Below are 72,089 nucleotides of genomic sequence, written 5' to 3'. Positions count from 1 at the left end.
TCGCCCTGACTGAGAAGATTTCTTACCGGACCCGGAGTCCGAGGCTGTGGGGACTAACTCCTACCCAGCAGCAGAATCCGTCAGGCAGGGGATTTCAGGTCCTCTGGCCAAGAAACCCGAAGGCACGGTCACACGCATGGGACCAGCACCGCCGTCGTGGAGCGGAAGCTACTAGAAGGCCCCGAGTCACCGGCCATACGGGTGAGCACCACACGTTACACTCAGGGACGTGGGCTACTTATACCCGCCTCTAGCAAGGTAGCCAAAAGAGTACAGTTAGTTTGGGAGGCCTACAACTCCGCCTGGCCAGGGGAGATCCCATCTGCTCAAGGACTGACCAGGCCCCAATCGCTAGCCAGTACTCCGGGGGGGTCTATCTTTATCACCAGTAAAGACCCTGAATTACACCGCATCGTCTCTGAGTGATTCCTGCTACCCCATCATCCACGTCGGCTGCCCTGAGGCCATACCCCTCCCGTTGGGGGTGATACTATCACGCTGCACAATCCTACCACCGGCCTCAGCGGATCCGGCTCCGGGTAAGCTCCCGTGCGCGCGATGCTGCGCGACACAGGCCCAGGGGTGCGTCAACTTTTGGCGTAGTCGGGGAAAGAACGAGTAATCGCTTACGCTAGCCGAAAACTGCGACCCACCGAAAGAAACCCTGAGAATTACAGCTCATTTAAGCTAGAGTTCCTGGCAGTGGTGTGGGCAGTCACCGAACGCTTTAAGCACTACCTCGCTTCTTCCCGGTTCACCGTGTACACGGATAACAACCCGTTGACACACCTGGACACGGCAAGACTCGGTGCCCTAGAGCAGAGATGGATGGCCCGTCTGTCCAACTACGAGTTCACAATCAAATACCGGGCAGGACGCTCCAATACCAACGCGGACGCCCTGTCCAGGATGCCAAACCTACCGGACGAAGGAGAAGATCCAGAGGGACTGGAAGAAGTCGAACTCCCCGCGTTCCACCGTCATGGGACTATCCAGTATTCCCATCGGGTAAGGAGTAAGCAAGCCGCTACGTTTAACCCCTTGCCTCACTACAACTGGGAGGAAACGCAAGACAGTGACCCTGCCGTCCGGCTGGTGAAGGAGATGCTGACTCGGCCAGAGGCTCGCCTTGACCCAGACGCTCCGGAGGAAGCCAAGCAACTGTGGGCTGAGAAGAGTCGACTGTTCCTTTACAAGGGGAAGTTGTGCCGCAGAATGGTTAACTCCCGGACGCATGAACTAATCTGGCAAGTAGTGGTGCCACGGAGAGACGCAGCCATGGTGATGGAAGCATACCACGACGGGGCTGGACACTTCGGATGGAAGAAGCTGGAGTTCCTGCTGCGTGGGCGGTTCCACTGGGTAGGCATGAGGGGAACCATCGAGAGGTGGTGCAGAGACTGTGGCCCGTGCAACCTAAGAAGGAAGGACCGTGCCAGCCAGAAGACTCCCCTGCAGTCCATCGTCACCCAGCAGCCATTGGAACTGGTAGCCTTGGATCATGTAAAACTGACCCCAAGCAGAAGTGGCTACGTCTACGCGTTAACCATTGTGGATCATTACTCCCGGTTCTTGGTTGTCGTCCCCGTTAAGGACTTAACGGCTCAAACAGCAGCTAGAGCCTTCCAGCAGCACTTCTGCCGTCCACATGGATACCCGGACCAAGTGCTGACGGACCAGGGACCTGCCTTTGAAGCGGAGATCTTCCAAGAATTCTGCAATCTGTATGGCTGCCGGAAGATAAGGACGACACCCTATCATCCGCAAACTAATGGACTTTGTGTGAAAATGAACCAGGTGGTAATGGATCTCCTGAAAACGTTGCCCCTGGAAGAACGCAGTCTGTGGCCTGAGAAGCTACCCGATCTGGTGGACCTATACAACCACATCCCGGTAGGTTCCACCAACTGTACCCCGGCTTACCTAATGAGGGCGAGACCTGGTAAGTTACCTGTTGACCTGGAAATGGGAGTCCTGACACCCGAGGACACTTCACCGGAAACAGACTGGGACACAGAGAGGCAGCAGCAGTACCGGAAAGTACAAGAGCGTGGAGCGAAGTCTCTGTCTCGCTAGGGAAAGACAAGAGAAAAATTACAACCAGTATGCTCCCGCTGTTCCCCTGGTACCCGGAGAGCAGGTCTTGAAGAGGAAGAGACGGCTCCACAAGTTGGACGACCAGTGGGAGAAGGACCCGTACACCGTACTGCCCTCAAGCCACAACAACCCAAAGGTTTGTACCATCAGTAAAGACGGAGGGGAAACCACAGCCATTGTATCCCGGGATCACCTGAAGAAGTGTCCCGAACAGCTACGGAACCCAGAAGGAGAGCAAGAAGACCCTCGACCCGTAGAGGAAAGGGAAGATATGGTTAGTACTGTGCTCGGAGACTTCCCTCGATCCTGGACTCAAGTCAATGGTGCAGTTGTGGTACCCGTCCTCACGTTCCTCCAACCAGCATCCCAAGTGCCTACGGAGCAACAGGTAGAGCTGGAAGAGCAGCCGGTCCAGGAGGCAGCAGACTCCACACAAGCAGAACAGGAGGATCAACCCTCTGCTCATAGTGAGCCTGCCATACCCCTAGTGAGCCAAAGAGCCCGTAGACAGCTGCCCAGTTTATCCTTGATAGCTCCTACACCCTGTAGTTCAGGGCCAGACAGTCAGCTCCGTAGGTCCACTAGGGCCACTAGAGGCCAGTTACCCGCACGTTGGAGGATTTGAAGTGTTTAAATTGTTTTATTAGTGGTCACCTGTCTGTTACTTGTAAATAATTATGTGTTTCTAGTTATTTTTAGGAGTCCTTGGTGGATTTACCGGGAATCCTTGTACAATTGGTTGGAGCGTAACCCAGGAATGGACTAAAAGACTGTTAAGGACTCGGGGCAGGACAGACCCCTACCTGGTTACGTCTCCCTGTTTTGGTGAAATGGACACCTTTGTTTTCTTCAAAGACTGCACCCGGTTGTGGACACGCCGTAACCATCTTTATGTGTTTTTCTTATTGTATTATTATTGTTTATACTTTGTTATGTTTTTCTAAAAATATGTTTAGTCCCGGAGTACTAAATTTCACTAGGGGGGAATGTGGCACCCCAGGGGTCTGGTTTCCACAGTAACAAGCAATGTTATGTCTGAGAGCAGGTGGGAGGTCTCTTGGTCAGGGATCCTGTGCATGCCACACCTCCTGCCCAGTCCTGGGAGGGGAAGAACTTCCCCTATATAAACCTAGGGCTGAGGCAGGGTTAGTGAGTAGAGAAGAAGTAGAGACAGAGAAGCAGATATAGGAAAAGAACATCAGGAGCTCTGTGGGAGCAGTACTACAAGGAGTCAGGGGCTGGCAGCTGCAGAGCTCGCCCTGACTGGAAAGTTATCACCGGACCCGGAGTCCGAGGCTGTGGGGACTAACTCCTATCCAGCAGCAGAAACCGACCGGCAGGGGATTGCAGGTCCTCTGGCCCAGAAACCCGAAGGCACGGTCACACGCGTGGGACCAGCACCGCCGTCGTGGAGCGGAAGCTACTAGAAGGCCCCGAGTCACCGGCCATACGGGTGAGCACCACACGGTACACTCAGGGACGTGGGCTACTTATACCCGCCTCTAGCAAGGTAGCCGGAAGAGTATCGTTAGTTTGGGAGGCCTACAACTCCGCCTGGCCAGGGGAGATCCCATCTGCTCAAGGACTGACCAGGCCCCAATCGCTAGCCAGTACTCCGGGAGGGTCTATCTTTGTCACCAGTAAAGACCCTGAACTACACCGTACCGTCTCCGAGTGGTTCCTGCTACCCCCATCATCCACGTCGGCTGCCCTGAGGCCATACCCCTCCCGTTGGGGGTTATACTATCACGCTGCACAATCCTACCACCGGCCTCAGCGGTCTGCCCTGCAGCGGCAGCTCCTTAGCTGTACTCAACGGGTGGCGTAGTCGTCCAACATCTACCGCTAATACAGCGCCACTTAGTCTGACTCCCTGGGCACGGACCGGATCACCGCCACGAGACTACAACCCTCAAGAGATCCGGCTCCGGGTAAGCTCCCGCGTGCGCAACGCAGCGCGACACAGGCCCAGGGGCGCGTCATTTAGACCACCCTCAGTGCAGCCTGATGGAGTGACTGTGGATTATTTTGCATACAGTTGTGCTAATAGACAGAGAAAACTGCATGAACCCTACCAGCAAATTTGACAAACACAGTTTTTTGCATAGATGGAATGAAAAGGCTGCAGCCGATCAGCGGCTTCAAATTATCTCTAGCCCCCAATTAACTGTAGCCATCATGTTGCGCCATTGCTGGAAGAGGAAGCTAGGAGCTCGGTGGGGGAGACTAGTAACAGAACAGAGAAGAGTCTCTGGTTTTGTTGGTATTGTTTTTCTTTAACCACACTGGGATCATTAAAAAATAGTTTGCAAGTATCGGAGAATCCCTGTAAGATCCTAGACCTCAGCAAAGAAAAAACAGCTGCATTTACTTATCTTCCTTGCTCACAGTATCCACATTAAGTCCTCATTCAGACAGCTATGATTTTTTATATACTGTACGTATAAAAACGATCTGAAGGCCATTAGTATTTTAAACTCAGTGTTTGATCTGTGTCTGTTTTCACCATCAGTGATTTTCATATATGAAAAAATAAATAAATTACAAATCTTCTATTTATTACAATGTTAATGAGCAGTCTTTGATTTTCAAGGATCTATAGTCATGCATCGAAAATTTTGATCTGTGACGGTTCGAAAAAAAAACAAAACACATGCACATAAATAGCATGTTAGACTACAATGGGTATCTAACTGTGAAAAAGTACATCTGAATGAGGCCTAACTCCAAGCGCTGCTGTACACGGGGAAGTCAATAGACATGTAGGTACTAAATCTGCTGTATATTAAAGTAGCAGTATTGTGGATGAGATTGTACAAAATCTCATAGACACAGAAAATCTGCTGAGTAAGTCCATGTTCACAATTTCTGCAGAAGACCCCCCCCCCCCAATAACGGTCATTGTGAATCTCCTGTGAACGCCGGCCCAAGGCCGGCATTCATAGAAGATTGTGATTTCTGCTATGCATAGCAGGCTGAAGCACTGCCATGTATAGCACAAGCGATCTGATGATCACAGCTTCAAGTCTCCTAAGAAGACAATTGAAGTTAGTGGAAAATGTGAAAAAAAAAGTTTTTAAAAATATAGAAAAAAAAACAAACACAAAGAAATTAAAATCACCCCCCTTTTAAAATAAAACTATAAAAAAAATACACATTTTAGGTATCGCTGCATTCAGAAATGTCTGATCTATGAAAATTTTAAAACAATTAATCCGATCGGTAAACGGGGTGATGAGAAAAAAAATCAAAAAGCCAGAATGACATTTTTTTAGCTGCCGCAACATGGCAATAAGATAAGAGGTGATCGAAATATTGTATCTACCGCAAAATACTATCAATAAAAACATCAGCTCAGGGTGCAAAAAATAAGCCCTCACCCAGCCCCAGATCACGAAAAATGAAAACATTGCAGGTCTTGGAAAATAGAGACGTAAGCAAAAAAAATTCTTACAAATTTCTGAATTTTTTTTCACCACTAAAATTTAAAAAAAAACTACACATGTTTAGACCATGACATCTATTGTATTGTATATATTAGGGATGATTTTGGACACATAATTGATCGCAGTATATAGATGAGTTAGGAAGTAGAGCACTCACACAAACAATTGCCATTATTTTGTATGAACATTCATATTTATTAATGATTATAGACCATTCCTCAGAATCCTACAGATCCTAATATTAATCTCTACATAAACAATTATTAGTAGATAAAATAACCATGAACAAACAGCTCTAATTACGGTGCCCGGATTGTATGGATGTGATAAACACTGGGCATATGTTCTTCTGTTTTTCAGGATGTTGCAGGCCGGCAGCAGCTGCAGGCGATCCCCTGTAGAGATTATTTTGCAAGCTGGTCATTCAGCAAGAAATTAAACGCCCTCTTGTCACACACAGCACAATCTGATAACAGCAGAGACGCCCTCATTACCAGACTATATCTGATGGGTCAGGGATTGTGACCTCCTCACCTTTCCTTTAGAAGTGCCAGGTTAGAACTGGCAGGGGGCACATGAATTCAGATATGACAATCCTCTTTCATAAGGTACAAGGTATACAGTATTTTGGCCAGTCGATTACCATGGATTATAGGATAGAAAACCCAGCACAATTTTCCTTCTGTTACTAAAATGCAATAATGATAAGATTTATACGTGAAATGTAACATTCGCTCCTGGCATTGTGTGTCAACGGCTGCATCTGTGAGCCTTGTGCGACACTATAGTTTGGAATATACCGTATATCTGTATATGAATACTATTGTAATAACATCCCACCATTTGTCCCAGAATAAGAGAAAACTAGTGTGGAGCAGCACCAGCTACTTCATGGTTGACTGCCAAAAAGAGGAAGATGGCTGCCAAGGCCCTGCGAAAGGATTACTGGGTAGTACATTTTGTGCCGCATTGTGTAGACGGGATTTTTATAAACCTGCCACTTGCAGTAAGGCTGCATCACACCTTGTTTAAGTCTCCTCACCTTGTCATGTCAGGCTTGCCATGTCACTCTCTGCAAGGAGAAACGTTACCCCTTGGATCCCGGTCAGACGCCTCTTACCCAGCCAAACCAGATCTCATACTTTGCACTGACGAGGGGCAATACCCCAAAACACAATGTCTGCAAATTGAGATTTTGGTTTTGGCTTTTTTATCCTAAGTCATATAACAAGGCTCGTTAGAGAGTTGATATTGACTTTAAGGATTGCTACTTCCTATGGGTGGATCTTAAAAGACTCCGATCCTGGCCATTAAAGTGGACCTGTAACCAGGTCATAGGCGGCCAGTTCTCGCTCCTATTTTATTCCCACTACTCCCTTCGGTATTTTTTTTTTTTTAAATCCACCATATCGTTCCAGAGACATGGGCCTTTTTACTTAACAGAGGATTGAAATCAAAATTAATTTTCATCCTTAAGCTAAACTATTTTCTAATATACTTGATTTAAAAATTCCCTATTCTTCCCCAACTACACTATCTAACTGCTTTTCTTTCTTTTTTCCTACTTCCTTTTTGATGATGCTTTGTTTGAGAATCCCAGTGCATGGTGGGATACTCAAAACGATGCATCATCTTTGGGCAGAGTTTGCGGTCACTGCCATAGCCTCTGTCCTCTCCCTGAAGGGAAACGTCATCAATGACGCTCATGTCTGGGGCTGGGTTAGTCCCTGCATGCTGTGCACTGTGCACAATGACAGCACACTCTCTGTTGTCGTTATTTGCATGTGGTCACCAGTCTCTGCACGCCTGCAGGTATTCTGACAACGTGCTGTCCCGCCGGTAGATTACTGCTGATCTGAGCCAGCAATAGAGAAAGCGCTGTCATTATGCACAGCATGCAGGGAGAGAGGGACTAGCCCAGCTCCTGAAACAAGCGTCACTGATGATGCTTCGTTTCAGAGACAGGCAGGGACTGCGGCAGTGAGTATGCCAGCATGCATCGGGGATTCTCAAAAGAAGTGTCATCAAAAAGGAAGTAGAGAAAAAAAAAAAGAGAGAGAAAAGCAGTCACATAGTGTAGTAAGGGAGGGATAAGGAATTATTAATTCAAGTCTATTAGAAAATAGTTTAGATTATGACATCAAATAGATAGGGATTAAGGATGAAAATTAATTTGGATTTTGGACCACCGCTTTAACTCTTATTTTTATGATCTTTACAAAGGGGGCGTGGCTCACAAGATTCTCTGGGGGCGTCTTTAGGTTGCCGTGCAAAATTACCCTGTGAGTGGGAATAAAACAGGAGCAAACACTGCCCACTTTTTACTTAATGACAGGTTCTCATTAAAGAGGTTCTCCAGTATTGGTCACTTACGGGTTGGAAGTGAGCACTGGTGAAGACATAATCCCCCCCATACACACACACAACTGCTGTCTATACAGGTGTGGCGAAACAGCTTCTTATCTTAATCAGCCAGACGTCTAGATTTGTTAAGCCAAGAGAAATACACTATTGTGTTTGTGTTGACTTTTGAATGTATGTGTTTCTTTGGTTGGTCAAGAAGGACAGTGATTCAGTGTTTGGGAACAATGATGTTTGTTACTATGCTAATTGCATATTGCTCTAAAGCCAGCCAGATGTTAATTTAAAGAGCCCCCTGCTATACCAAATATGTAAATTGATTAAATGCTTAAACAATGAGACCTGAGTCCTGTGGAATAATATCATCCCTAATGCTTGCCCTGTGGATGTGTACTTGAAAGAACAAATGTGAACTATTTAAGGAGCAAGGCCTCTATAGCACGTAGACTTTAGGAGAATCAGAGAGACATTTTTCAGGACAGCAGATGGATAGCATGGCTCGATCCAGAGAGACACAGATTTGCATTCTACATTGATTCCGGCCTAAGGGTATATGGCCCTGACTGGAAGGATACGGATCTGCTCCAGAGAACCCATGGATACATTTAAGGAGGGTAAGTTGGGACGATGAAGTCACCTGACCCCATGGATGTTGTTTGGGGATGCCAGGTGGGACCCTCCGGTCGCCTGGAACCCATGGAGACATTCGGAGAAGCAAGATTGGGACCAGCCGGTCATCTGGCCCCATGGAAACTCTCGGAGAAGTCAGGGTGGGACCCTCGGGTCTCCTGGCCTTGTACATTGATGGACTGTCAGTTTCCTAAGCTTGCCGCTACCTCCTCTCTGTGGGGGCCCGCCAAAAGCGGGGGGACACTGGTTCAAGCAGATGGCCCTGGAAGTCCCAAAGTCACATCAGTTCTATCCCAGGCAGGCCAGTGGAAGGGTGAGACTGTGTAATTTTGCACCATCTTGGGTATTCTGTTGGGACTGTTCTATGTGTTTATTGTCTGTTTGGTGGTTCAATAAAGTATTGCCACGCTGTTTTACACTCACCCTGTGTTGTCTGAGTAGTGTTCTGCCCACGGAAGACCCCAGATATTCACAGCAGGCATCTTGGCAATGTGTGGGGTTGTCAGATCTCATGCATTGCTCATTTACAATGCGTGACAGGGTTGCCAATGTCCAGAGAAATAAAATATAAGGCGTCCGTGACTTTTTTGAAGCTGAAGAAACTTCTACAGAATATTATGACTATAATTATCATCATTTTACAGTGATAGCAGCTGATGTCTCCATATCAGAAATATGGGCTGTAGACATGGATCACTTATAATTAGTGATGAACGAGCAATAAAATGCTCGGGTACTCATTGTTCGAGCCGAGCAAATTATAATGCTCGAGTGCTTGGACCGAGTAACGAACCCAATGTAAGTCTATGGGAAACTCGAGCATTTTTCTGGCTGTTCCCCCCGGCAGTCTGCAGAGGGCCTAAAAATTGCCCAAATCGATGGGAACAGTGCTCAAATGACATGGGAACAGCATGGGGAAGACCCCTGGAAGAATTTCTGACTCCCAGGTCACTGCTGTCCACAAAGTTGTCAGAGGTATTACGGCACTTTTACGGACTCACAATAATACATACAAAAACAAAACCAAAATGGATTTTCCTGGGAAATATGTTAAGGAAATTCCTTTCCAGGGTAATGACTTGTATATAAGGCAAAATAAATAACCAAAAACAAAAATGCTCTTCCACTCCTTGGGCTATGTTCACACGTAGCGATTTTGATACATTTTTGCACTTTTGCATTGCTTTCAACCAAGACAAATGCATTCACCGGGAAATGTCATTTTAACATTTTACAACCTTACCTGGCCATATGGTGTGTGACACATCATCAGACACATCCTGTTTCATTTATGATGGAGGGACTCTGAAAATTACAAAGTCTATTTTTATAGGGCTATCAGGCGGCCCTTACTATTCTTAAAGGACCAGCAGTCGGCTATGCTTTGTTGTTCCCATTATTAACGAGTGGGTCTCCTATACTGTTATTGCGTATGCAGTGACTGCAACGGCTGCCAAAAATTTGGAGGAATTCCAATGCCCCTTGCAAGATATGCAGAGGTCGGAGGGCCTCCTGCAAAAAATGCTTCCATTATTAGGAAGTGTGTCTCCCATACTGTTTACCTATGCAGTGAAGAAAGGGCTGCCAAAAATTTGGAGGAACTCCAATGTCCCTTGCAAGAGACGTAGATATCTTGATATGGTACATATGGTGGTGGAGGATGAGGATGCGGAGAAGGAGGAGGACAAGAGCAAATAGACAAAATCAGGAAGCGTATAACCATGTCTGGGTGTGAAGACAGAGGTGCATTTGAATAGAGTTAGACCTCCCAAAAAAAGACACTGTATTTGAGTTTATGCTACGCTGCTATCATTCGGTGGTGTTGAGAAGTTAGGCCCAATCCAGCCCTTGTTCATTTTTATAAAAGTCAGCCTGTCAGCATTTTCAGTTGACAGGCGGATGCGCCTATCGGTTATAATTCCACGGGCGGCACTAAAAACCCGCTCTGACAAAACGCTAGCGGCAGGGCAGGCCAGGACCTCCAAGGCGTAGAGAGCCAGTTCATGCCACGTGTCCAGCTTGGATACTCAATAATTATAAGGCACAAAGGAATCACGGAGGACGTTAGTATAGTCGGCAAGGTACTCCCTCAGCATCTTCCGCAACTTTTCCCTTCTTGAGAAAGTACCCCGCGCATCAGGGCTTGTGTGATGGGAGGGTCTGAGAAAACTGCCCCAGAACTTTGACAGTGTTCCTCTGCCTCTGCTCGATTGCATTTGTGTCTCTCTCGCCTGTACTCCCTGGTTGTCCAACGAACTGTGACCTCTGCCGCCACCGTTTTCAGATGGGAATTTTTTTAATAATTCCACAACAAGGGCCTTCTCGTACTGCACCATTTTATTAGGCCAGTCCTGCAAGGGAAAAAGAGACAGAAAGTTCTCCTTGTAACGTGGGTCTAGAAGTGTCCCCAACCAATAATCACTGTCACCCAAAATTTGGACAACGCGAGGGTCACGGGAAAGGCAGCGTAACCTAAACTCAGCCATGTGTGCCAGACTGCAAAGAGGCAAGACTTCAGTGTCCTCACCAAGAGGACGACTGACCATGCTCTCCTCCTCATCCCTGTCCTCAGGCCATCCACGCTGAACAGACGATATGACAGTTGTGCAGATAGTACCGACTATAGCGCAGGAAACTAGCTCCTGTTCTTCCTCCTCCTCCCCTTCCTCATTGTCACCCAATCCACATTGGGATGAGATGAGGCTTTGCTGTGTGGAATCACCCTGTATGGTTCCTTGCTCCATCTCATCGTGCTCCGCCTGCAATGCTTCCTCTTTAATTGGGAGCAGAGAGCGTTTCAGAAGACAGAGAAGCGGGAGGGTGACGCTAATTATGGTGTCATCGCCGCTCACCATCTTGGTGGAGTCCTCAAAGTTTTGGGGGATGGTACATATGTCTGACATCCAGGTCCACTCCTGAGGTCTCATGTGTGGAGCCTGACCTGAATACCGATGGTCTTGTTGATGCTGGTAGTCAACAACTGCCCTCTTCTGCTCACAAATCCTTCCCAACATCTGCAATGTAGAGTTCCAAGGAGTAGGGACATCACAGATCAGTCAGTGAGCTGGAAGCTGCAAACGCTGCTGAAGCACGGCAAGGGCGGCGGAAGCTGTAGCTGACTTTCTAAAATGGGCACACAGGCGGCGTACTTTGACAAGCAGTTCCGACAGATCCGGGTAGGTTTTGAGAAACAGCTGAACCACGAGGTTAAGCACATGGGCCAGACATGGTATGTGTGTAAGCTTGCCTCGCCTCAGAGCCACCACCAGGTTCCGGCCATTGTCACACACGACCATGCCTGGCTGTAGGTTCAGCGGTGTCAGCCACACATCTGCCTGCTGTTTTAGAGCTGTCCACAACTCTTCAGCATTGTGCGGTTTGTCAGTTAAGCATATTAGCTTCAGCATAGCCTGTTGCTGCTTGGCCGAGGCAGTGCTGCAGTGATTCCAGCTTGCGACTGATGTGGTCATTTCGGAGATGGAGGCTGAAGAGGAGGAGGAGGTGCAGGAGCTGTAGAATGTGGGGGCAACCCTGATTGAACCAGGGCCCGCAATCCTCTGCGTCAGGAGGACGTGTTCCGACCCAAGGTTCGACTGGGTCCCGGCTTCCACTATATTAACCCAGTGCCATCAGCGAGATGTACCGTCCCTGCCCACAAGCACTTGTCCACGGGCACGGCTAATGTTGTGGGACACGTGCTTGTGTAATGCAGGGACGGCACACCAGGAGAAATAGTGGCGGCTGGGGACCGAGGGACGGCCGTCTCCATCAGGTTGCGGAAAGCTTCCGTCCCCACGAGCCTAAAAGGCAACATTTCGAGCGCAAGCATTCGCAAAATGTGTGAATTTAGTAGTGTGGCCTGTGGGGCGTTGGCTGCATATTTGCGCTTGCGTGTCAAGGACTGGGGTAGGGACAATTGAACGCTGCTCTGGGACAAGGACGTGGACGTGCTTGCTGATAGTGCTAGTTCAGAATGTGCAACGACAGGTGCACAGGTACAGAGGCATCTTGACATGAGAATTCGTTGCACGCAAATCTTGTCTAAGTAGGAGTTAATATCCTGATTGTATACTAATCTATCACACATGTTTAGGGGTGGTCACAGTTTTTATTATAAATGTGTTGTTTTTTAATTCATTTGTATACTGACGAATAAGGGGCTGTGTCCTCGAAACGCGTCCAGTTGTTCCCCTCCTAGGGACATGTTGTGACTTTTAATTTTGGAATAAAAGGATTTATCGCATGTGGCACCGGATTTTACCTTTCTTATATGTCTTGACATGCGCCATGGACAGGGGATTGGCGTGCACACACATCAGCGGAACAAGTAGTGGTGTCACCTGCAGACACTGTTGCTGGACCCTGGGGTTCGGCCCACTTAGTCGGGTGCTTTGCTGCCATGTGCTTGATCATGCTGGTGGTGTTCAGGCTGCTAGTTTTGCTACCCCTGCTGATGCTGGCCTGGCAGGTGGTGCAAATGGGGTTATCTAAACAGTCTTTAAAAAATAACCAGACTCGGGAAGACCTAACAGTTGTACTGGCAACTTCCGTCGTGTTGGCGTTACGAGGAAAGCTTTCCCGCCTTGTGTCTGCGGCCACCACACTGCTTCTTCCTGCCTGTTGTGGTGCTACATCTCCCTTACCCTGTGTGCTGCTGTCCTCATTCTGTATGTACCCCTGTAAGGTTGGGTCAGTTACTATATCTTTCACTTCCACACCCTGGTTCTCCTCCTGACTTTCTGGCAATTGTGTCTCATCATCATCATCATCCACCTCTTGCGACAGTAATTGCACTTTCCCACCTTCACCTTCGTGTGACCGTGGCTGCTCCAATATTTGGGCATCACTACACACATTCTACTCTTGACTCGCTTGAAGCTGGCCAGGCGAGAGGCCCAAATCTACAAATGGAAAAGTGAACAGCTCTTCTGAGTGTCCTAGTGTGGGATCAATTGTCTCCGGGCACTCGGCCTGGTGGGAGGAAGGAGGATCAGGGTGAGGAATATGCGGTCCAGACTCACGGTTACTGAGACTTGACTGTGTGAAAGACAGGGTGGTGGGGGTGGTGGAAAAGTGACTGGGAGCATTATCTGCTATCCAACCAATAACCTTTTGACACTGCTCTGGGTTCAACAGGGGTGTACTGCGGTCCCCTAGTAATTGGGACAGGAATGTCGAGCGACAAGATGTGTTTGTTGTGGCACAATTTCAGCTTGCCTACGGCCACGTCCTCGGCCTCTGCATGCACCATCACGTCCACTTCCCCGTACCTAGCCATGCACCTTGCCCATTTTTAATGGAAGACAATATTTTCCACATTCATGAGAAATGGCTGATTTTGGAAAGCAGTTATATGTGATACGTCTGACAGAGAACAACAATTTTAAATAGTAGGCCTGTAATTTGCTAATACTATCCTTCACAGACACCTAGTGTGAATAACTTGACCGACACACTGCAACGGGATGAAAATGGAAGAAATGTCTGATTTTGGAACACTCTTATAGGTGTTATGTTTGACAGAGAACCACGGTTTTAAATAGCAGGCCTGTAATTTGCTAATACTATCCTTCACACACCTAATGTGAATAGCTTGACCGACACACTGCAACAGATTGGAAAAGGAGGCCAATATTTTCCACATTCAGTTTAAATTTCTGGATTTTTATTGCTGAAATATGGAACAGATCTGGCTTTATTCTGCAGTGAGAACAAGCAAATGGAGCAGAAAAATGGTGTACTCTGGATTGCTTTTTAAGCAAATTACCAGGATTAAGATCTGGGGCTGTGTCTACAAATATCTGTAAGAACAGCAGCAGCAGGAACGTTCAAAGGACCCTCTTGCACTATATGCACTGCAGTCTGCCACATACACTGCCTGCCTGCCTAACTCCTGCTATCACCACTGAATATATGCAGCTGGATTAGTCCTCAGAAGGACATATATATATACACTACCGTTCAAAAGTTTGGGGTCACCCAGACAATTTTGTGTTTTCCATAAAACTCATACTTTTATTTATTAAATGAGTTGCAAAATGAATAGAAAATATAGTCCAGACATTGACAAGGTTAGAAATAATGATTTTTATTTGAAAGAATAATTTTCTCCTTCAAACTTTGCTTTTGTCAAAGAATGCTCCCTTTGCAGCAATTGCAGCATTGCAGATCTTTGGCATTCTAGCTGTTAATTTGCTGAGGTAATCTTGAGAAATTTCACCCCATGCTTCCTGAAGCCTCTCCCACAAGTTGGATTGGCTTGATGGGCACTTTTTCGTACCATACGGTCAAGCTGCTCCAACAACAGCTCAATGGGGTTGAGATCGGGTGACTGCGCAGGCCACTCCATTACAGATAGAATACAAGCTGACTGCTTCTTCCCTAAATAGTTCATGCATAATTTGGAGGTGTGCTTTGGGTCATTGTCCTGTTGTAGGATAAAATTGGCTCCAATCAAGCGCTGTCCACGGGGTATGGCATGGCATTGCAAAATGGAGTGAGAGCCTTCCTTATTCAATATCCCATTTACCTTGTACAAATCTCCCACTTTACCAGCACCAAAGCAACCCCAGACGATCACATTACCTCCACCATGCTTGACAGATGGAGTCAGGCACTCTTCCAGCATCTTTTTAGTTGTTCTGCGTCTCACAAATGTTCTTCTGTGTGATCCAAACACCTCAAACTTTGATTCGTCTGTTCAGAAAACTTTTTTCCAATCTTCCTCTGTCCAATGTCTGTGTTCTTTTACCCACATTAATCTTTTACTTTTATTAGCCAGTCTCAGATATGGGTTTTTCTTTGCCACTCTGCCCTGAAGGCCAGCATCCCGGAGTCGCCTCTTCACTGTAGACGTTGACACTGGCGTTTTGCGTGTACTATTTAATGAAGCTGCCAGTTGAGGAGCTGTGAGGCGTCGATTTCTCAAACTAGAGACTCTAATGTACTTGTCTTGTTGCTCAGTTGTGCAGAGGGGCCTCCCACTTCTCTTTCTACTCTGCTTAGAGCCTGTTTGTGCTCTCCTCTGAAGGGAGTAGTACACACCGTTGTAGGAAATCTTCAATTTCTTGGCAACTTCTTGCATGGAATAGCCTTCATTTCTAAGAACAAGAATAGATTGTCGAGTTTCACATGAAATGTCTCTTTTTCTGGTCATTTTGAGAGTTTCTTAGAGCAAACAAATGTAATGTTCCAGATTCTCAACTAGCTCAAGGAAGGTCAATTTTATAGCTTCTCAAATCAGCCAAACCGTTTTCAGCTGGGCTAACATACTTGTGCAAGGGTTTTCTAGGGTTTGCTAAACATCCATTAGCCTTCTTACACAGTGGGCAAACACAATGTACCATTAAAACACTGGAGTGGTGGTTGTTGGAAATGGGCCTCTATACACCTATGTAGATATTGCAATAAAAACAAGACGTTTGCAGCTAGAATAGTCATTTACCACATTAATAATGTATAGAGTGTATTTCTGATTCATTTAATGTTAGCTTCATTGAAAAAAAATGTGTTTTTCTTTCAAAAATAATGAAATTTCTAAATGACCCCAAACTTTTGAACAGTAGTGTATATATATATATATATATATATATTATATATATATATACACAGTACAGACCAAAAGTTTGGACACACCTTCTCATTTACAGATTTTTCTGTATTTCCATGACTATGAAAATTGTACATTCATACTGAAGGCATCAAAGCTATGAATTAACACATGTTGAATTATATAGTTAACAAAAAAGTGTGAAACAACTGAAAATATGTCTTATATTCTAGGTTCTTCAAAGTAGCCACCTTTTGCTTTGATGACTGCTTTGCACACTCTTGACATTCTCTTGATGAGCTTCAAGAAGTAGTCACCGGAAATGGTTTTCACTTCACAGGTGTGCCCGGTCAGGTTTAATAAGTGGGATTTCTTGCCTTATAAATGGGGTTGGGACCATCAGTTGTGTTGTGCAGAAGTCTAGTGGAAACACAGCTGACAGTCCTACTGAATAGACTGTTAGAATTTGTATTATGGCAAGAAAAAAGCAGCTAAGTAAAGAAAAACAAGTGGCCATCATTACTTTAAGAAATGAAGGTCAGTCAGTGCGAAAAATTGGGAAAACTTTGAAAGTGTCCCAAAGTGCAGTTGCAAAAACCATCAAGCGCTACAAAGAAACTGGCTCACATGAGGACCACCCCAGGAAAGGAAGACCAAGAGTCACCTCTGCTTCTGAGGATAAGTTTATCCGAGTCACCAGCCTCAGAAATCGCAGGTTAACAGCAGCTCAGATTAGAGACCAGGTCAATGCCACACAGAGTTCTAGCAGCAGACACATCTCTTCAACAACTATTAAGAGGAGACTTTGTGCAGTGCAGCAGGCCTTCATGGTAAAATAGCTGCTAGGAAACCACTGCTAAGGACAGGCAACAAGCAGAAGAGACTTGTTTGGGCTAAAGAACACAAGGAATTGACATTAGACCAGTGGAAATCTGTGCTTTGGTCTGATGAGTCCAAATTTGAGATCTTTGGTTCCAACTACCGTGTCTTTGTGCGACACAGAAATGGTGAATGGATGGACTCTACATGCGTGGTTCCCACCGTGAAGCATGGAGGAGGAGGTGTGATGGTGTGGGGGTGCTTTGCTGGTGACACTGTTGGGGATTTATTCAAAATTGAAGGCATACTGAACCAGCATGGCTACCACAGCATCTTGCAGCGGCATGCTATTCCATCCGGTTTGCGTTTAGTTGGACAATCATTTATTTTTCAACAGGACAATGACCCCTAACACACCTCCGGGCTGTGTAAAGGCTATTTGACCAAGGAGGAGAGTGATGGGGTGCTACGCCAGATGACCTGGCCTCCACAGTCACCAGACCTGAACCCAATCGAGATGGTTTGGGGTGAGCTGGACCGCAGAGTGAAGGCAAAAGGGCCAACAAGTGCTAAGCATCTCTGGGAACTCCTTTAAGATTTTTGGAAGACCATTTCCGGTGACTACCTCTTGAAGCTCATCAAGAGAATGCCAAAAGTGTGCAAAGCAGTCATCAAAGCAAAAGGTGGCTACTTTCAAGAACCTAGAATATAAGACATATTTTCAGTTGTTTCCACATGTGTTAATTCATAGTTTTGATGCCTTCAGTGTGAATGTACAATTTTCATAGTCATGAAAATACAGAAAAATCTTTAAATGAGGTGTGTCCAAACTTTTGGTCTGTACTGTATATATACATATGTTGTGGAATACCTATACTAACTATGAAGAAGCAAATCTCTCCCTGACGCAGCAGCTCTCCCTACTCTGCCTGATTCCGGGGTAGACTGACGAGCATGGCGGCGCCAGGCCTTATATACAAATGATGATGCAGTGCGGCCAGCCAATCACTGTAATGCCCACAACCAACATGGCTACGGCATTACAATGCATGGCAGGCAATCCCTGCATGTTCATTAGCTCTCTAAAGAGCGCCAAACATGCAGGGAGGGGACCTGAGTTCCCGCCTGAGCAACCCGGAAATACTCGCTGAGCGTCGAGCTTGTCGAGCACAGTGATGCTCAGGCAAGTACCGAGCACGTTCGCTCATCACTACTTATAATCACTTGCTATGGTTTTCCAACGTGTCTGTAAAAAATCTTGTCTGTCCGTGATTTTTTGACAAGTGGCCCTGAAAAGATAAAAAAATCTAGTTGGCAACCCTGGTAAAAGGCGCTGGTTAACCCCTTTAAGGGAGTTGTCTCATCTCATTGGTTTACAGGATTTGCCATATACATTTGATAGATGTTGAACACGCTTCTGACATCAGGAATGGAGAGGGAGTCTTATGTGTGGATCATTCCATTAATTTGTATGGGAGTTCCAAAAATTACCGTACTATGCACACCTTTTAAATAGGTGGTCTGGTGAAAACAAGTTATCACCTATCTACAGGATAAGTTATATGTTATTGAGTGTGGGGTTCCGACCGCTGGGACCTTCAACGTTTGGAAGAACGAGGACTATCCGTATGGTCTATGGGGATGCCGGAAAAAGCTGGGTCTATGGGGATGTCGGCAGCTCCATAGGGAGTGAACAGAGCATCGGTCACTTCATTCTTACGGAGATAAAAGTGCCCAGTTCTGCGGATCAGAGATGGTCCCGGCAGCCGGAACCCTCCGCTCTATGGGTCCCGGCAACCGGAACCCTCCGCTCTATGGGTCCCAGCGGCCTGAGCCCACCGCTCTATGGGTCCCGGCAGCCTGAGCCCACCGCTCTATGGGTCCCAGCGGCCTGAGCCCACCGCTCTATGGGTCCCGGCGGCCTGAGCCCACCGCTCTATGGGTCCCGGCAGCCGGAACCCTCCGCTCTATGGGTCCCGGCAGCCTGAGCCCACAGCTCTATGGCTCCCGGCGGCCTGAGCCCACCGCTCTATGGGTCCCGGCAGCCGGAACCCTCCGCTCTATGGGTCCCGGCAGCCTGAGCCCACAGCTCTATGGCTCCCGGCGGCCTGAGCCCACCGCTCTATGGGTCCCGGCGGCATGAGCCCATCGCTCTATGGGTCCCGGCGGCCTGAGCCCACCGCTCTATGGGTCCCGGCAGCCGGAACCCTCCGCTCTATGGGTCCCGGCAGCCTGAGCTCACCGCTCTATGGGTCCCAGCGGCCTGAGCCCACCGCTCTAAGGGTCCCGGCAGCCGGAACCCTCCGCTCTATGGGTCTCGGCGGCCTGAGCCCACCGCTCTATGGGTCCCGGCGGCCTGAGCCCACCGCTCTATGGGTCCCGGCGGCCGGAACCCTCCGCTCTATGGGTCCCGGCAACCTGAGCCCACAGCTCTATGGGTCCCGGCAGCCTGAGCCCACCGCTCTATGGGTCCCGGCAGCCGGAACCCTCCGCTCTATGGGTCCCGGCAGCCTGAGCTCACCGCTCTATGGGTCCCAGCGGCCTGAGCCCACCGCTCTAAGGGTCCCGGCAGCCGGAACCCTCCGCTCTATGGGTCTCGGCGGCCTGAGCCCACCGCTCTATGGGTCCCGGCGGCCTGAGCCCACCGCTCTATGGGTCCCGGCGGCCGGAACCCTCCGCTCTATGGGTCCCGGCAACCTGAGCCCACAGCTCTATGGGTCCCGGCAGCCTGAGCCCACCGCTCTATGGGTCCCGGCAGCCGGAACCCTCCGCTCTATGGGTCCCGGCGGCCTGAGCTCACCGCTCTATGGGTCCCAGCGGCCTGAGCCCACCGCTCTAAGGGTCCCGGCAGCCGGAACCCTCCGCTCTATGGGTCTCGGCGGCCTGAGCCCACCGCTCTATGGGTCCCGGCGGCCTGAGCCCACCGCTCTATGGGTCCCGGCGGCCGGAACCCTCCGCTCTATGGGTCCCGGCAACCTGAGCCCACAGCTCTATGGGTCCCGGCAGCCTGAGCCCACCGCTCTATGGGTCCCGGCAGCCGGAACCCTCCGCTCTATGGGTCCCGGCGGCCTGAGCCCACCGCTCTATGGGTCCCGGCGGCCTAAGCCCACCACTCTATGGGTCCCGGCAGCAGAAACCCTCCGCTCTATGGATCCCGGTGGCCTGAGCCCACCCCTCTATGGGTCCCGGCAGCCGGAACCCTCAGCTCTATGGGTCCCGGCAGCCTGAGCCCACCGCTCTATGGGTCCCGGCGGCCTGAGCCCACCGCTCTATTGGTTCCGGCGGCCTGAGCCCACCGCTTTATAGGTGCCATCAGACAGAGCTCACCACTGTATAGGTAAGGTGAGAACTTGTTTTCGCTGGGCACTGCACAGGGAGCTCTGTGGTACAGTTGTGCCCATTTTGCTGGTGCAGCCCTCATCATGGGTACACAGCCACCACTACACAGTATCACCAGCCTCATCGCGTTGTCGGGGCTCCTGTACAAGTCTATGGGCGGTGCTGTTTATAGCAGGTCCCGGGGACCGTCCACATGTACAGTCCACAGAGAACCTCCTCCCTGCTCTCCTCCTCCTCCTCCCTGCACCAACAGCTAACACCCCCCGCCCGGCCACAGAGTGGAGCACACGGCCGCCCTCCCCCATCACACATCAGCAGCTCTCCTCCACACACAGCCCGGGCGGGAGGACGGGACACGCCGCTGACAGGAGCCGTGCCCGGGAGAGGGATGACAACAGGGCCGGCACACAGCGAGGACGAGGCGCTGCTGTGAGGATCTGACACAAAGCCGCGACCGGGAGTAGCAGTGAGTGCGGGCGCTGCGCCGTCCATTGTGTGGGGTCCTGATTTATGGGCACTGCCCTCCCTCCGGGGCAGTACAGGGCAGAGAGCTGTGGGCACTGGGCAGGGGGCACACTCTGCTCCATCTAACACGACATGGGCACTGGCCATAAAAAAGTGATTTTTTTTTGCAGGACACAACCCATGGCCATTGTGTGTACCAGAACCATCCGGTCCAGTCATTGGAGGGCAGGCGGACCCAGACTGCCTATACCTGCGGCGACCCCAAACGTGGTCACGATACGCCCATGACAGGGGTCCCCGACCTTCTTACCTCGAAAACCACATTCAGCTTTGAGAGATGGCCGCCAGCCGCGGAAGTCGTAGAAGCCCCCTGTGCGCCCCGCAGAATGCAGAAATGTGTGCCCCTCAAAGTAATATTGTCCCCTCAGTGCCCCCTTAAAAATAATGCCCCTAAACAAGTAATAGGAGTCTCTCAGGACATTGTTAAAGTAATATTGCCCCTTTAGTACCCCTTTTATTAGCCCGTGTGCCCCCATCCTGTGGATGCTAATACAGGTGAGAATGGTGCCTGCCGTGGTAGACCGCCCGATCCACAGGTTGGGGACCCCTGGTCTGCAGTTGCATCAGCGACTGTTCATGGTCGTGTTATGTGATGGCATCAGGGCAGGAGATCCCAGCTTTATCTGTAGGTAAAGAAATAAATGTATAAAAACAAACCCCATTTTGATTGGTGTCCTGTCAACTGCCCCTGTAGGGGGCGCTATAAGGCCAACATAATGGTGTGTATGAGGGTATGTATATATATATCTGTCATCTCCTTAGACTCCTGTCCATTAGATAAAACTTACAGAAAGGCTCACGTAATGGCTTTGTCTTCTCCGGACCTGATAGTTGCCCCTCTCTGGCTTCTCGAGGGTCTTTAGTGCCCAATGAGCAGTTTTGCTGATAAGTTACACATATCTGTGCCATTTTAGGAGAGGGTGGTTGAATTGGTGCCCACCTTGGCTTTATCGCAGCCTTCTGTCCATAAAATAATTCATCATCCCAACTTCTGGCCCAGCTATACAACCTCACAGACTCCTAAGTCTGTTGTGTCCTGGCCCCTTATAAATGTCTGTACTGTGTTCAGTGGTGACATTCCCCAGATGTTACATTGTCCCCACCCTGGAGGTTAGTGCTCTTATATTACCAGACTGATTCCCTGAAGGAGCAGCGTTCTTAAAGGATCAGTATTCCGGCCTTCTACGATTGGCCTCTGATTTGAGGAATGGCTGTTCCCATCGTTGGTTTTCCATCGAATAATAACATACCTTGCAGACTTGTGACACGGACCGGCTGCGGAGCTCAGCAGGAATATTGCTGTGTAGCAGCGCTGGACAGACGGACTATTCATTTTTAATGTGTGTGATCTACAGTATCTATGTGACGTGCCAGTTCAGTGTTTTACATACATCGGTTGTATCCGGATACCATAGGAGATACATCACACATAGAGGAGTCATCAGCAATAGGTCATTATACGTCTGCCCGCCATGCTGGTGCAGGAGACGGCGGGCTCACAGGAGATGGCAAATCTCCAGCCTGATGTCATGAACACAATTAGTTGTACAGGAGCTGTACATACACATGAAATGGAGTAAAACGACTGATTATTCACTACAGGAAAAGCTTCTCTTGACTGTCCACGGAGAGGGTGACAGTATGATGGCCCCCTGCGTGACAGCCAGTCTCCCGGGTTTTCACGAGCCCCCCCTGACTTGTCTGCTTTAGTCAATCATTGTATTCTCTGTTAAATAACAATGAAGCACAATTTCTCCTAACTCCGTGTTGTGCCACTCTGCTTTTATTCCTAGAAATGTATTCGTAAATTTACATCTGGTTTATAATTAGGGCATGTGTGCCTTACACTTGGGTCTAGGAGGTAATTTTTCTCCTTGTGGCGTTGGAGTCAGTGTCCATTTTGGTGGAGTCGGTATAACATGGACCTACTCAGACTCCTAAAATATATAATAAATTGGGTACAGTAAATGTTTTCATAAGAATTTGAGAAAGTCATGAAATGTCCCTATAAATGTCTGTTCTGTTCCTGATCTAAGGATCTCGGCTTTTAGCTGAGATGAATCTGTGCTGCACTTTATGTACATGCTCAGTAGCGAGGCCGTGCTGTGGAGTCGGATGTTTGACTTACCGACTACACAGCCATGGCGGAGAGTGACATGCAGGGCCATGGAGTCGGTATAAAATGGATCAGCTCCTAAAATATATCATAAATTGGGTTCATTAGTACAATGCAAGATGTGCTGTAAATGTTTTCATAAGAATTTGGAAAAGTTATGAAATGTCCTGTGTCTGTTCTGTTCCTGATCTCGGCTTTTAGTTGAGATGAATCCGTGCTGCACTTTATGTGCATTCTCAGTACTGAGGCCGTGCTGTAGAGTCTAATCGGTAGTCAGTGAAATTGAGGAGTCAGAAGTTTGGTTTACTGACTCCTCTGCCCTGCTGCCATGTCAGTGTAAGGAGACTTATAGGCCATGCAATGCTACTCTATCGCCACCTATTGCATGTAACAAACCTAAAAGTCAATATTTACCCTTTAATGAGCTTTGACATATGACTTGAGATTCTGGTTTGACTTTTATCCTAATTTGCAGACACTTGTTTTGGGGTGTTGCCCCTCGTTAGTGCAAAGCAGATGATCTGAGTCATGTGGCAAGTCTCCTTAATGGGTCAATATTGACTTTTAGGCTTGCTACTTCCAGTAGGTGGTACTAGAGTTCGAGTTATTGTCCTCTTCCTCTCTGAAGAGACAATTTACATCCTTACACAGGCTCACATTGTACAATCTGTGCTGTGCAGGAATACGCACCTCTGACAGGGGAATGGGTAACACCCAATTGTCATTCATGAATTTATATGAGGAGTAACAGGGACGGCTCAGTCCAAAACATGATCCAAAATTATTTTATGGGGGATACAGGAATGTACTAAAAAAGCCGAGTAGTTGTCTGGTGAAAACAAGTGTATAGGTGCTAACTTACTGATTGTGGAGGTCTGACCGCTGGTACACACTCTGATCGGCAGAACAGGGAACTGTTATCTCCGTCAGCGTGGAGCGGCAGTGTGTAAGCAAAACTACTGCTCCTTTCATTCTCTTTGGGGCTGCTGAGTGCTGTTTGGCTTTTACTGGCAGCCCCATAGAGAATGAATGCATGCCCAACCTGCTACTCTATTTTGCAAGGGGGTAAAAGGTTCCCCAGCCTGCTGAGTGCTGCCGGACCCAGAGTTCAGACCGCCACCGATAAGCAAATTATCGTATTGATAGGTGATAACTAGTGTTGAGCGATACCTTCCGATATCAGGAAATATCGTATCGGATTGGATCGGACCGATACCCAAAAAGTATCGGATATCGCCGATTCCGATACCGGAAACCAATGCAAGTCAATGGGACACAAATATCGGAATGAAAATAAACCCTTTCTTTCCTTGTAGGTTAATTCTACATGAAGTAAAACAACGAAGAATAATGTAGAATGTATTACATGAAAAGCCGGCAATTCATCAGCGGCATACACCGGTACCTGACAATTTAGAACAGAAAGAATAGAGCTTCACACATAGATTAGATAGATAGAAACATGTCAGTCACATATATATGAAGTACAGTGACAGTGTTGCTTACTGTACTTGTCATTTAGTGTTAAAATAAAGGATTTATTTAAAAAAAAATTGGCGTGGGGTTCCCCTTAATTTTAGTCTCTAGCGGAGGTTAAGCAGACGGCTGGGGCAGATGTTTGAAGCCTGGGAAGGGGGTAATACCCACGGAGCTTCCCAGGCTACTAATATCAGCCCCCAGCTGAATACCTAGCCTTTACTAGCTATTAAAATGGGGGACCCCCTCAAAAAAATGACGTGGGGTCCCCCCTAATTTAATAGCTAGCAAAGGCTAGGCAGACAGCTGGGGGCTGACATTAATAGCCCAGGAAGGGTGCCATGAATATTGGCCCCCTCCCAGGCTAGAAACGCCAGCCGTCAGCCGCCCCAGAAATGGCGCATCCATAGGATGCGCCAATTCTGGCACTTAGCCTCGCTCTTCCCACTGCCCTGTAGCGGTGGCAGTGGGGTAATAGGGCTGGGGTTGATGTCAGCTTATAATGCCAGCTGACATCAAGCCCAGGTTAGTAATGGAGAGGCGTCTATAAGACACCCCCATTACTAACCCCATAGTCAAAGTTTAAAAAAAAAACACAAACACCCAGAATATAGTCCTTTAATTGAAATAAACACACAATTCTTTATTGTTCTAAATTAAACTCTACTTACCATCACGCCCATTCCAGCTGAAGCCAACGATCTCCTGCAATAAAAGAAAAATAATAAAGCAACCTCATCCTTACCTTTCCATGGTTCCCAGGACAGCTTCAGCTCTGCTACATCGAGATGACAGGCTGGACCGCAGCAGAACGCTGCCATCCAGCCTGTCATCCCGCAGACACTGAGAAGCGCAGGCATGCTTGCGCTCCTCAGTGTCTCTCTGTGACGGCATCCAGATGAGCCGAGTTCATGTCCAATGAACTCAGCTCACCTCATGCACGTCACTGACAGCGTGGGAAAAATCTCACGCTGGCTTCGTTGGCTTCAGCTGGAATGGGCGTGATGGTAAGTAGAGTTTAATTTAGAACAATAAAGAATTGTGTGTTTATTTCAATTAAAGGACTTTTTTCTGGGTGTTGTGTTTTTTTTAAATACTTTACTAGAAATTCATGGTGGTCATGTCTAATATTGGCATGACCCTATGAATTTCGGGCTTAGGGCCAGCTGATAATGCCAAGCTGGCCTTAACCCCTTTATTACCCAGTGAGCCACTGCACCAGGGCCCTGGATGAGTTGGGTACAGCGCCAGAAGATGGCGCTTCTATGAACGCGCCATTTTCCGGGGTGGCTGCGGACTGCAATTTGCAGCGGGTGGGGCCCAGAAAGCTTGGGCCTCCCTGCTCTGTGGATTCCAGCCCCCATCTGCCTAGTTGTACCTGGCTGGACACAAAAATAGGGCGAAGCCCCACGTATTTTTTTTTTAATTATTTCATGAAATTCATGAAATAATTAAGAAAAAAAGGGCTTCCCTATATTGTTGTGTCCAACCAGGTACAAATAGGCAGCTGGTGGTTGGGGGCAGCCCGTTCCTGCCTGCTGTACCTGGCTGGACACAAATATAGTGCGAAGCCCCACGTCAATTTTTTTTTAATTATTTCATGAATTTCCTGAAATAATTAAAAAAAAAAATACGTGGGGCTTCTCCCTATTTGTGTGTCCAGCCAGGTAAAACTAGGCAGCTGGGGACTGGAATCTGCAGCTCAGGGAGGCCCAAGCTTTCTGCCCCCCCCCCCGGTGCAAATTGCAGTCCGCAGCCACCCCGGAAAATGGCGCATTCATAGAAGCTGGATGCTGTACCTGGCTGGCATACAAAAATATGGCAAAGCCCACGTCAAAATTTTTGGGAAAAATTAATTAAATAAATAATAATTTAGGGACTGCATCTTTATTAACTCCTCAAATGTCATTTAGTGTTAAAATAAAGGATTTATTTAAAAAAAAATTGGCGTGGGATCCCCCATAATTTTAGGCTCTAGCGGAGGTTAAGCAGACGGCTGGGGCAGATGTTTGAAGCCTGGGAAGTGGGTAATACCCACGGAGCTTCCCAGGCTACTAATATCAGCCCCCAGCTGAATACCTAGCCTTTAATAGCTATTAAAATGGGGGACCCCCCCCCCAAAAAATGACGTGGGGTACCCCCTATTTAATAGCTAGCAAAGGCTAGGCGGACAGCTGGGGGCTGATATTAATAGCCCAGGAAGGGTGCCATGAATATTGGCCCCCTCCCAGGCTAGAAACACCAGCCGTCAGCCGCCCCAGAAATGGCGCATCCATAGGATGCGCCAACTCTGGCACTTAGCCTCGCTCTTCCACGCTGCCCTGGTGCGGTGGCAGGGGGTAATAGTGGTGGGGTTCATGTCAGCGCCAGCTGCCATGAAGCCCTGGTTAGTAATGATGGGCGTCTATAAGACACCCCCATTACTAACCTACAAAGTGTTAAAAAGAAAAAACACACTACACCCAGAAAAAAATAATTTATTTGAAATAAAACACACAATTTTATTTAATTCTTAGTTTACTAAAAATAATAGTTACCTGTCCACGTTCCTGTGCTGATCTCCCATGCACAGCTGTCACATCTGGACATGGTGACAGCTGTGCATGGCTGCTGTAAGCTCACACTGCCGGGAACACGTCCGCTCCCGGCAGCGGGAGCCACTGACTGAGGTCACCGGAGTGCATTCAGTCAGCGCAGCTCCGGAGACCTCCTTTACGGCACTGCTGTACCGTGGGAATTTCTCACGATACAGCAGGGCCGTAAAGGGGCTAACCGGAGCAGCGCTGCCTGAACTCCGGCGAACCCGCTTATGCAATGACGGGGCTGCTTTACGGCCCCGTCATTCTAGCGGTGGCAGCGGTTCAGAGCGGTCACATTCTATGTGGCTGCTCTAAACTGGAGATCATCGTGGGACACTCGTGGACTACTACGGAGGGGTAAGGATAAGGTTGTGGTTTATTATTTTATATTTTATTACAGGAGATCGATGGCTTCGGGGAATTAGGTGTGTAGGTGAGTATAGGTGTAGTTTTTTATTTTTTACTTTATTTTAGGTGGCGATCGGCGGGGGCAGGTAATGTATAAACTAATTTATTTTAGGTAACCACTGGCCACCAATGACATGTATTTAAAATTTATTGGGGACACAGTAGGGCAATTTAAATAGCAGGATCAGGCTGATGGGAACTACTGCTCCCATCGAGCTGATCCTGCTGGCACGAGTGGACGGGGGACAGACATAGGCCGATGGGAGTAGTAGTGTCACATCGGCCTATGTCTGCCTGCACGCACACACCCGCACACATCGCACAGACACCGCACACACTCGCAGACACACGCACAGACACCCCGTACACACTCGCAGACACCGCGCACAGACACCCACACACACCAATCATGACGGGCTGATCGTCTGGGAGGTGAGGCTGACCTGTGCGGCCGTGGGAAAGTTCATGTGAGTTCATGCAATGCAGTCAAGCATGAACTCACGTGAACCCTCTGAGGGCACCGCGGCGACTTCAAATGAACAGCTGATCAGCATCACCTGATACCTCAGCTGTTCATTTGAAATAACCGGCGGGAAAGCGCAGCACAGAACGGGAAAGCCGGCGGTGAAGTCTTCTCACTGCCGGCTTCCCCGCCCGGGTGCTGCGCTCCCCGCCCGGTCCTAACTTACGATCGGGATGGGAGGTGGCGAGGGGAGCGGAGGATCGGGGTGGTAGGCTGCGGGGAAGCAGTATGAGGCTGTGTGATTGTTTAAAAGCCGGCGGCTTTTTACCGCCCGCCGGCTTTTAAACGATCAGGAGAATTCTCCCACGCTGGGATGGCATTCTGATGACAGGCTGGATCTCAGCTGAGCGCTGCCATCCAGCTTGTCATCCTTCAGAGACACTGCAGAGCGCAGGCATTATGGGAACTTCCGATTCCGGTATTCGATATTGTAAAAGTATCGGAATTAAGTATCGGAATTCCGATACCGCGAATATCGGCCGATACCCGATATTTCAGTATCGGAATGCTCAACACTATAGTGATAACTTGTTTTCACTGTACAGCCCCTTTTAATTACCATATTTTGCGGATTATAAGACGCACCGATTTGTAAGACGCACCCCAAATTTTGGGGAGGAGAATAGGAAAAAAATTTTGTGGTTTTTTTTTTTTTTTTTTTAATAAACCGGTGCGTGTTATAATCAGCTTACCTTGTGGGAGGCAGAGACGTTGGTGGAGCGGGGTCCCAGGTGGTAGGGTCGAGGCTGGAGTCAGGAAATTGCTGCTGCCAGAACATTCTGCCTTCCGACAGGCAGGAGTCGGGAGATGGCTGCAGGCCCCATTCTTGTAGTAGGAGGTGTTGGGTGGAGTGGGGTCCCAGGGTCGCTGCTGCCGGAACATTCTGCCTTCCGACAGAGGCAGGAGTCGGGAGATGGCTGCAGACCCCATTCTTGTAGTAGAAGGTGTTGGGTGGAGTGGGGTCCCAGGGTCGCTGCTGCCGGAACATTCTGCCTTCCGACAGAGGCAGGAGTCGGGAGATGCCTGCGGGCCCCATGCTTGTAGGAGGTGTTCGGTGGAGTGGGGTTCCAGGGTCGCTGCTGCCGGAGCATTCTGCCTTCCGACAGAGGCAGGAGTCGGGAGATGGTGGCTGCAGACCCCATTCTTGTAGTAGGAGGTGTTCGGTGGAGTGGGGTTCCAGGGTCGCTGCTGCCGGAGCATTCTGCCTTCCAACAGAGGCAGGAGTCGGGAGATGGCTGCGGGCTTTTGGTGGTGCGGGGGCAATTGAGATCTCGGGAGCCGAGATCTCAATCTGACCATGCACCGCCTCCGGTGGCCATTTTATCAGAGTCCACCAAGTAGAGTATGGAAGGTGCTGGGCTCCGGCTTTTACAAAATGTCGGCGGAGCCCCCGCACCACCGAACACCTCCTACTACAAGCATGGGGCCCGCAGCATGGGGCTTGCGGCCATCTCCCGACTCTTGCCTCTGTCGGAAGGCAGAATGTTCCGGCAGCAGCGACCTTGGGACCTCGCTCCACCAACGCCAATAAGCTCCACTACAGTTCGGATTATAAGACGCTCCCCCATTTTTTTCCCCCAAATTTGGGGGAAAAAAGTTCATTTTATAATACAAAAAATACACTGCATTACTTAACATGTTGTGCAGACCAGTTCCAGAACAGTCGATCATCTTATCCTAAGTAAGTGGGGGCTGTACGCCATCGGTGCCATTGCAACAGAGATGATGAATGTCTTTACCATGCTGGCACTGCATCCTGAACAGTGGCCTCTATGGGGCGAGTGGGCAGAGATTGGTAATGTCACTCATCTACCACGGACTGCCAAAGGTTCATTTTGAGTTTGCGTCTGGCAGCTGCTTATCTCTCCTTACTGTAATAACATGCACATTCGCCAGTGTTTATAGAGGGGGTTGGACGCTTGTTCTGCTAACATGTCCAATATTAGGAAGCGGAGCTAAATCCAAAAAACATACTTTATATTATAGGGATCAGAAGCAGCATCTGATCCTCCTCCTCCTCGTCACTGGAATGCATGAATAAACCGAACCATGCTGTGTCCCATACTGTCCGTACACCAGTATGACCACAGCTGTTCTCAGCGCCCCAGCATGTATTGTCAGACAATATGGCTCTAGAGCAATTGTATATGGATGGCATCCATGTGTAAATCTATTAGGAGGTGATCAAACAATATTCACTTTTAAAGAGGGTAGTCCATTCAGCCAGATTAGGTCACAGGCTAGTAATGCTTATAAATGGCATAATCATTACTTACCTGGTGACCTCCCTGTGGCTCCAGCTCCTCGCTGCTGCGGCTACCCACTGGGCTTTGTTTGCTGGGCTGCAGTGGTGACGTCTTGTCTACAAGAAGTGACCTCAGTATCAACCTTGAGGGTAGTGATTGGCTGCAGCGGTCCCTTGTTTAAATACAAGACTGTCCCCACTGAAGCCCTGTAAATACAGATCGCTTGGGAGCAGAATAGAGGCAGCACTGGTGGGGGAATTCCGTTATTTTAAAGCCTTATGTTCCTATAGGCCAATAAAGCCTGAAAACGAGCAATCTTTTGATTAAAAGTGGCTTTAACAGGAATGTTTAATCAGAAAATGACCTATTGTTTAACTCCATAATGACTGGACTACTTTTATTTTTTCCTTCCCTTGTTCCAGTATTATTATTATTACTGTTTATTTTTAGTGCTGTACATGAGAAGGGGTTACATATGAAATATAAATAGTAGTAATCCAGTAGCCATGACTTTTTGTTTTCCCTTCGACATAGCCGTATGGGGGCTTGTTTACGATGGGGGTAGCTGCGGTTTTGAATTACACCATTTATTTTACCAAATGAAGTATTGAAAAACGTGAAAAATATTTCAGGTGGATAAAATGGGGGGGGGGGGGATACCAAACTAACTGAATTTTTTTTTTTTTTTTTTTCACTTGAAGGGGTTTTCCATGAACAAAAGTTCATTTTAATCAATGTCTGTGTCTGACCATACAGGAACATGGTCTGATCATACCACATCTCCTGGGCAGGGGAGGAAGGAAAAGAGTATACAGACATTACAGCACGGGATCACAGCTGATTCTTTGAAGTAAACATTGTTTAAAAACAGGCAGAGAAATGTTTTACCTCACAGAAAGAATCAGCTGTGATCCCGTGCTGTAATGTCTGTATAGTCTTTTCCTTCCTCACCTGCCCAGGAGATGTGGTATGATCAGACCATGTCCCTGTACGGTCAGACACAGCCATTACACAGCACACAGCGGGGGCACATTTATAAGATTATCTCAGAGCAGGAACATTTTATTTGCACACATCCGATTGTGGAATTTATTATCATTCCCAGATCTATTGATTAAAATCAACTTGTTCGTGGGAAAACCCCTTTAAGTACTAAAGTATTGAATTCAAAGGCTTATGTTAAAAAACTAGACCTGTATGTTTTAATGTTTCTGTCGATTGCGCTGGGTGAGGGCTTGCTTAGTGCGCTGCTGTTCTCATGGATTCCATTTTGGGGTATATACAACATTTCAATCTATTATATCATTGGTTGGTGTCACCAAAATCCGTTATCTCGGGTGACATTCACCTAATGCGTAGGAGCAGCTACCAGTTATGTCACCCTGACTTCATCATTAATGTGCCAGTATTATGCCTACTGTAAGAGCTTGTCCATGGGAGCCATGATAAGCTGCTGCCCTATAGCTGTGGTGCCACTTAATGTGAGGGGAACGATAAAATCCTATGGGCCATACCTACTCCGGCATCCGAAATGTCCAGCAATTCGCTGCTGTTCTTATTCTACACCACTGCACTGGCTGTAAATGTGTATGACTGGGAGAGTCCTCTCTAGGGGCAGTGTCTGAAGTCTATGCCAGGCCGCCATTAGATTAGGGGGAATTAACACAGGCACAATCCCGATGCACAACATGTTGATTTTGTGGCGTGTTCGTCAGGAGTGTAAGATTATGACTCGGGTGAATCCACCCTTTACAGTTTGTCCTTTCAGGTACATAAACTATCACTGAGTTGTCAGAGAAACCCTAAACAGTCATTTGTGAGTCTGTGTGAGCCCCCGGGGCATTGCCGGTTCCATGGTGCCTTCTTAGTTGCCTGGTAACGATGACCAGGATGTAGCAGAGCCGTCATTACAATGCTTCTAATAGATGTTTGTAATTCTTTAGGAGGAATATTTGGCTCCGTTCCTGCTGAGCGATGAGTGGGTCCCACACAGCTGTCGCTCCGCTGACCCCTTGCATGGAGGGGTTGCCTCCTCTGCCAAAGAGCCTCAGTGGGTTGCTAAACTCAAGTGGAGGGTCAGGCTGGCGAGACCTGGAGAGAGTGTACGCGCAGAAATCCCGCATTCAAGATGACCTAAGCCGCGGAGGTTCAAGTGGAAGCTCTCAAGCTCATCCAAAGCCGCCAAATTTAGATGCAGCGCTGGCTTTACTTAGGAAAGAAATGGTGAGTTAACCCTTTTGTATGCAGGCTAACGTGCACTCTGTAGAGTTAGTGCAAATCAAATAATACGATCTGGTCCATCGGTCACGTCTGTAATCTGTGGCGGCTGGACTGGAGCCCTGAGAACCGCCCCTTATCTCTCGGCATCCGCTGCTCTTCTTTTGATTAGCCGACCTGATGTAACGTCACAATGGGCATCACACCTCAACAATGACGTTGTGCAGGGGTGGCTAATAAAAAAATAAATAAATAAAAAATAATAGAGCAGTGGATGCCGGGAGGCAGGGGACGATTCTCAATGGCCACAGATTACTGACATGGTCGAAGGACCGAGTGGTGCAGATAGATTTGCACCAGTACTAGATCTTTGTGAGAACGCAAATTAATAATAAAAGGGCATCTTGCTCAGTATAGTGCACACTCGATCATACAGAGCCCCCTGTGTCTATAGTCTTACAGTGCAAGATGTCATAATTTCCCACCACCTTCTTCTGTATCAGTATATAGAAGACTCACTGTCAAACACTGCAGCATTTTTGGGGTCTCCTGTATTACTGATGTATACTCAGAATATTCAGCTCATGTAATGCATTCACCCGATCTACTGTAGGATGTCATGGTAAGCGCTAATCAAGAGACAAATATGTCTTGGCTGGACTTGTTAGAAGTCTCCAGTTAAGTATTCACACTCCTGAAGCATAAATTAGATGCATCCATCATTCTTGTCCACTGTCCTGGATTTGCCAGGACTCATGGGTAAAAAGGTGGCTGTGTTCATGCAATTCCTGCCCAAAAGTGGTTGTTTCAAGGTAGACAGCGGAACATTGGGCGGAAATGTTATTAACTATGATGCAAATGGTCCTATACATCCAATGAAGGCCAAAAAAGTGTTTTGGTTTCCGTCTGGCTCTGTGCCATTCTACACAGAAGCATCCCGCTAAATAATGTACATAACGCATGGTAAGCATTTCATTTCATAGACGTCTATGGGTTATGTGTACTATACAGTGACATATTGTCAGATGTGAAATCCTTCCAACCTGTACCTCCTACATACACTGCAAGCATGGTGTGAGTAGATTACATTGGGCTCGGAGATCTATTCTTCCATGTATCTCTTTACGACGTAAGGCCCATTTACAGGAGGAGATAATCTTTAAGCATCAAACGCTTATGACTTATTTTGCATGGTAATTGTATAATGCAAATAGAGTGAGTGACCAATTGATATGTCCAAAACGCTAAAAAAAAACGCTAATTCGTCACTTATGAAATTGTCATTGTTTCTTGCTCATTATGCAATGCAAATGGAAATTGTTTGCTTGTTTAGCGCTATTGCTTTTGCAAATGCAGTTCTCTAATTATTTGTAGCGTGACATCTGTGATTGGTTGGTCAAGCTTGGCTCACAATTTGAACAGAAATATGGGCCGGATTCATCAAAGCTTTAAACCCAAAGCACTAGCAGAATAAGTTTTGAAAAGTCACAAAATTTTTGGCTGCTCAAAAATTTTGCGACTTTTGGCATTTGCACACCGTTTTTACCCAGCTCTGATGAAGAGAGCGAAGCTACGACTGGGCAGCAGTGTGGTGTCCCCTTGTCAAATTCGTAACAAGTTGCGGCATATCTTACACCACAAATCTTACGCCAGTCCGTCAGAGGGCGCATGAGGGAACACGCCGCTTCACGTCTCACCTGATGCATGAAGAGGCATCAGGCTCCTCTCACTGCATGCCGCCCCCCTCATCAAGAGCGGCATGAGAAATGATGGTCTTGATGAATCGGGACCTATATGTTCCACGAGTTGATCAGTTAGTGACTCCTCTGCTCTTCATACCCAAGATGCTAAAGTACATTGAGTCTTTACTAAACTCAGACCCAGCACTACCTCCTCTAGTGTATAAACTGCCTCAATTGTAGAATTAAGTCGCATACAGAGGCTCGTAAAGACACAACGCAGGAGAAGGGAAAGGGGCGCTAAAGGCTGTCTACTGCAGAATCAATAACGTTTTTCCCAATGCCTTTCCCACACCTACACTGGCAGAAATCTGACACTTTCATGGGGAATACAATGTGATATGCAGCAATTAAACGATCATACATTAGCGACCTATTACAAGATTCTTGTGCAATGTAAATACTCGTTTGCCATCGTATACCGATCATATTTTTGATGGCTTAGTGAGCATTTACACGGGGCAGTTATCAGGAGCGAGCTTTCCTAGGGACGCTCATTTCCTGATATTCAGCCTGTCTAAGCAGGTTGCCAAAAACCCGACAAATGATCAAAGCCCTGGCTAATTGCGTGAAGTGATTTTTAAGTTTGTTTAAATATCATCGTTCTTTGCAGCACGACGTCCTGCGTAAATAGGTCCTGTGCTGCCGAGAACAATGATATTCTATGTGCACAGAACGATCATATTGACAACTGATCCAGGCACATTGACGTGCGGCAAGCCCGCCTATACAGGCTACTTAATGGCTTCAGTGGGGCTGTGTTAATGCAGCCTTACACTATTATTTACTAGTATAAATGCGCTTTTTAGGACACTGTTCAATCACAACTGTGACCACCCCTCTTCTAGTCCCCTAAAAACTTGAGTTACAGCCTAATAAAAGGGGCTGAGCCTGATGAATGACATTATCAAATTTCCACAAGAATGGGGACAGCAGCAGATTTCTGCAACAAGTCTGCTACGTGTGAACATACTCCATGTTGGAATTTAGACGTTGTCGTCTAAACACATTTTTCTACAGTGACTTTTGCAAAACTACTGCACAGTTAGGTACTTTTACCTCTATTTTATGTACAGTAAGTCATGGCAGAACACTTATTTTGCCTGTGACTAGTGAACTCCCCCTAAGACGGTTGTCTTGAGTTCTGCATTAGATTATAGGTGTCTCGGAGGAGGCGTTTCATTGTGTTTGTGTGGGCCAGTAAGTATAAATGTTTCTTTTGTTCCGTTCTGTGTAATCCTCATTCTTATACTTCTGTGCCTTTTGCTTTTTCCAATCATCCTCCAAGTATAATAATGTAGCTGGATAAAGGGCTTAGCCTGAAATAGTAAGTCCTATGAGGCCTAGCCCCTTGTATTAAGGATCACGAGGACATATGAATCATTAAAGTGAAGGTAGCTCTATTGTTTGCTGACTGCTGTCAGCCCATGGCCAGAGACTTAGGTAGGGTAAGAAGATTGAGAAACAGGATCTGCTATTTTTATACTTGGGCTCTCATTATGACATTACGAGCATATGTGCCAGGTCTTTAACCGCTCAGTATAGCAAAGTGCCACCCTCATAATTGGCAGATAAGAATGACGCATTCATTGCACATGGCTCATTAAAATCTCAGTACTTAATTAAGACCATGATTAACAATCTGGCAATATTCTTGTATCGTACTGTTAAATCTGCCAGAAGGTAGGCATTCATCAGGACAACCATTGTGCAGTTTTATAGCGGCACAGTGTTAAAACATGTGGGTATTAGGGCTGTGAAGGAATCCTCCCTGGCATCCTGTGTAGGCATTTCATTGAGAGAAGTTGCACTTTTTCTCCCCAGAGTTCCTGCTTGGATCCATTGTGAAAGTTAAGTGAGCCACTTTCAGTAAAACGGTAGGATATCCGTAGAATACATTATCTAATTGTTTTACCATTCAGCTGGATAAATAGTAGGATATGTCTGCCATTGTCAATTTTTTTTTAGTCTTTAGTGTATTTTGTTTAGTCATGAGAATATCCATATATCATGTCCTGCATCATTGAATGATGGATATATATATTTTTTTGTACAAAAGTGTAATTTATTAAATGTAGTTTATTTATTTTACTCACTTATATAGCGCCATTAATTCCACAGAGCTTTACAGACATTATGGGCACTGTCCCCATTGGGGCTCACAATCTAAATCTTCTATCAGGATGTCTTTGGAGTGTGGGAGGAAACCAGAGAACACGGAGGAAACCCATGCAAACACGGGGAGAACATACAAACTCCTTGCAGATGTCCTTAGTGGGATTTGAACCCAGGACCCCAGCGCTGCAAGGCTGCAATGCTAGCCACTGAGCCACTGTTCTATAAAATGTTTAATAACATGCACTATACTTATACATTAGGATTCTTAAAGTGTTCCTCCATACTCCTTACCAAGGCCTATTTTCCTCAGCATATGTATGACAATTGCAATTATTTTATTTTTCTCACTGATTTAGCAATCTTCACTTTATAATCATTCTCCCCTTGCTTTACCGGAAATCTGCAGTGGGTTCACTGACCTCCATGTGAGCGTGTGTATTTACACAGCCAATCAAATAGGCCAAGCGGGATAGAGGAGGGGACAGAGCAGCAGTCTGAGCCAATCATGAGACAGGGGGTGTGTCTCAGACTATCCCAGAATCCCTGTAAGCACTGCGGCTAATCTATAGTCACAGATCAGTATTTCTTATGTTCACTTTACATTTGTGGTTCATTGCTCTCTATATGCAAATAACAACACTTCTAATACTACAGATAGTGGATTGTGTGTGTGTGTGTGTGTGTATATGTATCTATATATAGATAGATATATAGATATATCCACTAATATTTATTATATACTAGCCGTCCCTAGAATATGTTAGCATTGTGGGTTTAGCTGCAACACATTAGTGTAGCATTTCTCCAGGACCCAGTACAGGTGAGTGTGGCTCTACTCCTTAATGAAGAAAAACTGACTGATCACGTAGTGACATGCCATGAATAATCATTAGTACAAGCCTCTAGTAACCCTACATTGCCCAAGCATCCTTTGTTGGCTTTTAAAGCAGATTCACCCACTTGAGCGGTTGTGAATTGCATGTCTATCAATTGCCCCATATGCATTTAATGGATAATTTCAGTTCTGCATAGTCCTGAAAATATAAGACCAAGACACTTCTTTGTAATGTGGATATTAAGACTGTATAGAGAATTACTAAAGCAGTAATTCCATAATATATCTGAGCGGTTCATGTGCGATCCCACAAGCTGTGTGCAGGGTGAGTGTCTTACACAGCTGGTCCCTTTCAGAGGTCAGTTCCAATAAAGGAACATCTCTCCAAAGAAAATGTTTTAACAGGCCGGCTTCCTCTAATAAAGTCATGCTGAACAGACATTAAAGTCGTGATATGACCTCTCGCCCTCTGGCTGTGCCACTACAATAAAACCTACAAGTATTAGACTTCTTATCTGCAGTGCTAGGGTGGGGTTTATGTGCGTTTTTCTGATAAGGGTTTTGTTGTGATTAAAGCTCAAGGTCTGTTAAGATTCTCTGCATATGGCAAATTTGGGTTATTTCTGTTTTCCTGATTATGTTCAGGTCTTCACCTCCTAAATGACTACTAAGTTACTTGATGTCTTGATTATTATACTCCTGGCATAGAGCTTCCACCAGGTAGCAAAAAATTGCTGCTGGACACATCTAACTCATTGCCCTCTAGCTTTGCTCCCTTTATACATCTACTTTTCATTTTTTGTAGCCTGATTGTTCTTTCTTCTTCAGTGTCTAGAAGCCATAGGGCAGTGCCATAAATGGTGAAAAAGCAGGCGGTCACAGAATAATGGATCTCTACTGGGAGGGATTTCTGTGGCTACTATCGTTCAGTCATGCAGCCATCCACATGCGCCTGTTATAATGGCAGTGCACACAATACATGACTAGAGCATTTTTAAAGAACCAGGTGAATTCAGGGTGTTATTCTATTATGCTCAGTGGCAGATGAAATGGCAGTGCCTTTAAATGACATGAGTTCAATTGGTAACCAGCAGAGTTTGTGCACAGGGGGTCAGCAATTCACAACAACATTGCTGTGCTCATGTTCCGCCTTATGTTATACTTCAAAGTATACGCCACCGGCATTTGCCTGAGGCGACTCCTCCTTAAAAAAAAATGTACACATTAAAGGCATGTTGTTCACGCTGGTATTGATGAGGGGGCGTGCTGGATTCGGATGCTTCTGATTCATGAAGGGGTGCACGCCTCTTAATGAATCTGGAGCGTCTGATGAGTGGTGTGCCAGAAATCTCACTCCAGTCTGGTATGGAAGTGAGATTAATGGTGTAGACAAGCTGTGGTGTCCTGCCCCAGATACGCCCATTTGGTCAGAGCTGGTAGAAACTGCCGGCAAAAGTCACAAAATTTTGACACAACTCGGAGTTGCACCAAAATTTTGTGACTTTTCAAAGTTTTTATGCCAGAATTCTGGTGTGAAAGCTTTGATGAATCCAGCCCTGGTTCTTTTTTCTGAGTTTTTGCAGGGGAAACTACCAAGTTGTTGAGGGGGATCTAGAAATGTTGTGCTCCAAAAACTCAGTCTGAATATACCCTTTAAGAATTTTCCAGGTATTTCTTAGGATAGGCATCAATGTCAGATTAGTAAAGATCAGACTCCAAATAATCTGCTGGTTAACTCTTTGGAACAACAGAAGTGCGCACTCACTATATGGATTGATCTCGGCAGCTGAGCCCGCTCCATACAGCGCAGGTACCTGCTGTGTTACACAGTTGTGACTTGAGAGTAACTACTGCTATCCGTCGTGAGCACGCCATTTATTAATTTAGGTCCACCATTCCTATCGCCCCTTTCTCACAACCTAATCGTTAGTTGCTTACTGAAGGTCCCAGTGTCTGTCATGCCTGTAGCTGGTTTTTATAGGTGAATAATAATTTACCAATACTGCATTGTATAGTCCGTATTGGAGATTCAGGTCCTCTAAAGAGACTAATAAGGGTACGTGCACATGTAGCACCCCGAGGACTCGGCTGCTACAGGAGTATTGCACCTCGAACCAGAGGTGTGGTATTCCACTCCCGGGTAAGGATGGAGTGTGGAGCGGGGCTCAGTTAGCTGCATACACTACACTCACCCCATTTCCGGGGGACAGATCAACGGTACTCCCACCAGATAGATGTGCAGGTACGACAGCGTCTGTCCCTGGCTGGAGTGGGGAGGGGGGGGGGAGAATATCCCAGTGGTGTAGGAGCAGACAGGGGAGGGACTCTGGGCATAGGTAGGAGCCCATTGGGTGCTGGTCACCTGGGCTCGGGTGTCAGAAGGGAGTATAAAAGGTGGGCACCATCTTAGATCAGGGTGCAGTCGAGTTCAGTTCAGGCAGGAGGAGAAGAGGAGAGGAGCTCAGCCAGAGAGGGCTGACAGGGAGCTGTGGTTCAGTCCGGGCACAGCTCCAGAGCCAGGCCTGAAGTGGAGGCCTGAAGCCGAGAGAGAGAGAAGTAAGAGAAAGGAAAGAGAGGGAAGCCCTGAACCACACTCCGGAATTGCCTGGGAGTTGACCGGGTCCCTCCCCTGGTGAACGCAGCACGGCTCGGGTGGTCACTCTTGGCCGAAGTGATCTGAACACCAACAGTGAGTAAAGCTTTGGAAACTGCACTTCAAGCCTCTGTGTTTCATCGCCGCACCTGCACCATCAGTACTGGGACACCCACACCATCACTCCCATCATCATCTCCACAATAGCTGCCCTGAGGCGATACTCATCCCGTGGGGAGTCATCCCACTCTCAGCTGTACAAATAACATCAGCCTCAGCGGTCTGCAGTGCAGCGGCGGTCCCCACTGACCGCAATCCACGGGTGGCGTAGTCGAACAATATAACATCTTATTCTAAGTTCTGCCACTTGGTTTGACACCCTGGGCACGGACCGGGTCACCGCCACGAGGACTACTACCCCTATCAGATCCGGCTCCGGGTGTTCCCCGCATGCGCAACACTGCCCTACATGGCCCAGGGGGCGCGTCACACACAATAAGTATTTGCAGAAATTTCTGCATCTCTTGGCAGGAAAAACACAGAAGAAAAATGTGCTTTTTTGGTGCAGATTTTTCCCCACTCATTAGCCTATGTTCACACACATTGTGTTTTGCTGGGTATTTTGCAGCAGATTTTTATGCAAATTTTCAGCTGCGTATTGCAGTAACAGCAAAGTGTATGAGAAACCGGGATTCTCTGTTCACACACATTGCTTTTTGTTTGCTGCGTATTTTCTGCCTTGCTTGCGTTTTTGGAAAATAGAGCATGTCACTTCTTTCAGCGTTTTTGCATCGTTTTATCACCCATAGAAAGTAATGGGTGGTGAAAAAAAACGCACCTGCATTTTTTGCAGCGTTTTTGATGGCAAAATAGAACGGGATTCTTGTATTTCACAGAACTTTATGTACATGCCTAAATAGAGACCGAAGGACGGTGAAAAAAAAACGCTGCAAAAACGCATCAAAATACGCAGGAAAACCGGCATTTTTGACACTGCTGTTTTCCTGCCAGAGAAAAGTTGTCAGCAGATTTTGCTGCAGAAAAAAAGACAACATGTGTGAACATGGCCTTAGTATGGATGAAAACTGCAGCAAAAATGCTGAAAGAATTGACATGCTCCAGACTAAAATCAGCACTAAATCTGCAAGTCATAAATAAGCACCGTGTGCACGAGACTTCAGGATTCTCATTCACTTTGCTGGCATCAGGAAACCCTTCAGTTTTTGTGACAAATCTGCATAGAAAAACGCAACGTGTGCGCACAGCCTTAACAATGTACAAATAAAATAAAAGTTTTAAAGAATATTAAGTATAAAACCCAAAAATACAAGTTTTTTCATCAAAATCTGAAATGTATAACAAGAAAACTTATTTAGCATTGCTGCCTGCATGATTGTCTAAACCAATAAAGTCTCAAAGTATTTATCTCATATAAGAATACAAGAAACGGCCAGAATATTTGTAATGGAAGAATATAAGTATTTTTTTTTTATTGGACATGTCACCATCTCAAAAAAATTAAACAGAGATCAATACCAATAAAACTTTTTGGTGGTCCCACAAAGAACAAGCCCTTGCATACACTATTGAACAAAAATGAATTTTTTTAGTAAAATAAAAAAATATATAGAAATTTGGTATCACCTTAAAAGAAACCTGTCACTATGACAATGCGGTATAATTTGCAGGCATCATGTTATAAAGCAGGGGGAGCTCAGCAGATTGTTGTGATGAGTTGTGAGAAAAGATTAGGTATAATCTTTATTTTCATAATTTAATCCTTAATTCTTTCTGGCATTTTTTCTCCAGTGGGCGGGGCTATCAATAACTGACAGCTCTCTCTGTATGCAGACTTCTATAGCTGTCAGTCACTGATAGCCCCGCCCTCTGGACCGGAAATCCCAGAAAGAGCAGAGGATTAAATGGATAAATCACAGGTTATACAGAATCTTTTCTCCCAAAATCACCTATCATTCTGCTCACCTTCTCCTTCTCTACAACATGATGCCCACAGATCACAATTCATTTTCTTGGTGACCGGTTCGCTTTAAATATACTGACTCATAAATTAAGCATTTTCCACAAAGTGAATGTTGTAAAAACAAAACCCCAAAGCACTGCGAAATTGTGTTTTTTTTTTTTCAGTTTTACCCCATTTTATAATTTTTTCCCATTTTCAGTACCATATACAGCCATGGCCAAAAGTTTTGAGAATGACACCAAAATTATATTTTCACATGATCTGCTGGCCTCTGGTTTTTATTAGTGTTTGTCTGATGTTTATATCACATACAGAAATATAATTGCAATCATATTATGAGTACCAATAGGTTATATTGACAGTTAGAATGAGTTAATGCAACAAGTCAATATTTGCAGTGTTGCCCCTTCTTCTTCAAGACCTCTGTAATTCTCCCTGGCATGCTCTCAATCAACTTTTGTACCAAATCCTGACTGATAGCAGTCCATTCTTACATAATCAATGCTTGCATTTTGCCAGAATTTGTTGGTTTTTGTTTGTCCACCCGTCTCTTGATGATTGACCACAAGTTCTTAATGGGATTAAGATCTGGGGAGTTTCCAGGCCATGGACCCAAAATCTCTGTTTTGTTCCATGAGCCATTTAGTTATCACCTTTGCTTTATGGCAAGGTGCTCCATCATGCTGGAAAAGGCATTGTTGGGCGCCAAACTGCTCTTGGACGGTTGGGAGAAGTTGCTCTTGGAGGACATTCTGGTACCATTCTTTATTCATGGCTGTGTTTTTAGGCAAGACTGTGAGTGAGCCGATTCCCTTGGCTGAGAAGCAACCCCACACATGAATGGTTTCAGGATGCTTTACAGTTGGCATGAGACAAGACTGGTGGTAGCGCTCACCTCTTCTTCTCCGAATAAGCTGTTTTCCAGATGTCCCAAACAATCAAAAAGGGGATTCATCAGAGAAAATGACTTTGCCCCAGTCCTCAGCAGTCCACTCCCTGTACCTTTTGCAGAATATCAGTCGGTCCCTGATGTTTTTTCTGGAGAGAAGTGGCTTCTTTGCTGCCCTCCTTGAAACCAGCCATTGCTCAAAGAGTCTCCGCCTCACAGTGCGTGCAGAAGCACTCACACCAGCCTGCTGCCATTCCTGAGCAAGCTCGGCACTGCTGGTAGTCCGATCCCGCAGCTGAAACAGTTTTAAGATACGGTCCTGGCGCTTGCTGGTCTTTCTTGGGCGCCCTGGAGCCTTTTTGACAACAATGGAAGCTCTCTCCTTGAAGTTCTTGATGATGCGATAGATTGTTGACTGAGGTGCAATATTTGTAGCTGCGATACTCTTCCCTGTTAGGCCATTTTTGTGCAGTGCAATGATGGCTGCACGTGTTTCTTTAGAGATAACCATGGTTAACTGAAGAGAAACAATGATGCCAAGAACCAGCCTCCTTTTAAAGTGTCCAGTGATGTCATTCTTACTTAATCATGACTGATTGATCGCCAGCCCTGTCCTCATCAACACTCACACCTGTGTTAATGGATCAATCACTAAAACGATGTTAGCTGCTCCTTTTAAGGCAGGACTGCAATGATGTTGAAATGTGTTTTGGGGGTTAAAGTTCATTTTCTGGGCAAATATTGACTTTGCAAGTACAGTAATTGCTGTTAAGCTGATCACTCTTTGACATTCTGGAGGATATGCAAATTGCCATTACAAAAAATGAAGCAGTAAACTTTTGAGAATGAGACAAATAGTAATTTTTCCATACTTTTGGCCATGACTGTATAGTTATGTAGTGTCAAAACTGCAACTTGCCCTGCAACAAAAAAAACACAGGCTCTTTTATATGGCTAGATCTACAGAAAAATAAAATGCTTTGGCTCTTGGAATGCAGGGAGGAATAAGCAAAACTGTAAAAATGAAAATGGCTAAGCCGTCATGTGGTTAAGGAGCTTTTTGTTGTTTTAGTCACTGCTCCATAGTGGTACTGCTACTCGGCACTTGGGACTGAACTGCAGGACCAGGCACAGGTGCAACAGAATTCTGAGAGCCCCTGGAAAACCTCATTTGTCTTGAATAAGGCTGAGTTCACACGATGCGTTTTTCATGCGTTTCCGCGGCGTTTTTGCAGTTGCGTAAACGCATGAAAAACGCATGGTAGAAGGGCAGCAATGTTCCCCAATTGAAATCCGCATGTGCTGTGCCCATGATGCGGATTTTTCCACAGCGTAAACGCTGCGGTCAAAAATCCGCAGCATGTCAATTAATTTTGCGGAAACGCTGCTCTTTTGCCGCCATTGACTTGCATTAGACCGCATGGAATCCGCATCACTGTATATGTTGATGTGCTTTTCATGCGGTCTAATGTGCGGATGGTACCCGGGTGTGGAGGAGAGGACTCTCATCCAGACCCAGGTACCATTAAAAAAAAAAAGAATAAAATAAAAAATATATATATTCTCACCTTCTGACGGCCCGCGCAGCGCTCCTGCTTGATTCCCCGCACTTCGCGGTTGAATGAAGAAGGACCTTCGCTGACGTCAGTGTCATGTGACGGGTCACGTGACGCTGACGTCGGAAGGTCCTAAAGTCTTCACTGCCGGCAGCCGGGACCGAGCGAAGCAGGACACCGGGGGCCATCAGAGGGTAAAGTATATATTTATTTTTTGACATTCACACACTATATAAATCCATGCCGGTTGCATGGATTTATATAGTGTGAAGTTGACAAGCACTTTCCAAGTGATGCTAATCGCTTGGAAAGCGCTTGCCAACCCGCATGCGGAAATGAAAGTGAAGAACGCTTCACTTCCGCTTGTCCCTGGCAGGAAAACGCATGTACAATCCGCATGCGTTTTTTCCTGCCAGAGAGATGCAGAAACGCTCAGGAAAAAATCCTGAGCATTTCTGCATCGTGTGCACATACCCTTAAACAGGTTTTTTGAGCCAAACACAGGAGTGTGTAGGAGAGTGTTATCAGCCTTTCAGATGCCACAAAGCTGCATGTGTTCCTCTATACAAGTTCTTCTGCCCAACCTGATGTTGGACCTGGACAGAGATGCCATTGCACTGTGTGAAACCGTACAACGTTCAGAGAGCATCAAGCATATGTCTTATTGTATAGAACAAGAATCGTAAATGGGTCCATATGGATGCTGTACCATTGCCTCTACGACCCAGCATGCTGTAAGGTCTCCGCATTCAATGTCAGATTTGGTGGGAAAGGTTAAAGGTAGATGCACTTTAAGGCGTAGCCTAAACTAGGAGGGAGATACATGTGCTGCTATTACTGTCAAGAGGCGATAACCCCAATGGAGATGCTCAATGCAGATGTCAACAGATACAAGGCCAGGGTCACATAGCCGTCATGTGAAAGAATTGGGCCGGTTATGCTAATGACACTCGGCTCTAACTCCCAAATGAGAAATCGCAGCACAGGTGTGGAGAAGACAAAGAGCGTAATTTCTCTATTGTCTCTGTCAGCGTACATTGGATTGCACTCGGATGATATCCGAGTGCAGTCCGATGTTTGACACATAGACTTGTATGGGTGCATGTAATCTGATCATCGGCTGCACCTGCAGCATGCTGCGATTGTTTTCTCATACCGGATCGGTATGAGAAAAAAATGGCAGATCTGCACTGACCCATAGAATAACATTGGACTGAGTGCTATCCGATAAAACATCACATAGCACTCAGTCGTGTTATACAGCTGTCTGACTGCGCCCTAAGGATATACAATTCAGTAAATGGAAAGCGCATTGCCAAGCAATGGAGGCTGTATGAAAGGCTCTTGGAAAGTACATAATGGTATATATGGATATATTCAGACAGCAATGCATTCTCAAAGAGCTGTCACAATTGATTAGACATTTCAGGAAACAGTTGTATCTTAATCTTTTAGCACTTAATGCCGACCAGACCAAAATGGTCAGTATGTGAATTATTGATGTGTTTGTCTGGTTAGATGTGGGTGGGGGTGAAGAACTTTTGAGATAAGTGGTCGCCAGGATGAAACTGTTCTACAGGGAAAGCATCAATATAGATTTTTTTTTTAATATCTGTGCGTGCATAAAGTATTAATGGATGTCATATCATAAACAGCAAATCTTAGAAACGTTTTGCGGCCAACATATGTAATAAAATTTTGCGTAGCCAAAAACAGTATTTGCTGAATACCTTCCTTTTTGTGTAAATTGTATATAAATTCACATAAGAGTGGTGATGGCAATTCTTATTAGGAAAACAAAAACTCCAGGAGACTTTGTGAGAGCAGTAAGCTATTGTGCCCAGCAGGTAATGAATGTATCCGGAGCCCCATGCTGTGCAGGTTATAAGTTGCTTTCTTTTGTATTCCCAGGTCGGGCTAAGACAACTTGACATGTCTCTCCTGTGTCAGCTCTACTCGCTGTATGAATCCATCCAGGAATACAAAGGCGCTTGCCAGGCCGCCTCCAGTGCAGACTGCACATACGCCATGGAAAACGGATATTTTGATGAAGAGGAAGAGTATTATCAGGAAGCCGGTGTCCTCCATAAAGGTGTTAGGGAGGACTCTGAAGGAAACCTCACTCTCTCAGTACCTCCTATTTCTAATGATGACTGGATACTGGAGAATATTTAATTTGCCATATGTCGGGAAGACAACTCCTGAATTTTTATAACCATGCTTTCCAGGAGTTTTTTTTTTTCTCCTCGAGGAAAGCCATTTCTTATCATTTAAGCATTTTTTTGCCATGTTTATACGGACCGTACTGTTCCTGATCACCATTGTTAGTGGTGATATTGCTATAAGCAATGCGAAACATCGTCCAAGTGCCTTTAACATCCAGAAGCACTTATATGAGAGGAAAGAATTTTTATACACCGTATACAATGAGTAGCGCTGGAGACTCAGTAGTAATAGGACATTAATTATACAGGCTTCCATCATCTGCCTTAAATCATTCATAGAGCAATGGCTTATATTATCAGTTTTTAGTAAATGTCAAGGAGACGCTCCGGCATTTCTTAGGACTGGAACGGTGAGCTCCTCTCTGATTGTGCCTCAGACGGGCTGAAAGGATATACAGATATCGTTTAATATTGATCGGACTAGGTCATTTTAATTTGTCATAGGACACACGTAATTCTGAAAGGATTGAGTGTGTAAAATGTCCAGTATACAATAACCTCAGTTCGTGGCCTTAATCCGTGTTGATGAGAACGCAGCCTAAGGCATAAATGCCACAGAAGAGTTTTTGATTATGTGATCCAAAGATGTCCACATACATTAATGTCCTACTAAAGCCTCTAGTCAGTATTTGTAAGATCAGGCGTGTAACATAAACGTTAGAAAGATTTTATACATTTTAAACATATATTTAATTGCACCCCTTCTGTGGTCATGGATTGATCATGACTTATAAATGCACAGTCCTGACCAAAATGGCCTTATAGAGGACTTGTTGGCTCTCCGGACATGTCTGTTCTTATAAATAATTATATTCCTCATAAGGGAATCTCTCTGGATCATCTAGTTACTCCTAGAAATGTATAAAGTGAGTAGGTGGTGCCCGTTGTGGGTGTGTCCTCAGTCTGTCCAATTAGTCGCAGACTCTAGTACACACCCTTTTCACAAAGACATGGTAACACCAAGCTGTCAATTTATTCATACATGTCCAGGAGGAATAACTGAGGGACGACACTCACCTATAACAAAAAAAAATGTTCCAGTATTGTTATTTTATGGGGATTTCCATTGTGTACTAAAATGGACCTGTCCGGAGAGGTGACTGATCCTCTCTGCATATGGATGTTTTCACTACCAAAAACTGCCTGTGTAGCTTATGTCTCTGAATTATCGGCAACCAAAAAATGTTAATAGTTCTGCAATGTCAGCTGTTTGTCAGATTACAATCCTAGTCCTAGTGACCTGTCAATCCGACGTGTCTGACTGTTGGTTGCTTTTGGCAACAGAATGGCTTTCATCACTAATATATTTGTATATGAGTTAAAGTATATATATATATATATATATATATATATATATATATATATATATATATATATATATATATATATATATATATATATATATATATATATATATATATATATATATATATATATATATATATATATATATGGAATTCACTGGTGATTTACCTGAAAATATTTATCGCTGGATCTTGAAAAATGTATTTTTAACTACATAGATTAGGGAGTCATTCTAAAGCAGAATACAGCGTTGCTATCTGCATCCTCAACATTTTTTGGGTTACAGTTCCCCGAAATGTCCCATTGAAATTGCCTTTTGAAATAAACTAATAAGTGCACATACATATAACAGGGTCTATTCACATTAACTGCAGCACATCTGAAGTTGTATTATGAGTAGTTTTGTTCCTGTTGCTCGTTCTGTCCTGTGTTTTATTCATTACAACGCTCCGTTCTACACTCATTAAACTGTGGGGCAGACAGCGGGTCTCCTCCATAAAAACCAGAGCAGACGCATGTCGGGGCACTGTCCGCCAATCAGATCACTTAGTATAGACCACTGCGAACAGTGATCGCTGGTATCTGATAGACCGCTCCATCCTTTTGTCTGCTGTCATACATGCAGTATATATATACACTTGTAAAGACCAACTCCTCACTTATCGTTAGTTTAATTTCTTGTGCGTTTCTTAAACTAGTGAGTTCAAACAGTGTTTAATGTTCTGTTGTTTGACACTTTATCTCATATGCTGCTTGTTTTACCCTTTTCTTATTTTTCTTATGCACTTTCCTGTAACGTGTGCTGGTTCCTTTATGTGCATGTTCCGCACATGTCCATATCACAATGATCCACTCCATACAGACGATTAATACATATGATTGCACAAAGACCACACATTGAGCCTGACTCATAGAAATGTCTATTTATGTATTTAGGACCTCAGCATTTCTTTTGCAATCAGCTAAGCAAAAAAACAATTTTTTTGTTATCTTGTGTTTATTTTGTGCGTATTTATTTAGACATGTTAATCGTCCATTTTCTCTAATAAAATAAAGTCATAGTTTGTGTTTGGTATATTTTATGTTTCAATTTGGAGTCATTGTAAGTAGTTATAAAGTTTCATGTCTGAGACTGGAATAAGAACACCTAAGGAGGATGTCATGCTATTTCCATATCGCCAATTCTACAGGAGTTATAGAAACGCTGTAGGAAAGCTGCGCCAAACTTCTGCATCAGCAGTGAATGGCTGACTTGGAATAACCCTTTAGAGCAACATTTCATCCTGATGAAGGAATCTTGATCCTGTTTTTTTTGCCGGAATTTCATGCATTTCACTCTCCCTTTCCCATATTTTATGTACTTAATCTTAGTTGATCCTAAGATCCCTTGTCATCTTACTATAGACCACTAATGTAGCCCGCTGCATCCACACACTTCAGATCTATTACCGTGCAGTAATGCACAGACTTAAGGGATACTTGTCATTTTAATTTTTATTACATAAATCAATAGTACACCTGAAAATAGGAAACTTTGTAATATATCTTATCAGAGAAATTTGCTTCTCTTTCTTTCAGTACTGATCAGTCATTATCAAAATTCTCAATTCCCAGGTAAAATCTGTATTCAGTGACAACAGATTGTTACATTACTGAGATAGGAGCTGACAGATACTACTCATAAGTTTCTGTACAGAAAGGAGGAGGGGCCTTTGCTTCTAGCTCCTCCCATCTCATAACCTGCGTACCACCACCATCATCCCGTCCCCTTGTCTCCGCTACATAAAGTTGAAAGTTGCTACTCATAAGATTATATGGAGAGGGGAGGGGTGAGGAAGAAGGATAAGCTAGATAAAAGGCTCCTCCCTCCACCTCTCCCTCCTGTCTACATAGGATGTTATCAGTAGCAGCTGCCGTCTCCTGTTTCAGAAATGTAACAATCTGTCTTCACTGAATACAGATTTTACCCATGAATTGAGAGTTTTGAAAATGAATGATCAATCCTGGGGTAAAGAGAAGCAGATTTTTTTTAATAAGAAATATTACAAATAGAAATGAGCAAATAAATTTGAGTGCAATTGAATTCTCAAATTATACAAAAAATCCACATTTGCCAAAATGCAGATTTTTTTTTTCTTCTTGTAATTTGCTTTTGCGCGGATTTAGCAAAATGACGGTCGCTGGCCTCTAGTTTTCTGAGCAGTAGTGGGCCATCTAAAGTTTAAAAAAAAAATCATAATCCTCACCACTTACCTTTCCAGCCTCACTGCTCTTCATCACCACCCATCCGCTCCACATCTTCTGATCCCCCGTCACTCGCAATGGAATCTTCTGGCCTCTTGCATTGTGCTGGATTTCTGGGTGTCATGGTCCCTGGATAGGTTCTGCGCATGAGCACGGAAGGTCATGACCCCATAGCAAGAGCATAATAAGGGACATTAAATTTGTGGAGCATAATTTATGTGAATTGAATAATTTTCTGGGACAAAATTTGCAAACAAGTGAATTCTGCCTGATCTGCTCATCCCTAATTACACATTTTTCTTATTTTCACTTGTACTATTGGTTTATGAAATAAATATTAAAATGATGGTTACTTTTTAAAGCTGATATGTCAGAAGATTTCACAACACAAACTGCACGCCTCACTAGATTTGTGTAATCTTGAAATTAAAGTCAGCATTTCTTTCAGAGACCAGCTGTATCATTCTGACATGGATTTGAATTTTATGTATAACCGCCTTATCAGGTCTAAGACCACTGTTAAAGGTAATCTTATTAATATGGGCATACAGGCAGAGGCGTACATTGTAATTCTATTTGGGTCCCCCCCCCCAGCCAAAAAAAATAATAATATTCAGCCAGGTCACAGAACAGCATATCTCACAACTTTGCAGCCTTTACAAAGTAACTTTCCTCCTATTGAAGCCTTAGATTCCCCTTTCATTGCACCTATAAAGTATGAGGTCAACAAAGGTGACCCACAAACACTGTGATACCCCCACAGTGAATTCCTCCACATGCACAGTATGATGACCCTACTGTACCCCCTCTACTTTCCTGACAAAATAGTGTGACCCGAATACAGTATGATCCCAAACTGACACACACACACACACACACACACACACACACACACACACACACACACACACACACACACACACACACACACACACACACACACACACACACACACACAGCCCTCCATGCAGTATAATGGGCCTACATTCAGTATAATGGCCCCCACACCTCACCACACTGTGTAATGGCCCCCACTAGCCCTCAAAACAGTATAATGGCCTCCACACAGTATGATGGACACCCATTTAATGACATTATCGCGCCCGCTGTGCTGAGAAGTCAAACGCAGAGGAAGAATGATAGAGGAGGAAGCGTCAGTTGATGCTCCCTCTTTCATCATTGAGTTAAACTTTAGCAGCATCCAGGATGCCGATACTGTTGAACTTGAGATGGGAAGGCGCCTGCGGTAGGCCCTATAGCAGCCTCATGGCCTGCCGCCACTGTATACAGGTTATAGATTGCTGAAAAAAGTCCTACCTGTATGCCTCATATCAGATGCCTTGTTATTGATGAATCATCTTATCACTTTTTGTAAATTACGTCTTCCAATCTATGGGGAGGACGCTGCCTGGAAGATAACTCTGCCTCCAGAGCTTATATTAAATAGATGGGGGAGTTACCAGTGTATTGTATGATGGCTGCTCTCTGCTCTCCTGATCTCACTGCAGAGCTGTGTGTGATTATACCTGACACATCTGTCAGTGCTTCAGCAGAGCTCAGAGAGTTGCAAAAAATGTGTTTGCAAGAATGAAAAGTTCATTTCTCCTGTTCTATGTTAGTTATTTATCTCACACTGGTAGCTTCCTCTTTCATTTATAATAAGCTCTGGAGGCAGAGTTATCTTCCATGTAACGTCCTCCCCATAGCCTGAAAAAGGTCATTTACATATAAGAAAAATGTAGATTTCTCTGGAATAAGACATCGGATCACAAATTTCAGGGTATCATTTTATTCAGCTTCCTATGACCCACATGCCCATATAGACTGCTCAGGAGGGTTGATCCTACTGACAGATTCACTTTAATATAAGAAGTTTGGATTGTCTATTGTTCCTGGCCATTCTATGACGAGCACCATGGACAAGGTAAGTTTAATTTAAGCTAATAAAAAATCTTTAAACTTTACGGGCTCCAGGAGGCCCTACACCTACTTCTAAGCCCTACCCACTTTTCAGAAAAATGATGCATAGAGGAGAGAGGAGGAACATCTTTGTTCTACAAATTTAAAGTGTGCTCCACGACTTCCAAAAAAATGTTTATGCCATAATTCTGGCGCGCAGCTCTATAAAATGCCCCATGGAATCCATTCAACAAATGTCCACTTTTGCCTGAAACAGTGTTTTCCAAACTCCAGTCCTCACAGGTCGTGTTTACAGGATTTCCTTAGTATTGCACAGGTGAGAATTCCTGATGCCTTGGTGATACTTCCACGACATCCCGAGGACACGACCTGTGGGGGGCCGTGAGGACTAGAGTTTGTGAAACGCTGATCTAGAACTACAAATGGAAAGCAGCAAGTGATTTATGAAAGTTGCTACATGCATTTTTGATATGCTATATAGTTTCTATGTCTGAGTAGTGTGTGATTTACTTTCCTATGTAGTGTTCCTTATCTCAAAAGATGTTGGCAGTACATTTTGGTTATTGCTGTGACTTATCATAGACCATCCATTTAAGATTGGACTGTCACCTGCAAAGTAGTAGGCAAGCATGCAGCAGCTCTCTGCTCTGGCTCATAGAGGGGGCTCCTAAATGGGAGACTTCCCTCTGATGTCCTAATAGGTTTTTAGAACAGCCCCTTTCATTTTAAGATGGTGCAAATGGATTCGCAGGACCTGATCTAGCAGCCACCTGAGTAGTCTCTGGCCATATGACGGGAGCCCAGCAAACCACCTACTACATGCCAGCATCTGCGGGTTTTTATTAGCTGTACGATGACATCGGGCCAGGCCAGCTAATCAAAAGAGGCGCTGGGGATGCTGTTCATAGGGCTCCTGTTTGGAGACCACAGATTACTGATGTGGCTGCTGGATCAGGTTTTGTGAATTGATTTTCAACATCTCTACTTTCATGATTTCTTGTGGCAAACCAGAGTCTCAATAATTTCTACGTATGCAGCCTGACAAGTCATGTGTAAAGAGATAAAGCTATGTCCTTGTCATGGCCGTATATGCCTTGGCAGCCGCTGACTGGTACTGGTTGCTAAAGTTGAGTTTACTGCCTACTAATATTCCCAAGTCTTTTTTAGAGAAAGTTTCTTTCTAAATAATATATATTTATACATTTTGTTTCCGTTTCCCAACTACATTTCCAAATTAAACTTTACTTGCCATTTTTCCATCAAGCCTCTAGCTTCCTAATATCCCTCTGTAATATTATATTATCCCCCTCCTCCAACACATAAAAGCTTCCAATATGTAATGTAACATTTAGGTTGTTGGATTTTTCCTCTCCATCTCTGTTTCTTTCTCTAGGGAAGCTCACTCAAGCATTCAGTTAATGTTCAGCCGAGTACAGATCTGTTACTGGACGAGTCAATGATTGTTCCAGTTATAACTGGGATCATAACAAATTGTAATGGTATTTCTACACAAATAGCACGATTTGCAATGTTTCCTCAAAATTCAAGTAATGTCTTGTGGAAACAATTTCACTCTAGTTTCCTCACATAAAAGATGTAACAAAGAAATGACTGAAAACAATTATATTTCAAAGTGTTTTGAATTTACTATGTCGGTATGCAAATTGCCTCTTCGGAGGAAAAGAGGACTTGTACTCTACAGCGCCACCTATTGGAACTAGCTATCCTACAAGTCACAATCAACCCATTAACGAGTCATGCAATATGACTTAGGATAAAAGCCAAATCAGAATCTCAATTTACAGACACGGTGTTTCGGGCTGTTGGCCCTCATCAGTGCAAAGTATGAGAACTGATTTGGCTAGGTGAGAGGCTCTGGACTGAGGTCTAAGGGGTAACGTTTCTCCTTATGGAGAGTGACACACGAGGGCTGGCATGTCAAGGTACGCAGGCTTATTTGCCATGCAATGCTCCTCTGGGAAATTTAATATGCAAATTGCCTCTTCGGAGAAAAAGAGGACTTGTACTCTATAGTAGAGATGAGCAGTGTTCGACTCGAACTGTTCGCCAATCTCAAATTCAAGCTGTTTTGGGCGGTGTTCGAGCCGTTCGACGAAACCGAACGATTTGAAAAAAATCCGGCTGTTCGAGGTTATGTTCGATAACTGTTCGTGCACTAAAATCGTAACTGGATTTTTTCACAGTAATGCTGATAATCAATGTTAATAGACAGTTTGAGTGTACAGCGGGCAGGGGGAGGGGCAGGGGATGGATCTCTGCAGACATAATGAAGATCTCCATTTTTTTTTCTTTCCTGCATTTACAGTGGGGAGGTGCAATCTGTCAGCCTATCAGCAGCGCACACACGGAGCGAAGTGCTTTTTTTTCACGCAAGCAAGGGCATGTGTCATTGGCTGTGTATGTCACATGTCCTTGCCCTATAAGACCCAGCCATTTTCCACGTCGCCACCATTTTCTCACTGCTGCAGCTGAGTGTTAGACGGCAATGCTGCTGCTGTGGGTGTTATACTTTCTAACTGTGTGAATTGCAAGCGAATTTGCTCTTACATAGACAGATAGGTTGGGAGTAGGGATTAGTTGTAATTGCAGCCCTTTTGAGGGCTAGGTTACAGCATTTCCTAGGACTTTTTGCCAGGCAGGTCTGTTTTAGTGCTGTGCAAGTGTTTTTCACAGCATTTGGCTAAATCTAGCTAAGCAAATCCTTTTGGGCCTCTTGCAGTGTGTGTTAGTCAGTGGAGTAGCCTATCTGTGTTGCAAGCTACACCACCTGTCTATGTAATACAAATTTTTTACTGCACCTAGCCAAGTAAAACCTTTTGGGCATAGTAGCAGTGTGTGGTACTCAATCTATTAGGCCATCTATACTAAGCTCCACCAGCTTTGAAATGAATAATAATTTTTAGCTGCATCTAGCCCGGAAAATAATTTTGGGCCTGTAGCAGTGTGTGGTACTCAATCTATTAGGCCATCTATACTAAGCTCCACCAGCTTTGAAATTAATAATAATTTTTAGCTGCATCTAGCCTGGAAAATAATTTTGGGCCTGTAGCAGTGTGTGGTACTCATTCTATTAGGCCATCTATACTAAGCTCCACCAGCTTTGAAATGAATAATAATTTTTAGCTGCATCTAGCCCGGAAAATAATTTTGGGCATAGTAGCAGTGTGTGGTACTCATTGTATTAGGCCATCTATACTAAGCTCCACCACCTGTGTATGTAATAAAATTGTTTTACTGCTTCTAACCCAGCCAATCCTTTTGGGCTAATACCACAGTTTGGCCACTCAGCTCTGCTCGGTTTCCATCCATCTTTTTTTGTGCAAACAACTACAGAGTTGTCAATTAGTTAAAAACCAAAATGAGTATCAAAAGGCCTGCTGCTGGTGGAAAGGGGAATAGGCGTGTTGGGAAGGGAAAAAAAGGTTGTGTCCTTGGGGTAGGTGTTAAAGCAACAGTAACATCTGCAGAAGAAAGACCATCTTCCAGCCAAACTAAGATGTCTACTTCTTTTCGTGGACAATATGATCCGATCCCTTTCTTACGGCCACGCCCATCGCTACAACTTCCAGATGAGGCACAAAAACAGCAGGTGCTTCAATGGATATCAAGTGCTCCTTTAAGTGGGCTCTCCTCCACCTCAACTTCAACATCACAAATACTCCAGTCCTCAGAGGTTTCACCTCAATCGCACTTGCTTTCTCATAGCTCCCAAGTCTCCAACTGCCCGTCTGAGTATGGGGTAGCACAGATGGTTGAGTCTGCAGAGCTGTTTACTCATACTATAGCCTGGGAATCAGAGGTCTGCTCCAGAGCTTCTGTGAATCCAGACGAGGAAATGATCTGCACTGATGCCCAGCATCTTTATGAGTCGGATCCAGGGCCAGATGAAGAAGGTTCTGAGCATAATGTAGACCCTCGTTCCCAAACTGTAACTCCTGTTGGTGGAGACAATGATGAAGACGATGATGAGACTCAAATACCTGATTGGAGCGACAACTTGAGTTTTCGGTCAGGGCAGGAAGAGGTTGGCTCTGAGGACGACGGATGTGAGAACACATAGGGTGATGATGACGAGGTTGGAGATCCCACTTACTGTCAACCCACAGTCAGCCAGTCGATGAGGTCAGCAGAGGAGGTGGAGGAGGATGCTAGTGACGACGAGGTTAGGTTGCGCCTTCCTGGACAGAGACGTAGTACTGGAAGCACGTCAACAACTGCATCCTCAAACACAACTGTGCCTCTGACCACAAGTCGTGGTGGCTCTTCAGGTCGCATGGGCTCTAAGCCTTGCATAGCCTGGGCATTTTTTCAGATCGATAAGGATGACCTAACTCGTGTTATCTGTAACATTTGTCACCAAAAGCTAAGTAGAGGCCAAAAAATCCATAGTTTGAGTACTTCATGCATGAACCGTCACATGGATATGAAGCATAAGTTGCAGTGGGAAGCTCACTGTGCTACAATGCGGCCTAGCGGGCCGGGCCAACCACCGTCTGCCATATCTTGTGCATCCGCGGCCTCTTCATCCTCTGTGACTGGGGGGACAGCAGTCACACATGTTTTTGGACGCAGATCAGCCACCTCTTTACCTGCAACAGCCAGTGTGATTGGCAGGTCATCATTTCATTTGGAAGTGGAAACACCAACTGGTGTTGAGCACTCTCCGACATCGAGAGCACCACCTTTGGATCAAGGCAACCTAACTTTTCCGCCTGCATCTTCCTCACAGACCGGCAGTTTGCCGGGGAAACCCTACTCAACCCCGTCTAAGCACAATAGCCAGCCCTCGGTCCCTCAGATGTGGACAAGTAAAAGACCATTTCCTCCTAGCCATGAGAAAGCTAAGAGGTTGAATTTCACCATCTGAAAGCTCTTGGCTACAGAAATGCTGCCTTTCCACCTGGTGGACACAGAGGATTTTCGAGACCTTATGTCCGTCGCAGTGCCCCAGTACCAGATGCCCAGTCGGCACTACTTCTCAAAGAAAGGTGTGCCTGCGCTCCACCAGCATGTCGCACACAACATCACCGCTTCTTTGAGAAACTCTGTGTGTGACAGGGTGCATTTCACCACAGACACTTGGACGAGTAGGCATGGACAGGGGCGTTACATGTCTCTGACTGGGCACTGGGTAACTATGGTGACAGCAGGACAAGGGGCTGCTGTCCAAGTCTTGCCGTCCCCACGAGTTGTACGTCAATCCTCTTTATCTCGAAGTTCCTCCACTGCTTCTGCCTCCTCAACCTCCTCTCGGTCCTGCACCTGCACCCAAAGCCTGTCTGGTAATGCCACCCGCTTTCTAACTGCGCAGAAGGAATCCTGCACACCTCCTTACTATGCTGGCAGCAGGGCTCAACGTCATCAGGCGGTTTTTACTTTGAAATGTCTGGGAAATGTGAGTCACACAGCTGAGGAGTTGTGGTCAGCTCTGGAGAACCAGTTTCATGAATGGTTGTCTCCACTGGACCTGCAACCAGGGAAGGCCGTGTGCGACAATGCTGCAAACCTGGGTGCGGCCCTTCGCCGGGGCAATGTCACACACGTGCCTTGTATGGCTCACATGTTGAACCTGGTTGTCCAGCAATTTTTAGCCCACTATCCCGGACTAGATGGCCTTCTGCAGAGGGCACGGTCGCTGTGTGCTCACTTCCGCCGTTCGCATCCCGCAGCTCAGCGACTTACATCTCTACAGAAGTCGTTGGGCCTGCCACTTCACCGGCTGAAATGCGATGTGCCGACACGGTGGAATTCAACTCTGCACATGTTGCAGCCACTGTGGCAGCACCGACAAGCCTTGGTGCAATACGTTGTGACGTATAGCCTGGGCCAACGAGATCCAGAGGTGGGGCAAATCACGCAGGAGGAGTGGTCTCAGATCAGGGACCTATGCACCCTTCTGCACAGTTTTGAAATGGCGACGAAGATGTTTAGTGCTGACGATGGCATAATCAGCATGACTATTCCAGTGATTTACATGCTGGAGCACACGTTAATCAGAATTCGGAGTCAGGTGGTGGGACAAGAGGAGGTGGAGGAAGTAGAGGAGGAGGAGTTGTACGCGGAAGGGCTAACATCTGCAAGGTCCAGACGGCAGCACCAAGGCGGCAGGCATGGGAGGGTGGGGGAGAGGGATTAACTAGGGCGCATGGTAGCAGCCAAACTGTTGAGGAAGGTCCAGGAGCCGAGGAAGAAGTGGAGGACAAACAGGCGATGGGCATGGAAGACTCATCAGATGAGGGAGACCTCGATCACATTTCTGTTGTGCGAGGTTGGGGGGAGAGGGCAGAGGAAGGAAGCATGATTCTTACCTCGCCACCAACACAACAGGGACTTGGTACTCCTGGATGCGCAAGACACATGAGTGCCTTCTTGCTGCACTACCTGCAACAAGACCCTCGGATTGCCAGAATTCGAAATAATCCTGACTACTCGGTTGCCACACTCTTAGATCCCCGGTACAAAAGTAAATTTGCAGAAATAATTCCTGCCATAGAAAGGGATTCACGCATGCAGGAGTATCAGCAGAGACTGTTGCAGAATCTTACATGTGCTTTTCCACAAAACACCAGTGGTGCACGTAGTGAATCTCACAGTTCTAACTTGCCAACCGTGGGACTGTCGAGTCTTCAGCACTCAAACTGTAACAGAAACACAGTATCTGCTGGTAACAGTAATTTTGTGCAATCATTTCACCACTTTTTTAGCCCATCCTTTGCAAGGCCACAGGAGACAAGAAGTCTGACACATAGTCAACGCCTAGAGACGATGGTACAGGAGTATCTCCAAGTGAACATCGAAGCCATGACTGTGTCACTGGACCCTTGCTCATTTTGGGCTTCCAATCTGGAAAAATGGCCTGAGCTCGGCACTCACACCTTGGAGATCTTGTCGTGCCCCGCAGCCAGCGTTCTCTCAGTGTGTTCAGCGCTGCTGGTGGTGTGCTGACAGATAAGCGCACGCGGCTGTCCACTGACAATGTAGACAGACTCACGTTCATAAAGATGAACAAATCATGGAACCGCAAGGACTTTTCTACTCCTGTGTCATCCTGGGGAGAGTAAAAGCTTGAGGATTTGGTAAAATCACCTCACCAACCGTTTTAAGTAACTCTGGGGCAATTGATGCCACTTAAGTGGTGTCTGTGCCACAAATTTTTGGAAAAAATGGAGACTCTTTTTGGAGTCCCCTTGCTGTGCTTTACGTGACGTTGGCATCGTCAATTACAGGTGGGTTGGGTCTCCCCCCCCCCCCCTTTTTAACCGTAAGAAACTACATACAATATGGCTTGGGGTAACACAGATGGTTGAGTCTGAAGAGCTGTTTACTCAGAGGTCTGCTCCAAAGCTTCAGTGTCTGCTAGTCAGTGTAGTAGCCCAGCTGTGAAGCAAGCTGCACCGCCTGTGTATCTAATAATAATTTTTAACTGCATCTAGCCTAGGCAGACTGTAGGGACCCCCAACCAAACCCAGATTCTCAGCCCCCCTACCGCCCCCCTTTCATTGACAATACAATCATGTAACTCTTACAACTGGATGGGTGAGGATCGGTCACAGCTTTATTAACTGTTTATACTCATGACATTAGAAAGGCATTTTATTTCTAAAATAATTCAGCTTGTTGCAGCATGCCCTTTGTCTCCACACCGGCAAGTTGGCCAACAAGTGTAACTCTCCAACATGTCCTTTCTATTTCCAGGCCACGGAGGATCTGCATACTCGTATGCAGGACTCTGACCCCCATCCATCACTCTTAACGCTTGTTCCACTCCGTCCTGGAGTCCTGACAGGAATATGTCCAGTCCAATATCCATTAAGTGAACAACGTCGGGCCATATGAGGCCTGCTTTATCTCCTTCCAGTTGTCGGTGTCGTATCACTACACCGCCTCTGTCTCTTATAAATTTTGCCATCCAAATATTTATTTGCCGTCTTGTCCATTCAATGGCCGTGATGTCTAGGGCACCTTGCCATACCGCTCTCGGCACAATCTCTGACCATACTATAGTTATTTTTGTGAAAAATTCTCTGAAGCGCTCAGTGTCTAGTTTCATTATTGCCATTAGTTATGCGCTCTTGTGATAACCTATGTCGTTTCCCCCAGCCTGTATAACTAAGATGACCGGACCTCTTGCCTCTCTCCCTACCTTGATTACCTCCATTAGTACCTGTGGCCACTGCAGGCCTCTAATACCTCTCCAGTTGAAATATGTGTTATGAAACTCAAATTTCCTCCCGCCTGGGCGGACTTTCGCCTTTTTTCTGCACAATATATATATGAGTGGCCTATCACCCACACTGTTGGCTTAGCGTCACCTGTAAAAGAAACAAACCACGTTAGGATAGCAAGTCCGGTCTTATGTATCTCGCCAAACACGTGGATCACCATCTCCCTATCCTCTGAACTTCCGTTTCTGACAGCCCTGATCTTGCTGCTTCCGTGGCCGCGCCTATGCGGAATGAGTGTGTCCCATAATTTTGGGGTGGTTCCCTGACGATGTTAGGCATTTATTAAATATAGCTTGGAACTGGTATCTTGATAATGGCGTTCCATCAATGTGTGATAGGAAGAAATTACTTTGTGATCTGATGGTTATATATGTTTTTACTATTGTTACCTGACTCAGCGTACCGTTTGAGGGTTGTAGAAGTACCCAAGTGCCCCTGCCCGCTGGAACCGTTTTAGATTTGCGTATGTGACTCGCCCTCTGGGCCTTGGGGCACTCGGAACCGGGCTTCAGTGCAATGATGGGGGTAGTTGTGGCAACCCGATCCCGTGGCTCAGGGTGGTCAGACTAAATGCTGTGGCAGTCTATTTTTAGATTTAGGAATGTCCGACTACGCCACCCGTGGATTGCAGCTATTATGAACCGCCGCTGCAAGGCAGTCCACTGAGGCTGATGGTGTGTGCAGCTGAGATAGTATAACTCCCCACGGGAAGAGTGTAGCCCCAGGGCAGTGTAGTAGGATGCTGGGGGTGATGGTGCAGGCGCAGCATAAATCACACAGAGTCAGTGATGCAGTCCAGGGTCTTTTACTCACAGTTGTTATCCGAGCCACTTCTGCCGGCAATGACTGCCCGAGCCGTGCTGCGTCCACCAGGTGAGGAGCTCGGTCAACCCCCAGGCAATTCAGGAGTATGGCACAAGACCCCCTTTTATCCTTTCTCTGGCCTCTCGTGCCCCACCAGTGACCACACTTCTCTCCAGCTGCCTCGGGCCTTCTCTTGGTGAAACCTGTCGCCGGTTTCCCTGACACTACACTGTGTTCCAAATTATTATTCAAATAATATTTTCTCAGATTTTCACAAATTACCTATATGAATTGCAGTCATTGTAATTTTCCAGTCAAATAACTATTAGAGTACAATTGAAAGGTTTTTGTACAAACTGCCTATGGTAACAGTATATTTTTTAAAAAAATAAAAAACTCAAACTGCACTCAAAATGCATGTTCCAAATTATTATGCACAGCAGAGTTTTCAACCTTTTCATTTTAATAAAGAACAAAAAAATGGTCATTTTTGAAATTATAAGCATTAGCAGGTTATTACAAACTGAAATCAAACAGTTTTCAACTCAAAACTTTATTCTAGGTGATGTTACATTTGCACATAGGACCGCTTGTTCGAAAGGAGCTTCTGAACTCTCTCGTCCATTGAATTTGTCAGGTTTTGGATGGTTTCTGCTTCATTTGTTTTGCATGAGGACAGAATACCCTCCCAGAGCTGTTGCTTAGATGTGAACTGCCTCCCGCCATCATAGACTCTACTTTTGATGATGCTCCAGAGGTTCTCAATGGGGTTGAGGTCAGGGGAGCATGGGTGCCACACCATAAGTTTGTCCCCTTTTATGCCCATATCAGCCAGAGATGCAGATGTGTTATGTGCAGCATGAGACGGTGCATTATCATGCATGAAAATGATCTTGCTGCGGAATACACGGTTCTTCTTCTTGAATCATGGCAGGAAGTGCTGTTTGAGAAACTCAACATACATTATGGAGTTCATCTTTACCCCTTCAGGGATCCTAAAAGGGCCGACAATCTCTCTCCCCATGATTCCAGCAAAAAACATTACTCCACCTCCTCCTTGATAGCGCCGTAGCCGTGTTTGCATGGGGTGTCCATCAACCAGCCATCCTCCACTCCATCCATCTGGACCATCGAGATCATTTCATGCATGATAATGCACCATCTCATGCTGCACATAACACATCTGCATCTCTCGCTGCTATGGGCATAAAAGGGGACAAACTTATGGTGTGGCACCCATGCTCCCCTGACCTCAACCCCATTGAGAACCTCTGGAGCATCATCAAAAGGAGTGTCTATGATGGCGGGAGGCAGTTCACATCTAAGCAACAGCTCTGGGAGGGTATTCTGTCCTCATGCAAAACAATTAAAGCAGAAACCATCCAAAACCTGACAAATTCAATGGACGAGAGAGTTCAGAAGCTCCTTTCGAACAAGGGGTCCTATGTGCAAATGTAGCATCACCTAGAATAAAGTTTTGAGTTGAAAACTGTTTGATTTTAGTTTGTAATAACCTGCTAATGCTTATAATTTCAAAAATGACCATTTTTTTGTTATTAAAATGAAAAGGTTGAAAACTCTGCTGTGCATAATAATTTGGAACATGCATTTTGAGTGCAGTTTGAGTTTTTTATTTTTTTAAAAATATACTGTTATCATAGGCAGTTTGTACAAAAACCTTTCAATTGTACTCTAATAGTTATTTGACTGGAAAATTACAATGACTGCAATTCATATAGGTAATTTGGGAAAATCTGAGAAAATATTATTTGCATAATAATTTGGAACACAGTGTATGTGGTGCCTTCCTAGTGGGTCGCACCAATAGATGATCACGACCTCCGGTCTTTGGCTGAGGGATAATTTACCTCCACCAACTTGGGAATCCAGTACCCTTATTCTGCCTGACCCTTCACCCGATATCTCGTGGGTTCTTAGGGTCCCTTCTGCCTTCTTGTTTCTGGAGCCTTTCTACTCCTCTTTCTCTCCACCTTTCTTCCTTCCTTCTCCTTCTCCTCTTCTCCCTTCTGGCTCCGGCCTTCACCCTAGGCCTGCCTCGTGGAGCTGAGCTCAGGCTGAGCCACAGCTCCCTGTCAGCTCTCTCTGGCTGAACTACTTCTCTGAACCGAGCTCCCTCCTAAGATGGCCCCCAACTTTTTATCTGCTTCTCTGTGTTGAGCTCAGGTGACCAGCACCCAATGAGCTCCTTCCTATGCTCCAGAAACCGTCCCCTTCTGCTCCTACATCACTGGGTTCTCTCCCCACTCCCCACTCCAGCCAGGGACATGGTCAGTTGTGCCTGCATATATATAAATGGGGGCACCGTCGAGCTGTCCCCCAGAAAGGAGGAGTGTGTATGTATGTGTGCAGCTAACTGAGCCCTGGTCCACACTCCATCCTTACCTGGGAGTGGAATATCACACCTCTGGTTGAGGTGCAATACCCCTGTAGCAACCGAACAATCGGGGCGCTACATATGCGTAGACGTATTGCATTATTGGCTATGACTACGTCCTGGTGTAATAAGCCTCCACTGGTGGTAATTTTGGATTGAGGGACTAATTCGCTTATGCATAGCGCCCCGCAGAAGGCGATCGCAAATGCAGTAGACAGTAGTGTTGCTTCGAATTGTGAGTGTCATGTTAATGGTGTTAGGGATATGATGTGAGAAATCAGTTTTAGTGACACGGAACGGGACGTCTACACTCCTGACTTTGCTGACCCCTTTTCCACCCTTTTATGGATTGTCTGATAATGAATCTCTTTGTCACATCTCCCCAATTCATTAGTTGGAAGTGAAATGCTACTCCGGTCAGCCAACGCTGCGCTGACGCCGCTGATATGCCCCTCATCATTAGCTGGTGGAGAAATTTTATGGTGACTTGTAATCTTGCTTGTTCACATTGGTCAACCCGTCTGCCTGCTACTAGTCGTGTCCACTGTTCCCATGCCTTACCGTATGCTTGCCACATCGACGGGGCAACTGACGCTCTGATTAATGGCATCAACTATTCGCCACTAGATACCATAGGGAGGCTGGGCAACTGTTACCCGATGGGTGGGCGTTGGGGAGGAGCTCTGTGAAAATCAGCCAATTGAATTGTGACAAAGCGTTAGCAGCAGCGTTAGACGCCTCAGCATCGTGGCTAGCGCGGACCCATACATTGTGTTTTAGGCACAGGAATGCTAGCCGGCGTAGTAGGCCTAGCACTGGGAGAGACGATGATGCCATATTATTAATGAAGTGCGCTAGGCTGGTGTTTTTTGTTATGAAGAGTATATTTTTGTTAGCCAGGCGCGCGCCCCATATTTCTATTGCTACCACTATTGGAAACAGTTCCAGGACTGTCTGTTTTTTTGTCAGCACTTGTTCTGCCCAATACGGAGGCCATAAGCTTGTGCACCATTGGTTATTTAGTATCGCTGCATATCCGCCTGATTCTGCCGCCCCGGTGAATAATCTTAGTTCAATGTTGGACTGTTCTGCTGACATAAATAACGTGTGACCGTTGAATGATTATAAGAAGGTTTTCCACACCTCTAAGTCCGCCCGTAGCTGCCTGCTAATTCTGATTGTATGACTCGGTTTAGATGCCCCTTTTGTTGCGGGCGATAAATGAAAAAAAAAAAACCTTCCGACTGGCATCACCCGGCTCGCAAACACAAGGAGACCTAGTAATACTTGCATCTGCTGTAGTGTTACTTTCCATACTGCGCAAAAAACCTAGATCAGGTGTAATGTTTTGGTATTTTTTCCCATGGGAGGCGGAACAACCTTGCTGTGGTGTCGATTTCGATGCCTAAGAACAATATCTTTGTTGTGGGGCCTATGTTTTTGGTTGGGCATAATGGGACTCCAAACCGACGGGACATGTTTGTGAATTTGTTGAGTAAGGGGCAGCGAAAGTGGATGACCAATCGTCACGGCCCGCGGAGGGGCCACCACAGTCAGTGAATCCTTCCTTATTTAGTATAGAGTCTATCAATACTTTGGGCGTAGTAGCCCAGCTGCGAAGCAAGCTGCACTGCCTGTGTATCTAATAAGAATTTTTTACTGCATCTAACCCTGCCAATCATTTGATAGTATTGCTAGCAGCAGAGTCGCATGGGCTCTAAACCTTGCATAGCCAGGGGCATTTTTTGATATGTCTAAGGATGACCCAACTCATGTTATCTGTAACAATTGTCACCAAAAGCTAAGTGGAGGACAAAAAAACAATAGTTTGAGTACTTTATGCTTGAACCGTCACATAGATATGAAGCATAAGTTGCAGTGCGAAGCTCACTGTGCTACAATGCAGCCTAGCGGGCCGGTCCAACCACCATCTGCCCCACCTGTGTCATCCTGGGGAGACTAAAAGCTTTAGGATTTTGGAAAATCACCTCACCAACCATTTTAAGCAACTCTGGAACAATTGATGCCACTTAAGTGGTGTCTGTGCCACAATTTTTGGAAAAAATGGAGACTCTTTTTGGAGTCCCCTTGCTGTGTTTTACATGACGTTGGCATCGTCAATTCCAGGTGGGTCGGGTCTCTACCCCCCCTTTTAACCGTAAGAAAGTACATACACTATGGCTTGGGGTAACACAGATGGTTGAGTCTGAAGAGCTGTTTACTCATACTATAGCCTGGGAATCAGAGGTCTGCTGCAAAGCTTCAGTGTCTGCTAGTCAGCGGAGTAGCCACCGCCTGTAGATCTAATTACAAATTTTTAACTGCATCTAGCCCAGGCAATACTTTGGGCCTAGTAGCAGTGTCTGCTAGTCAGCGGATTATCCCAGCTGTTAAGCAAGCTACACCACCTGTAGTTTGGACACTTAATTTTTTCAAAGGAAATGCTTCGGGCCCCCGGGACACTCAGTGAAGAGCATCGGGGGAGGCACCCCAAGGCACAGGAGCTGGGACTGGCGGTAGGACGCCTTGCGGTGGACCGCCAAGCTCGATCCTTATAAAAGCTTTTTAACTGCAGCAGCTTTAGTGGACGCTACTGGAGCTGGAATTATCACGGCTGCTGTCATCAGACTTGCCCTCCAATAGATCCTTGTAAAAGAATTTAAAGTGTACTCATTCAAATTAGAGAGACAATTTAAATTACAGAGCTTAGACCTGCCTCCACCGCGGGGGGGCTCGACCCACCAGCGGACAGGCACCAGTATTGGGAGAGGGGGGCTGGCCGTCAGGGTCCATCGCAGCTCTGGCACAAACCCGGCGACACGGAGGTCGCACGGGCAGGAACGGACTGGCCGTGTCGGCTTCTCACTTTTTTGGTTTTAGAAGGGCATGACATGCCTATATCTGTGTCTCCCCCTCCTTTTACTCCTCCACCTCTTTCTTTTCGCATGACTATATTTACTTGTCACTTTTCCATGTGTTAGTTGTGTCTTCTGAGCAGTTTGTCAGGTTTTGGACACCTTTGAAGGTGTTTTCTATGTGTTTCTATGTGTTTTTGTTTGCCTGCCATTGGTTTTAACGGTGTTCGACGAACAGTTCGGCGAACATACCGGTGTTCGACGAACCGAACCGAACCCGAACACTACGGGGGTGGCTCAACACTACTCTATAGCACCACCTATTGGAAGTAGCGATCCTACAATGTCGGTACAATTTTTTTAGAATACTTCATTCTACAGAAGTGGTGGGGAATCTCTTGTCTGCCAAGGGCCATTTGGATACTGATACCATCCTTCGGGGGCCATACAAATTGCACACTAACTCTGCCCACAAAATACGTCCTGGCGCTGGCACTCGTGTCAGGACGTAAGTCACGTAAGCTTTTATTGCACGAACCTCTGCGCTCATTAGTGAACACCTGAGTGTGCGTGCTCACTGAGCAAGACGAAATTAAGGAGCCAGCAGCAATCAAAATACAGCTAACGGCCCAAGGACTGTGATCTCGGGGAATCGGCCAGGAGCCGGATAAAAGGTCATCGAGGGACAGATAAAAGGTGATCGAGGACCGTAAAGGCCCAGATGCCTGAGGTTAACCACCCCTGCTCTACAGAATAGCTAAGATTAAGTATGAAGTCATATATGCATGCCTTGAGTGCTGGTAACTTTCCAATACACTGGGGGCATGTTGGGTGGCTTAGGTTCTGCATTATTATATATGAAGTATGATAGTCAATATCTTACAAATTGAGCACTAAGATATTTCATTATGTCTTTAGATATTTAATTGGATCTAATTCAATGGGGTAGTATTGAGGGGAGGACACAGGGGCAGTTGCCCTGAGCACCAAAATCATAGGGGGCCCCTGAGCTCTGAAAACTTACAATGTAGTTGGGACTCCACAAATGGGGCATCAACAAAAACATTCTCAGATATACTAAACATTTGACAGTATGTGTATGTATAATATATATATGAAAAAAATAGTAGAAACAGCACTCCAAAAATAGATGATTTATTAGCTCAGCAAGAGCTGTAGCAACGTTTCGGCTGAATACAGCCTTTTTCAAGCTTGAGGGCAAAGTGGCAAAGAAAAAGCCATATCTGAGACTGGCTAATAAAAGGAAAAGATTAATATGGGCAAAAGAACACAGACATTGGACAGAGGAAGGTTGGAAAAAAGTTTTACGGACAGACGAATCAAAGTTTGAGGTGTTTGGATCACACAGAAGAACATTTGTGAGACGCAGAACAACTGAAAAGATGCTGGAAGAGTGCCTGACGCCATCTGTCAAGCATGGTGGAGGTAATGTGATGGTCTGGGGTTGCTTTGGTGCTGGTAAAGTGGGAGATTTGTACAAGGTAAATAGGATTTTGAATAAGGAAGGTTATCACTCCATTTTGCAACGCCATGCCATACCCTATGGACAGCGCTTGATTGGAGCCAATTTCATCCTACAACAGGACAATGACCCAAAGCACACCTCCAAATTATGCATGAACTATTTAGGCAAGAAGCAGGCAGCTGGTATTCTATCTGTAATGGAGTGGCCAGTGCAGTCTCCAGATCTCAACCACAGTGAGCTGTTGTGGGAGCAGCTTGACCATATGGTACGCAAAAAGTGCCCATCAAGCCAATCTAACTTGTGGAGGGGCTTCAGGAAGCATGGGGGGAAATGTCTCAAGATTACCTCAGCAAATTAACAGCTAGAATACCAAAGGTCTGCAATGCTGTAATTGCTGCAAAGGGAGCATTCTTTGACGAAAGCAAAGTTTGAAGGAGAAAATTATTCTTTCAAATAAAAATCATTATTTCTAACTGTAACATACCTGGCGGCGTCCTTGCATAGTGGTCCATCTCCCACTGTGCAAGAGCGCGCACTTGATCTCCTGTCCAGAATGTCTCTCTGGCTTCCCTCCATGCTGTCGGTTTGTGTCTGTTTCTGCTGCTTAAGGGCGGCGCCCGATCACTTCCTGCTTTTTGTACCTGCTGTGGGTCACACCTCTTGTGCGTCATCAGCCTATTGCTGTCTGTCACCTGGTATATAGCTCAGCTGCGCCCATCTATCCCTGCCTGAGCATAGTGTTTCTTTCAGTATGTGCTTGCACTCTGAAGGTGCCAGGTCCCGTTCTGTGTTCTCTTGTCTGCCTATCCTGGAGGCTGTATTTCCAGGCCTGTCTGAACACGCTCCTAGCCTGTTCCTCCTGCCTTCTAGGGGCCGATTACCTAGACCTGTTCCTGTATCTTGTCTGACCTGTCTGAACACGCTCCTAGCCTGTTCCTCCTGCCTTCTAGGGGTCGATTACCTAGACCTGTTCCTGTATCTTGTCTGACCTGTCTGAACACGCTCCTAGCCTGTTCCTCTCGCCTTCTAGGGGCTGATTACCTAGACCCGCTCCTGTATCTTGTCTGTCCTGTCTGAACACGCTCCTTGCCTGTTCGTCCTGCCTCTCTGGGGGCCGTATTCCCAGACCCGCTCCTGTATCCCGCTGCAGTGTCGGTCTCCTCCGTACACTCAGTTCCAGTCTGAACTCTCTCCTATCCTTTACCTGTTTTGCCTCTATGTCCGTTCCCTTCCTTTTTCTGCAGAGTCTGAACTCGTACCTAACTCCTGCTTGTTGTCTCTGTACTCCCGTTTGTGAGTTTGTGGTCCACTCGCTACTTCACTGCAAGTACCCTGTGGGTGTCTGGCTCTGCCTTTCCCTTCCTGTCTGTTCCGTGTGAACAGAGCCCTGTCCCCCCTACTCAGCCTAGCCTGCTCTGACTCCTTTGCTCACCGCTCCGGCGGTTCTAGCCTGCTCTGACTCCTTTGCTCACCGCTCCGGCGGTTCTAGCCTGCTCTGACTCCTTTGCTCACCGCTCCGGCGGTTCTAGTCTGCTCTGACTCCTTTGCTTACCGCTCCGGCGGTTCTAGCCTGCTCTGACTCCTTGCTCACTGCTCCGGCAGTCCTGTCCTGCCCTGCTTCTGCCCGCTGCTCCGGCAGTCCTGTCCTGCCCTGCTTCTGCCCGCTGCTCCGGCAGTCCTGTCCTGCCCTGCTTGTGCTCGCTGCTCCTGCAGCCCTGTCCTGCTCTGTTCTTGCCCACCGCTTCGGGCGTTCCCTCTCTGCTGTGGTTGTCTACCGCATCTGCGGTTCTGTGACCCAGTCTGTACTGGGTCTTAACCTTTCTGTGCTTCAGCCCGTCCTTTCGGCCAGTACCTCCTTGCCTGCATACTCGCCTGTATCCACCCATCTGCATACCTGCCGTGTTTGCTTATATCCACCAGTCTGTGCCAGCCTAACCTGCCTGTTCCTGAGTCCCAGTGTGTACTGGGTCCTATCCCGCCTGTGTTCCTACCTGCTAGTGCCTCCCTGTCTGCACTCTAGCTGTGCTTGCCTGTACCCCTCTACCTGTATTGTTCCTGAGTCCCAGTGTGTACTGGGTCCTATCCCGCCTGTGTTCCTACCTGCTAGTGCCTCCCTGTCTGCACTCTAGCTGCGCTTGCCTTTACCCGCCTGCCTGCATACCAGTCGTGCCTGCCTATACCCTCCAGTCTGTGCGCCAGCCTAACCAGCCTGATCCAGTAATCCCTGTGTGGGTCAACCCCCGTGTCCGGAGTTTGACCTGGAGTAGCACCTGGTCCCTCTGCCCGGTTTCTCCCTGGTGCACTGGCGTCGTATGCTGTCGTGCCATCTTGGTCGGATCGGCCAGATACTTAGTCACGCCCCTCCAGGCACTCTCCGGTTCATGGTCCAGTGGAATCACTACAATCACACGCACACGCCGCTCAGCCCGGGCGTGTGCATAACAGCATGCTCAGGCCATGGTTCCCGTTGAGCCCCACGGCCTTCGCTCTCTGAGAAGTTTTCCAGCGAATACATGCATTAAAATAAATAAATAATTTTTTTTTCCTTAGCTGAGTTCCAGGCGAATTACGCACCGTCCAGATGGATCTATCAGCTCTCGTTCCTGCGGATCCGCCACGTTACTATGGGGATCCAAGACAGTGTCGTGCATTTGTGGAGCAATGCATGCTACACTTTAAGGCCTACCCTCTCTATTTTCCTTCCGATTGGGCTAAAGTGGCCTTTATGATTGACTACCTAGCGGGTGATGCCTTGAAATGGGTCACCCCCCTATGGGAAGCATGGGATCCTGTCGTCCTTGACCTGCAGGCCTTCCTGGTGGCCTTTCGTATGGTCTTCGAGGACCCTAACCCTGAAGCCCCTGCTGAAGCTTCACTTCCCAATATCCCGGAGCAGCCCCGACGGGTAATGTGTGTGGGTAGCGCAATAGTCCTCCAGCCCAATGAGACTACTGCCCACCCAGAATCCTCACAGGGTGACTACGCTTTCCGGAATACTTCTCCCAACCTCAAGAGGCAGTCCAGACGTGCTAGACGTAGAGGCAAGCCGTCACGCCAGGGTCTGTCCTCCCTGAGACCTCCTGACCCCAACCTTGAAGTCCCTACTGAAGCTTCATCTCCCTGTATCCCGGAGAAGCCCCAACGGGTAATGTGCGTGGGTAGTGCACCAGTTCTCCTGCCCGAAGAGACTTCTGCCCATCCAGACTCCACACAGGAGAACTTCCTGCACCCGGCATCAGATGCTTCACCCACTTTAACCGGTGTGCATGTCCAAGGATGCTCCAAAGCTGTGGTTACCTCAGAGTCTGTGCACCTCTACTACCTGGTGGAGGACCCCCTGTTGCCTCCTGAATCCTCCGGGATACCACTCGATGACAAATGGAGAGAGACTTCTCTACACCCGGTACTCGATACTTTGTCCGCTTCGTCCTGTGAGCCTGACAATGGGTACCCCAAAGTGGTAGTTACCCCCGAGTCTCTACACCCCTCCGACCAGGCGGAGGACCTCCAGTTGTCTCCTGAACCCTTCGGGGTGCTACCTGGTAGCGAAAGGACAGAGACTCTCCTATACTCTGTACCTGATACCTCGCTCGCTTCGTCCACTGAGTCCAACCTAGTGTACTCCGAAGCAGTGGTTACTCCCGAGTCTCTACACCCCTCCGACCAGGCGGAGGACCTCCAGTTGTCTCCAGAACCCTTCTGGGTGCCACCTGGTGGTGAATGGACAGAGACTCTCCTATATCCTAGATCTGATACCTCGCTTGCTTCGTCCAGTGAGTCCGACCTAGTGTACTCTGAAGCAGAGGTTACCCGTGAGTCTCTACACCCCTCTGACCAGGCGGAGGACCGCCAGTTGTCTCCAGAACCCTTCGGGGTGCCACCTGGTGGTGAATGGACAGAGACTTTCCTATACTCGGTACCCGATACCTCGCCTGCTTCGTCCAGTGAGTCCGACCTAGTGTACTCTGAAGCAGATGTTTTCTCTGAGCCTCTGCACTCTTCTGACCCGGCGGAGGACCTCCAGTTGTTTCCTGAATCCTCCGGGGTACCACCAGATAACAAAGAGACAGTGACTTTTCCTCATTATGTACCTGATAACCCGTCTATTTCTTCCTGTGAGCTTGACAAGATGTACCTCGAAGCAGAGATTACCCCCAAGTCTCTGTCCCCCTCCAACCCGGTGGAGGACTTCCAGTTGTCTCCTGTACCCTCTGGGGTGCCACCTGAAAATATGTGGAGAGAGACTTCCTTGTGTGCTGTTCCTGGTACTCCACCCGTTTCGTCTGTTGCTAAGGGTAGCTGGATGGGAGGTAGCATCCTAGCTACCCAGAGGAGACCAGTTTTTCCGGTGGACAGTGGAAGTGATCTCTTCGAAGTGAAGAATTGGCCCTCGAATTCCCTGCGGAAGATTCTGGCAGGCCTGAAGAAGAGGGGGCGTAAGGGGGGGGGTACTGTAACATACCTGGCGGCGTCCTTGCATAGTGGTCCATCTCCCACTGTGCAAGAGCGCGCACTTGATCTCCTGTCCAGAATGTCTGTCTGGCTTCCCTCCATGCTGTCGGTTTGT

General features: G+C 46.5%; 1 protein-coding gene across 1 annotated transcript; it reads left to right on the top strand.

Annotated features, from left to right (window-relative positions):
* Positions 1-20,472: 20,472 nt before the first annotated feature.
* Positions 20,473-48,649, top strand: FAM89A (family with sequence similarity 89 member A). Its single transcript, XM_073672662.1, has 3 exons — positions 20,473-20,707; positions 32,058-32,337; positions 45,954-48,649. The coding sequence occupies exons 2-3, from the start codon at positions 32,089-32,091 to the stop codon at positions 46,215-46,217; spliced, it is 513 nt and encodes a 170-aa protein (XP_073528763.1). The 5' UTR covers positions 20,473-20,707; positions 32,058-32,088; the 3' UTR covers positions 46,218-48,649.
* The last annotated feature ends 23,440 nt before the right edge of the window (positions 48,650-72,089 follow it).

Source organism: Phyllobates terribilis, unplaced genomic scaffold, assembly GCF_046119375.1.
Source record: "Phyllobates terribilis strain yellow unplaced genomic scaffold, ASM4611937v1 Scaffold_3__8_contigs__length_932513732, whole genome shotgun sequence".
Taxonomy (NCBI): domain Eukaryota; kingdom Metazoa; phylum Chordata; class Amphibia; order Anura; family Dendrobatidae; genus Phyllobates; species Phyllobates terribilis.
This window is presented reverse-complemented; position numbering and strand designations above follow the sequence as displayed.

What these genes read in the sequence shown, in the direction of transcription:
- FAM89A (XM_073672662.1), top strand. Translation starts at nt 32,089, where the DNA reads ATGAGTGGGTCCCACACAGCTGTCGCTCCGCTGACCCCTTGCATGGAG. An exon ending in CTTTACTTAGGAAAGAAATG is followed by an intron (nt 32,338 to 45,953) that starts GTGAGTTAACCC and finishes TTGTATTCCCAG; the next exon opens with GTCGGGCTAAGACAACTTGA.